The 62,360-nt window shown below is 41.0% G+C and overlaps 5 protein-coding genes and 1 pseudogene across 5 annotated transcripts; all 6 read right to left on the bottom strand.

Moving 5' to 3' along the window:
- Positions 1-1,816: 1,816 nt before the first annotated feature.
- LOC117887758 lies at positions 1,817-2,742 on the bottom strand (annotated as a pseudogene).
- Positions 2,743-8,687: 5,945 nt separating this feature from the next.
- On the bottom strand, positions 8,688-9,620 carry LOC117887756 (olfactory receptor 5V1-like). The gene has a single exon (XM_034790479.1). The coding sequence runs from the start codon at positions 9,618-9,620 to the stop codon at positions 8,688-8,690; it is 933 nt and encodes a 310-aa protein (XP_034646370.1).
- A 9,209-nt stretch (positions 9,621-18,829) lies between these two features.
- Positions 18,830-19,768, bottom strand: LOC117887750 (olfactory receptor 8S1-like). Its single transcript, XM_034790472.1, has one exon. The coding sequence runs from the start codon at positions 19,766-19,768 to the stop codon at positions 18,830-18,832; it is 939 nt and encodes a 312-aa protein (XP_034646363.1).
- A 15,288-nt stretch (positions 19,769-35,056) lies between these two features.
- LOC117887757 (olfactory receptor 5V1-like) lies at positions 35,057-35,989 on the bottom strand. The gene has a single exon (XM_034790480.1). The coding sequence runs from the start codon at positions 35,987-35,989 to the stop codon at positions 35,057-35,059; it is 933 nt and encodes a 310-aa protein (XP_034646371.1).
- Positions 35,990-45,350: 9,361 nt separating this feature from the next.
- Positions 45,351-46,289, bottom strand: LOC117887748 (olfactory receptor 5V1-like). Its single transcript, XM_034790470.1, has one exon. It carries the CDS (start codon positions 46,287-46,289, stop codon positions 45,351-45,353), a length of 939 nt encoding a protein of 312 aa, XP_034646361.1.
- Positions 46,290-58,359: 12,070 nt separating this feature from the next.
- On the bottom strand, positions 58,360-59,298 carry LOC117887752 (olfactory receptor 1009-like). Its single transcript, XM_034790474.1, has one exon. It carries the CDS (start codon positions 59,296-59,298, stop codon positions 58,360-58,362), a length of 939 nt encoding a protein of 312 aa, XP_034646365.1.
- Positions 59,299-62,360: the final 3,062 nt, after the last annotated feature.

Raw genomic sequence — 62,360 nt, 5'->3', positions numbered from 1 at the left:
GGCTGTAGGGGTATTTCCATTTAGTCTAAACATTCAAGTGCTTGCAGTATCATGTCTATAGAGAAGAAGAGATTCACAAAAACATAATAGAGAAATGAAGAAGCCTACTCAGTGGAGACCTCCCTTTCTTCCTGTAGGATTTTCATAAGGTGAGATTGATGGTTTGGTAAACCACTATTGGGAGGGTGTTCCATGCATGTGCTGATGTCATGAAGAAGACACACAATAGGACAGTGGAACTTCTTGCCACAGAGCGACTTTGAAGACCAAAATTGTAGCAATATTCAGATCAGGTTTCGATAAGACAAATATTCAGGGTTATTATAATTAATTATGGCAACATATTTTGAAGGGATATTAAAAATCATGTTTCAGGGATTAAGGCACATAACCCAGTCACTGTCCCACATTAAACAGTTTAAAACAAGGTTCAGAATTCGGTTTGCAGAGACCTCAGTCTGCTTCCTTTCTTGGCAAACATACCTTTAAAAATATCCTTTTATAACTTTTTTATTAAAGACAAGATAAAAAAAGCATTTGAAATGTAACTATTAAATCTGGCTTTCATTTTCATATTAACAACATCCTTTATTTCCTTTCTCTTGAGCTGGAGACGGTTTTAAAAAAAAGAATTAGATAAATTCATGGAGGATAGGTCCATCAATGGTATTAGTACAGTCCAGAGAGGCAACCCCATGTTTTGTGTGTCCCTAAAACTCTTACTGCCAGAAGCTGGGAATGGGCGACAGGGGATATATCACTCAAAAATTGTCTGTTCTGTTCATTCCATCTGAAAAATCTGGCACTGGCCACTGGCAGAAACATGAAAGACCATCCCAGATCAGACCAATGGACCATCTGGGATGGTCTCATTTGTTCTTGTGTTCTAACATGAGGATAGGTGTTTCCCTACTCAATAGGAGATGCCAAGGCAAGAGGTGTGTTCTAAATCCTGCTGCTGTCAAAGAGTTCAGTCCCCATATCCCCTTCTTCTATCTCCATAACATCTTCTGCTTGTAACTCTCAGCTGGGAACCCTGTTACCCACCTAAGGGTTTTTTACATGAAGCTGGGTCGGGAGGAGGAAGAAGATGGAATTAGAAGGAAGAGACCGGTTATAACTTGTATCCCAATGGTCAGGATAGTCATCTGGAATGTGTGAGGGCCCCGCTTCAAGTGCTTGATAGAGACAGGCTTGAACACAAGTGTTAGAGAGAGACCCACATGAGTGTATCCTGGTGGTTATGGCACCCACATCCCCTGTTTAAATCCTAAATTCATTTGTGGCTCTAGTCCTCCCTTGGGAGTAAACCTATTGTCTCCAATGATTATTATATTATCCTTATTATTATTATTATAGGGTAGAATAAGGTAATTGATATTAATTAGAGTTTCAACAAATTACTCAAAAAGAAAGAAAGAAAATTAATAGATGAAGTGATTATTTTTATAGAATTGGCCAGATCCTCAGCTAGTATAAATTGGCCATAGCTCCCCTGAAATCAGAGGGCCAGATTAAAAAGATATGGAGAGAGGGGAAAGGGAGAAATGTGTGAATGATTGTAAGCCTGGTGCTCAGAGCACTTGCTCTTTATTTAGGAGACCCAAGGTCCAGTTCCCTGTGCTCCAGTGACTCTTGTACAACTGGGAATCTGGCCCGCTGACTTCAATGGCACTACACTGATTTAAACCAACTGAAGTTTTGTCCCAACATGTCCATCAGTTACCTGAGCTGAGAATGTCTCAAAAACAAGTTATGCACAGTTCTATGATCTGATGTAAAAATATGTAATTTCATTTATTTAAGATCATCAACATTACTTGAGAAATTTCAATTTCCTCAACATTTTCCCTACAGCCGTTTTCACCTCCTTGTTTTTCAGGCTGTAGATGATGGGGTTTAAGATGGAGGTCAAGACACTGTACTGTATGGAGAACATTTCATCCAGCATGACAGAGGAGACCAAGCTGGATTTTGTGTACTGGAGAAAACCTGTCAGGTAGAATAAGACAACCACAATCAGGTGGAAGCTGCAGGTGGAGAAGGCTTTACGCCTGCCTTCCGCAGAGCGTATCCTTAGGATGGTAGAGATGATGTGAATGTAGATCAGGGTAAGGAGAAAGGAGCTTGATCCAAGTATGACAGCAGAAGTAAGAAGCACCACTTGATTGGTGAGGGTGTCAGTGCAAGACAGCTGTGACAGAGGAGGGAGCTCACAGCTGAAATGGCTGATTTGATTGGGCCCACAGAAATGTGACTTGAAGGTAAAAACAGTGTTAAGCAGGGCATGGAAGAAATGTATTGCCCATGCAGCGCTCACCAGCTCAACACAGATCCTTGTGCTCATTCTCTCCATGTAACGCAATGGGTCACAGATGGCAGCGTAGCGGTCATAAGCCATGGCTGAGAGAATGAGAATTTCAGCACCACCTGAGAGGAGGATGAAGAACATCTGGACAAAGCAGCCAATGACAGAAATAATTTTGTCCACTGCTTCAGTGTGTTAGGCACCGTGACCGAGGAATAGCAGATATCAATAAAGGATAAATGGAAGAGGAAGAAGTACATAGGGGTGTTAAGGTGAGCATCTGCTCTTATCACCACCATGATCACTATGTTACCACCCAGAGTGATTAGGTAAATAACTAAAAACACTGAGAAGAGGAAAATCTGCATATGTGGGTTACTGGAAAGTCCCAGGAGAATAAATTCAGTCACTGTGGTTTGATTTTTCTTTGGCATTTATTCAGGAAAACTGTGACCTGGAAGACAAGCAAAAACAAATGAAATTAACACTTATCATAAAAATAAACTGAAAGAGTATGTGGAGATCATCTGTTCCATAGGATGAATGTAAAGAGCATCCTATTCCATTCTGTAAAATACGTGTTTTAACTAGACTAAATTTAGAGAGAGAGAGAGAGAGATGTGAGATCATATTTGTGTGTTTTAAATAGACAAATTAGGCTGGCTACACAAAAGGCCTTGGGCACCTGCCACTTTAGATGCCTAAATCCCAGAATCAGGTCCTACTGGTATTCACAAATACCCTGCTCAGCTCTGACTAAGGGATAATCTGATGTGGGGCTCCCTCAGTCTCTCCTCTTGAAGCTGTTCCTCTGTGGATAAATCATAAAAAGAGGCAGTGCAGGGTTACTGGATACTTGGTCTTCTGCATCTGCGGTGAGTGTTCTAGCATGTGAAGTTAATCTGATCAGTAGCATGAATGTAAAGAGAGCCTTATTTCAGGCTGTGCAATGTCTATTTGAAATATACTAAATTCAGTGAGAGAGAAACAAAGATGCTGGATGGAATTTGTGTGTTTTAACTAGACAACACGGGCTGGATTTGTGCACCTAACTGCCACTTTAGATGCCTAAATCGCAGAATCTGGCCCTCCTGGTGTTCACAAAAACTCTGCTCAGCTGGGACTAGCAGACAGGCAGATGTGGGGCTCCCTAAATCTCTCCTCTTAAAGCTGATCCAATCTAGTTCAAATATTAGAGAGGAAGCACAGCAGGGTTACTGGGTGTTTGGTCTTCTGCATCCAGGATAAGTCTCTAACCACCAGGCTATATAGTGTCTCTCTCTCTCTCTCTCTGTCCTAATGTTTCTTTAATCCGGCTTTATAACTTCAACAGAGCTACAAATGTGGTACACCAGCATGGCAACTGGCAGATTGCCTCCAATGAAACTATGGCTGATTTACACTAGCTTGGCATGTGGCCATATGTATAAAAAAATCTAGTTGAAAACACAATTTATTATCTATAGTATATAATTACATTCTTACCTATTAAAATCATTTGGATTTTTCTAGAAGAAGAAATGAATGTTACAAGCAAACATTCCCTCAGCACAGTGACATAATTTTGAAAAGTGGGACCTGGTAGAAAACTAATGGGACTTTTGTTCCTAAGTCATTTAAAGTGCAACTCAATGGGACTTTTGATTCATCATTCTGCACATCTGAATATCAGTCTTTATATATAGTAGAGAATCTATCCTGCCCCCATGGAAGTCAGTGGTTATTTTGACATCGGTTTTCACGGGGAATGGGAATGAAGCCAATGTTCTCTCCAATGTACAATCTATATTTGTCCCCATATAATCTCAGACAAAAATAATCTCTCTTTCATTATCAACTCATGAGACAATACGTAAGTGAAGAGGTAGACCTTGTTCTAGAATCTGAATGTCAACACAGGCGGATTGTGTGGAAAGGGAAATTTGGCTAATTCTATAAGAAGTACCTTTTTCTATTACATTTTGTAAGTTTTGTAGGACAGTGGTTTTCAACCTTTTTTCATTTGCGGACCCCTACCTGGATACATGAAAGTATTCACCCATTCAAATGCCATTTACATGCTCTGTCAGCAGGTCATGAATAACCCCACACAAAAGAAATTGCCCATCCAAATTATTTGTCAAATAATTTAGTGAAATCAGTATGAGTTCACAAATAACTCAAGGGCACAAAACAAGGCCAACATTCGCAGCTAATGTTTGACTGACTAATGAAAACCACTGACATGGGTCTCTGACTTTTTCAAGAGATCAGAAACTGCCGCCTATATTTCTGAACATTTTCCGATGTGAATAGTATACATTTTTATTAATTGTATAATGTGTTACATCATGATAGTCTATCAGTATTATTTCTCTTTCTACTTCTCTGTGTGTCATTTATTGTTCCATCATCATTTCTCTCTCTGTGACAAGTTGGACCACTTTTATTAGTGAAAAAGACAAGCTTTCAAGCGACACAGAGTTCTTTTTTGTCACTGTTCAATGGGTAGAACATCCTCTGTGGGTCAGTGATTCCATATCTTGTGGACATGAAGTGAGCCAGCATCTTATGGAAAATAAACCTGCATCAGAAGGACATTGTTTTTCCTAGGAAAGGGAGCCTGGGGCTGGGAGCCATGAACCGGATGGAGATTCTCAGGGTCTCCTGAGTGGGGTTTGCTCCTTACATGGGGCTGATTGTGGAATGATTGGTAAAGTTCAGAACAACTGCACCTGTGTTTCTCCTCTATGGTCCACTGAGGGCACCCAGTCTCAGGCATCCTGCTCCCCAGTCATTACCTCTCTTGGGTGGAGACCTGCATCACTCTTCCTTCTGACAGGCTGACCAGTTACCTGCCTTCACTGTGTTATTCCTAACAGACCATCTTCACTTCTCTCCTCAGAAGTGCCGCCCCCCCTCCAAATGTTAAACTTTTGAATACCTTATTTTGTATTGCATTTGTACCACATTTCATGACTTTGGTGCACGATTTGCATGCATGATTTATCCCTGTCTTTGAAGAAGTTAAATTTGCACATTGGGATCTGTAAATCTGTATTTTGTCACTTACAACAAAAGCAGCATCCCCCAAGCCCTGGGTTGCCTGCCCCTAAATCTGGGTCTGCATTTGCATTCCCTTCTCCCCCTAGGGACATCCACTTCACTCGTATTGTCCCCAATAGTCCTCTGAAGCTCCTAATAGCTCCCAGAGATTGCATTATTCATTGCTTCCTCCTAAGTAATCTCCATGCAATCTCACAACAGTACATAAATATTTGCATTTTTAATACAAAAACTCCAAAGACGTTAAACTTAATTCAGTAAGGTTTTTCCAGTATATTACAGGATATTTTCATTTCTGTCATAATGACAATCTTGCAATAAAGTGTCTGAATCCCTGGCGGCACTCAAATCCCATAAACAAATCTAGTGTTCTCCCTTGAACCATTGTTGTTTCCCTACAAACAAAAAAAACACACATACACAAAAAAAAAAAAAACCCTACCCACGCTCAAGTAAGTGTTCTGATGAATGGATCCAAACACTGCATCAGTTCTAAATTTTATTAGAGAATATTTAAAAAATAAACGATACAGGAAATTTGAGGCGTCAGTTATTGGTCACTAAAACTTCATCTTCTCCTGACTGATCGTGCTGGGTACTATCCCTTTCTCCAGCACTCAGGACGTTGAGCTACCACCATCACCTGGGAACCCCAACCAGTTCAAGCTTCATGGAATGCTGAGATCCCTCCCTCCCTTCCTCTCTCTCTGTTTTCTTTTATACATCAGGTATAACTTTTTACCCCTGACTTGTTTGATCAGGTATAGTTTTCTATATATGACTTCTGTAATCTTTAATAACGTAACAGTTATGATTGTTTAGGCTCTCCTTGTGTGGTTACCACTATTATTCAATAAATAACTTTTATGGTTAAGCTGGTTGCTTCCCTCACTATCAATCTGAACTTTATTTTTCTGTTTTTCTGGCTTCCAATTTACTCTGCAGGAATGCTTCTCTTACCTAAGCTAAAGATCCCTGTAGCGCCCAAAAATTCTGTGGGGTTTGCTCATCAAGAAGGTTACTACCAGAACAATTGTAATATGGAAGTGGGGATAGGGACTTGCTGAACCTGTGACAGATGAGGGTGGCAGCTTGGAAGTGCTGCTCGACTCAGACTACTGAGTCTAGGGGCATATAAGGGTGGCAGCTTGGAAGTGCTAATTACCAGAGCAAGTCTGAGTGACCCAGGTCAATGTGTGTGTGCGTGCTGGTTCTGGGGCTGGAGGAACCCTGCCCTGGGGAACCCAGGTCCTGCAGGATAGCTCCATTGGGAGGGGACTTGCAGAAGGAAGAAGTAGTGTTCAATATGAAGACACAAGTGAAACAAGCAGTACATTGATAGAATTACAGAAACACCCCCCTGCCCCCCCCTACAGAAAAGTAACTCTAATAAATGAACATATCCCAAAGTAATGGGCAAATCTGGTAACAGGTGGCAAGAAACCATGGCGAGAGAGGGGAGAGAAGAAGAAGGAATTAGGTGGAAGAAAACCCCTAAACTTTTATACGAGCAGTTAGGGATGTAGCAGACCCTTTTCAAGTGCCTGATAATGAGAAAGATTTTAAAAAGGGATCTGCTTCCTCCCATGTAGGTGCCCTAACCACTGCGATATGGGATTCCTGATATGTGTCTCAATTTCTCCAAATAGAGACTTAATTCCTTTGTGCATCTTGGCCCATCTGGGGATCACACTCATTATTAATTATTATTAGTGGAGACAGAGACATTAATAGTGATGAATCCTATAAGATACTACAGATATTAAATAGGGTTTTCAACAAAATACTCTAGAAGAACAACAGACTGCAATAGACAAAGATGTTCTTTTCATAGAACTGGCCAGATCCTCAAGTGGTATGAATTAGCCATAGGTCCATTGCAGTCAGCGGGTCAGATTGAAAGAAATATTGGTCTAGAGAGAGAGATGGTTCTAGATCCTGGTGCTTCTAGCATGCAACCAAGATGGAGACCCAGGTGTGACGGGTTGGATCACAGAAACCCCGTTGGGGCTGTCAATTGATGTGCCAAGACTTCTTCTTCTGCCCCTGCTCTCCTGCCCTGGGAGCTTGGGACTTCAGTCCCCTGCCTGGTTTGAGCCAGACCCGCTAGCCTGCTACAAACCCAGAACCAGGTCTGAGCCACGTCCCCCAACAGCTGCAGGCTTGAACTGAAAGCAGCTTAAGTGTCTTCAACACTCAGATGCCCATCTCCCAGTGGGGTCCAAACCCCAAATAAATCCATTTTACACAAAACAAAAACAAAGCTTTATACAGGGTAAATTCATAAATTATTCACCCTCTATAACACTGATAGAGAGATATGCACAGCTGTTTACCCCCCGGTATAAATACCTACTCTGAGTTAATAAGTAAAAAGTGATTTTATTAAATACAGAAAGTAGGATTTAAGAGGTTCCAAGTAAAATAAAATAAAAACCTGTAACTCTATGCCTAATACAGTAAGAAAACTGAATACAGATAATACCTCACCCTCAGAGGAGTTCCAGTAAGCTTCCTTTTACAGACTAATCTCCTTCTAGTCTGGGTCCAGCAATCACTCACACCCTTGTAGTTACTGTCCTTTGTTCCAGATTCTTTCAGGTATCCTTTGGGGTGGAGAGGTTCTCTCTTGAGCTAGCTGAAGACAAAATGGAGGGGTCTCCCAGGGGTTTAAATAGACTCTCTCTTGTGGGTGGATACCCCTCCCTCCCCCTGTGTAGATTTCCAGATACAAAGATGGTGTTTTGGAGTCACATGGGCAAGTCACATGTCCATGCATGACTCAGAACTTACAGGTAGCAGCCATGGTTCACACGCTACCTTGAACGTCCTCATGTAGACTTGTGTGGATTGGAGCCTTCCAAGATCCATTTTCCGTTAAGTGCTTCTTGATTGGGCACTTAACTTGCAAATTCCTTTCCAAAGAAGCTGACCAAATGCCTTACTAAGGCTATTTAAAAACCAAACATGTATACAGCCAGTATTCATAACTTCAAATACAACAATAACACATGCATACAAATAGGATGAATATATTCAGTAGATCATAACCTTCACATAGATATGTTATATGGCACAGGTAGCATAAAACATATCCTAGTTATGTCATATACATTCATAAGCATATTTCCATAAAGTCTTATGGGGTGCAACATCACAACAGGATCCGGTTCCCTTTGCTCCAGTGTCTCTTCTACCCAATGGGGATATGGCCTGCTGAGTTCAATGGAGCCACAGCTGAGGCTTTGGCCCCAAATGTCAAAATGAGCTGAGAATCTCCCAAACACAAGTTACCCACAGTTCTATGCTCATTTTTTTTTAAATAACATTGACACTACTTGAGAAATTTGATTTTCCCCAACATTTTCCCTACAGCTGTTTTCACCTCCTTATTTTTCAGGCTGTAGACGATGGGATTTAACATGGGGGTCAAGATGCTGTATTGGATGGAGAATATTTCATCCAGCACCACAGAGGAGACTGAGCTGGGTTTTGTGTACTGGAAAAAAGCTGTCAAGTACAACAAACCAACCACAATAAGGTGGGAGCTGCAGGTGGAGAAGGCTTTACGCCTGCCCTCCACAGAGCGTATCCTCAGGATAGTGGAGATTATGTGAATGTAGGACATCAGGGTGAAGAGAAAGGGGCTTGATCCAAATATCGCAAAAGAAGTAAGAAGCACCACTTGATTGGTGAAGGTTTCAGTGCAGGACAGAGGTAATAGAGGAGGGAGCTCACAGCTGAAATGATGGATTTGGTTGTACCCACAGAAATGCAACTTCAGAGTAAAAACAGTGTTAAGAAGGGCATAAAAGAAGCCCGTGGTCCATGTCCCACTCACCAAGAGAAAACAGATCCCTTTGCTCATTCTCTCCATGTAACGCAATTGGTCACAGATGGCAGCATAGCGGTCATAAGCCATGGCTGAGAGAATGAAAACGTCAGCACCAGCTGAGAGGAGGATGAAGAACATCTGAGTAATGCAGCCATTGACAGAAATAGTTTTGTGCTCTGCGAGTAAGTTCATCAGCATATTAGGCACCGTGACTGAGGAATAGTAGATATCAACAAAGGATAAATGGAAGAGAAAGAAGTACATAGGGGTGTGAAGGTGAGAATCAGTTCTTATCACCAACATGATAACTATGTTACCACCCAGAGTGATTAGGTAAATAACTAAAAACACCAGGAAGAGGAAAATCTGCATCTGTGGGTCTCTGGAAAGTCCCACGCGGATAAATTCGGTCACCATGGTTTGATTTTTCATTTCTTCAGGAAATCGGTGACCTGGAAGACCAGTAAAAAAAGATTTAATTAACACTTTTCATAAAAATAAACTGAAAGAGTATGTGGAGATCATCTGTGCCATAGGATGAATGTAAAGAGCGTCCTACTCCATTCTGTAAATACGTGTTTTAGGTAGACTAAATTTAGAGAGAGTGAGAGAGAGAGATGTCAGATGGTATTTGTATGTTTTAAATAGACAAAACAGGCTGGCTACACAAAAGGCCTTGGGCACCTGCCACTTTAGATGCCTAAATCCCAGAATCAGGTCCTACTGGTATTCACAAATACCCTGCTCAGCTCTGATTAAGGGATAGTCTGATGTGGGGCTCCCTCAGTCTCTCCTCTTCGAGCTGTTCCTCTGTGGATAAATCATAAAAAGTGGCAGTCTAAGGTTACTGGATACTTAGTCTTCTGCATCCAGGGTGAGTGTTCAAACCACCAGGCTATAGAGGAATTTATTCTCTCTCTCTCTCTGTAATCTGGCCTTATGACTTCAATAGAGCTACAGCTATGCTACACCAGCATGGGATCTGGCAGATTGGCTGCAATGAAATTATGGTCAATTTACAATAGCTGGACATCTGGCCAAATCTATAAAAAATAATCTCCTTCTCCATTACAGTCTGTCAGTTGTTCTAGAGTATTTTGTTGAAAACACTATTTAATATCTGTAGTATATAATTGGATTTTTACCTATTAAAATCATTTGGATTTTTCAAGAAGAATAAGAATCATAGAACTGGAAGGGACCTCAAAAAGTCATCTACTCCAGTCCCCTCCACTCATGGCAGGACTAAGTATTATCTAGACCATCCCTGACAGGTGTTTGTCCAACCTGCTCTTAAAAATCTCCAATGAAGGAGATTGCACAATCTCCCAAGGCAATTTATTGCAATGCTTAACTACTCTGACAGTTAGGAAGTTTTTTCTAATGTGTAACTAAACCACCCTTGCTGCAATTTAAGCCCATTGCTTCTTGTCCTATCCTCAGAGGTTAAGAACAGTTTTTCTCCCTTCTCCTTTTAACAACTTTCTATATACTTGAAAACTGTTATCATGTCCCCTCTCAGTCTTCTCTTCTCCAGATTAAAGAAATCTTTTTTTTTTCAATCTTCCCTCATAGGTCATGTTTTCTAGACCTTTAATAATTTTTCTTGCTCTTCTCTGGACTTTTTCCAATTTGTCCACACCTTTCCTAAAATATGGCGCCTAATACAGGACGCAATACTGCAGTTGAGGCTTAATCAGTATGGCGTAGAGTGGAAGAATTACTTCTCATGTCTTCCTTACCACACTCCTGTTAATACATCCCAGAATTATTCCTTGACTTTAGCACAGCTTTTGATATGGTCTCCCACAGCATTCTTGCCAGCAAGTTAAAGAAGGATGGGCTGGATGTATGGACTGTAAGGTGGCTACAAAGCTGGCTAGATCATCTGGCTCAACGGGTAGTGATCAATGGCTCCAGGTCTAGTTGGCAGCCGGTATCAAGCAAAGTACCCAAGGGTCTGTCCTGGGCAGGGCTGACTCCAGCTTTTTTGCCACCCAAAGTGGCGAAAAAAGAAAAAAGCATAGAAAAACCCGATTGAGCTGATGCCAAAGTGCCACCGAAGAGGAAGATAAGGAGTGAAGGACCTGCTGCCGAATTGCTGCTGAAGACTGAAGTGGAACAATTCAGCTGCCGCCGAATTGCCACCGCCTAACAACGGATGGTCTGCCGCCCCTTTCTATTGGCCTCCTCAGGTACCTGCTTCCTTCGCTGGTGCCTGGAGCTGGCCCTTGTCCTGGGGCCGACTTTGTTCAATATCTTCATTAATGATCTCGAGGATGGTATGGATTGCACCCTCAGCAGGTTTGCAGATGATACTAAACTGGGAGAAGTGGTAAATATGGTGGAGGGTACAGATAGGACACAGTGAGACCTAGACGAATTACAGGATTGGGGCAAAAGAAATCTGATGAGGTTCCATAAGGACAAGTGCAGAGTCCTGCACTAAGGATGGAAGAATCCCATGCATTACTACAGACTAGGGACTGAGTGGCCAAACTCTCATTAGACAGAAGGGAAAAAGGGAGGGATTGGAAAGAGAAGAAATAAAGCGGTGAAGGAAAAGGAGGTGGGGTGAAGGGGAGGAAGACAGAGTGAGAGAAAGACTCACATCTCAAGCGGTATTTGAGATTTAGCAGGGGGGCAGTGGTTGTGTCATCTTCCTCCCTCTCTCTGGACCAATCTGGTCAGGACGTCTCTCAGGATTAGGATGAAGAAGTTCTGGGGTCCCAGGAAATGGTGGGAGTGTCAGTCATGATGGTGATGCTCACTGAAAAAAAAAAAAAAAAAGTGTGTATTGATGCTCCTATTTTCAAAACAGCCAAAGGAACTAGACACCCTAATAGCAAATCATTACATCTCCCTCACACTTCTTTGAAGCTCCTAGCCATAATATATAATTACCACAAGACGACAACATGGCCAGATAGCCTTAAACTTCATTAATGGGAAAAAGGAGTAAATAGACTATATATGATTTTGATACTGTCTCGCATGACCTTCTCATAAACAAATTAGGGAAATGCAACCTAGATGGAGCTACTATAAGGTGGGTGAATGACTGGTTGGAAAACCATTCCCAGAGAGTAGTTGTCAGTGGTTCACAGTAATGCTGGAAAGGCATAACAAGTGGGGTCCCGTAGGGATCGGTTCTGAGTCCGGTTCTGCTCAATATCTTCGTCAATGATTTAGATAATGGCATAGAGAGTACACTTATAATCCTATCCTCCAATGCAGTTGCAATCCTTTCCTGCTTGTTATCATGCGCAAACTTTATAATTCAAAATGATCTGGACAAACTGGAGAAATGGTCTGACATAGGATGAAATGCAATAAGAACAAATACAAATACTCCATTTAGGAAGGAACGATCAGTTGCACACATACAAAATGGGAAATGACTGCCTAGGAAGGAGTACTGCAGAAAGGGATCTGGGGGTCCTAGTAGATCACAAAATAATATGATCAACAGTGTAACACTGTTTAAAAAAACCAAACATCATTCTGGGATGTATTAGCAGGACTGTTATAAGCAAGAAATGAGAAGTAATTCTTCCACTCTATTCCACACTGATTTGGCCTCAACTCGAGTATTGTGTCCAGTTCTGGGTGCCACATTTCAGGAAAGATGTGGACAAGTTGGAGAAAGTACAGAGAAGAGCAACAAAAATGATTAAAGGTCTAGAAAACATGAGGGAAGTTTGAAAAAAAATGGTTTGTTTAGTCTGGAGAAGAGAAGACTGAGAGAGGACATGATAACAGTTTTCAAGTACATAAAAAGTTGTTACACGGAGGAGGGAGAAATATTGTTCTTCTTAACATCTGAGGATAGGACAAGTAGCAATGGGTTTAAATTGCAGCAAGAGTGGTTTAGATTGGACATTAGGAAAAACTTCCTAACTATCAGAGTGGTTAAGAAGTGTAAAAAAAAGTCCCTAGGGAGTTTGTGGAATCTCCATCTTTGGAGATTTTTAAGAGCAGGTTGGACAAACACCTGTCATAGATTCATAGATTCTAGGACTGTAAGGGACCTCGAGAGGTCATCGAGTCCAGTCCCCTGCCCGCATGGCAGGACCAAATACTGTCTAGACCATCCCTGATAGACATTTATCTAACCTACTTTTAAATACTCCAGAGATGGAGATTCCACAACCTCCCTAGGCAATTTATTCCAGTGTTTAACCACCCTGACAGTTAGGAACTTTTTCCTAATGTCCAACCTAGACCTCCCTTGCTGCAGTTTAAGCCCATTGCTTCTTGTTCTATCCTTAGAGGCTAAGGTGAACAAGTTTTCTCCCTCCTCTTTATCACACCCTTTTAGATACCTGAAAACTGCTATCATGTCCCCTCTCAGTCTTCTCTTTTCCAAACTAAACCAACCCAATTCTTTCAGCCTTCCTTCATAGGTCATGTTCTCAAGACCTTTAATCATTCTTGTTGCTCTTCTCTGGACCCTCTGGTCCAGAGAAGAGCAACAAGGGATGGTCAGGATAATACTTAGTCCTGCCTTGAGTGCAGGGGACTGGACTCGGTGACATATCGAGGTCCCTTCCAGTTCTATGATGGCAATAAATAGCCATTGAGACAAAGGAGGAGATAAATTGTAAGTTTATTCACCAAAAAGAACAAGGAGTCCAGTGGACCTTAAAGACTAACAGGTTTATTTGGGCATAAGCTTTCATGGGTAAAAAAAACGCACTTCTTCAGATACATGGAGTGAAAGTTACAGATGCAGGCATTACATAATGACACATGAAGAGAAGGGAGTACCTCACAAGTGAAGAACCAGTGCTGACAGGGCCAATTCATTCAGGGTGGATGTAGTCCACTCCCAATATTAGATGAGGAAGTGTCAATTCCAAGAGAGGCAAAGCTGCTTCTGCAATGAGCCAGCCACTCGCAGTCCCTATTCAAGCCCTAATTAATGGTGTTAAATTTGTAAATGAATTTTAGTTTTGCTCTCTCTCTTAGATTTAAAAGTCACTATTCTTGAACAAAAAAAATATTCAGAAACAGACTTCAGTTATAGAATGTCCAGGTAGATTGAAGTGTTCACCTTATTGGCTTTTGTATGTTACCATTCCTGATGTCTGATTTGTGTCCATTAATTCTTTTACATAGGGACTATCTGGTTTGGCCAATGTACATGGCAGATGATGGCATATATAACATTAGTAGACTTGCAGGTGAATGAGCCTTGATGGTGTGGCCGATGTGGTTGGGTCCTCTGATGGTGTCACCAGAGTAGATATGGGGACAGAGTAGGCAATGGGGTTTGCTACAGGGATTGGTTATTGGGTTGGTGTTTCTGTGGTGTGATGTGTAGTTGCTGGTGAGTATTTGCTTCAGGTTGGGGGGTTGTCTGTAAACGAGGACTGGCCTGCCTCCCAAGGTCTGTGAGAGTGAGGGATCATTTTTCAGGATAGGTTGTAGATCATTGATAATGCGCTGGAGAGGTTTTAGCTGGGGGCTGTACGTGATGGTCAGTGGTGTTCTGTTATTTTCCTTGTTGGGCCTGTCCTGTAGTAGGTGATTTCTGGGTACTCGTCTCACTCTGTCAATCTGTTTCCTCACTTCCCCAGGTGGGTATTGTAGTTTTAAGAATGCTTGGTAAAGATCTTGTAGGTGTTTGTCTCTGTCTGAGGGATAGGAGCAAATTTGGTTGTATCTTAGGGCTTGGCCGTAGACAATGGATCATGTGATGTTCTGGATGGAAGCTGGAGGCATGTAGGTAAGTATAGTGGTCAGTAGGTTTCTGGTATAGGGTAGTGTTTATCTGACCATCACTTATTTGCACTGTAGTGTCCAGGAAGTGGATCTCTTGTGTGGACTGTCCAGGCTGAGGTTGATGGTCGGGTGGAAATTGTTGAAATCATGATGGAATTCTTCAAGGGTCTCCTTTCCATGGTCCATATGATGATGATATCATCAATGTAGCACAAGTAGAGGAGGGGCACTAGGGGACGAGAGCTGAGGAATCGTTGTTCTAAGTCATCCATAAAAATGTTGGCATACTGTGTGGCCAGGCAGGTACCCATAGCAGTGCCACTGACTTGACGGTATAAGTTGTCCCCAAATCTGAAATGGTTGTGGGTGAGGACAAAGTCACAAAACTCAGCCACCAGGTGTGCTGTGGCCTCATCAGAGATACTGTTCTGGACAGCTTGTAGTCCATCCTCATGTGGAATATTGGTGTAAAGTGCTTCTTCATCCATGGTGGCCCGGCTGGTATTTTCAAGAAGATCACCAATGGATTGTAGTTTCCTCAGGAAGTCGGTGGTGTCTAGAAGATAGCTGGGAGTGCTGGGAGTGTAGGGTCTGAGGAAAGAGTCCAAATAGCCAGATAATCCTGCTGAAAAAGTGCCAATGCCTGAGATGATGAGGCGTCCAGGGTTTCTAGGTTTATGGATCTTAGGTAGCATATAGAATACCCGTGGTCAGGGCTCTGGGGGTGTGTCCATGTAGATTTGTTCCCATGCTGTAGCCAGGAGTTTCTTGAGCAGATGATGTAGTTTTTATGGTATTCCTCAGTGGGATTAGAGGATAGTGGCCTGTAAAATGTAGTGTTGGAGAGTTGCCTGGCAGCCTCCTGTTCATAAATCTGTTAGCCTTTAAGGTGCCACTGGACTCCTTGTTGTTTTTCACCAAAAAGGAAGTTTTGGGCAATGCAAAATTATTCATTCTATTGAATTGTTTCAGCAGAAAAATAAATATTGGTATAAATTCACAAAACAACAAGAGGTACAGGAGTCCCTCTGCTGTTGCTTTTCTTGTAACTTCAGTCCATTGGTTAGGTCACTCTCCTTGCATGTGGGGGACCATGGTTCTCTTCCCTTCTCTACTGGGGCTGGGGGGAGGGCAGAGATTTGAAGTGAGATCTCCCATCTCTGAGGAAAGTGCCTTAATATCTGGGCTATAAGGTATTCTGGAGTATCGAAGCTGTTCTACAATGTATAAATAACTAAAAAAATACTCAATGGACCAATGAGTTGAACCTACCAAAGGAGTTCCCTAACACTGAGCTACAGTGGAATTTTAGCCCCATGATTAACAAAATATTTTATATAAGTGGAATAGCCTTCAATAGAAAAACTTGAGAAAACTCCACCCCCATGTATTTATAGAGTGATGGTTAGGGCCTTCAGCTGGGTGGTCAAAATTTCAGTACCTGCTCTACAGGAGGTAGAAGAGGGAATTGAACCCAGGTCTTCCAGAACACCAGTAATTAATACTGGGCTAATGGTTGGAAGAAGGGGCACCATCTCCTCTTTCAGGTAACTTGGTCAACCAAGTCCCATTGACTTGTGCTCTAAATCATTTAGGCACTTCTAGAAATGCCACCTGCAGTTTCCATTTCATGAGGAAAAATGTTGTAGTTTGTTATAAAGGAGAAATGCCCATGGTGCTCTCTCAGGCAAGACTTTGTTCTTCCTTGTTTTGTTGCGCACCTTAAGGTCTGCCTGAGAAGAGTGCAATTATGATTTCTGTGTGTAAATCAATGGAAGCTGGGATTTTCAAAGGAGCCTAAGGGAGTTAAGCACCCAACATACTCAAATCCTTAGGTTTGATCTCAACTTTTACTCAGATTTACTCCCTGTAAAGCTCCCACTGAGTGAGTGAAAATTGCATTTCAGTGTATTTAAAAAGTACATTGGATGGGAATCTTGCTCATGAAGGTTTGTCAGTCAAGGAAGAAACAAATATGTATTGTCTAGCACAGCTGATCTCAATCAGTAATTCATTGTCCTCCAAAGGTCTGTGGGCCATATTTTAAAAGGTCTTTAAGTGACTAAAGACACAGATAAGTACCTAAGACTACCTAGCTCCCATTGACTTCAAAGAGAGTTATGTACCTGGATGCTTTTGAAAATCCCAGTAGTCATCTCTTTTTGGAAATCTGGCCACATGGTACTCTTTCTTCTGGCCTGGAGGGAGGAATATTTTGAAAACCAAGAACTGGGGAGACTGAAGTATTGGAAGAAGCAGTACAGAAATGAAAGAATTTGGAAGACCACTGACTAGTTCATTATTACATTTAGCAAAGCCACAAACACTATAATTTAGGTTTTCTGAAGACAAAAAAACAAACAAACACCCAACACATGTATACATTAAGAGTCTATGGATGTGACCTTTTACTCTGCCATGGCCCATGGCCCCATTTTGGACCTCAGGACTGCAAAACCTAGCTAGGCAGGTTGGTCCAGAATGGGAGTAAGGGGCGTAGCTATGGGGGGTGGTCAGAGTGGAGGTGAAAGGTGTGGCCATTTTACACTTAATTCTAACCAATAGGGAGGAAATGGTTGCAAATCTGAAGGTGGAAGGCAATTTTGGGAGAAAGTGTTTGTGAAATGATAGATTTCATGACTGTAAGAAAAAGAAGGAGTTCTGCAATTTCATATCTGAGTTTCTTCAGGACTCTTGGATGAATGGCACCTGGTCCTTGTGCCTAATTACTGTTTAATTTATAATTTTTTTCCAAAACCTCCTCTATCGACAGCTCAATATGGGACAGTTCCTCTAATTTATCACCTAAGGTGAAGGTATCTCCCACCCATGTTCTGCAGTGAAGATTAATGCAACTAATTCATTTAGCTTCTCTACAACAGGAATTTCATTCCTGAGTGCTCCTTTAGCATCTGGATTGTCCAATGGCCCCACTGATTGTTTGTTTAGCTTCCTGCTTCTGATGTACTTAAAAAAAATGTGCGGTTAATTTTTGTGTCCTTAGCTAATTGTCCATGGGTTAGTCCTTGACTATGTGAGCAAGAACAATGTAGGCAAACATCTGAGTGAGAGAAAACTCAGTACCACCTCAGAGCCCTGACCCATCCCATCCAAGATCCTATCTCCAACTGTGGCCATCTCTGATGCTTCAGAGGAAGGAGACAAAAAAAAAACCCTCTCAGAATACATTGGTGGGAGGAGGCAGGATTCCTTCATGAACCGTGGTGTCCGACTGAAACCCTGAAGTATGTCCTTTAGGAATACAAGACATAAACCAGAAGTGAGGCCCAGAGTTGCTGAGTCCTGCCCCCAACCATCACACCATCATAAATTTATCCAAATCTTTCTTAAAACTAATTAATATGTGCATCCCTACAGCTCCTATGAGAAGGTTGTTCCAGAAGTTCACCCTTCTGAGGGTGAGAAACCTTTCTCTAATTTCCAGCCTGAATTTGGTCATGGTCAATTATATCCATTTGATTTTGTGCAAACAAGGAGACAGAATTAGGAACATGAGCTCTGGCATAACCTTTTCCCCAATGGTTATAGTACTTATATCAGATGTGGGAGACCCCCGCTTCAAGTGTCTGAGACGGAGAAATGACTGAAACAGGGATCTGTCCCCTCCCATGCATATGCCCTGGCCACTGCATCATGGGATATCTCTCTCAATTTCTCCTGTTCAAGACCCTTTGTGAGTCTAACTCCAGCACACATTGGTTCCAATGGAGCTTTGCTGATTTATACATGCTGGGGATTTGGCCAATTTACTTCAGTGGATCTGCACTGATTTAGACCAGTGGAGGATTTGGCCCAAAGTGCCATTCTCTAAGCTGAGAATGTCCCAAACACTAGTTACTCACAAATCTATGCTCTCTGACTTAAAAAAAAGAAAAGAAAAGAGAGAATCAACACTAATTGAGAAACCTGAATTTCCACAATACATTCCTTAGAGCTGTTTTCACCTCCTTGTTTTTCAGGCTATAGACAATGGGGTTTAACAAGGGGGTCAAGATGGTGTACTGGATGGAAAACATTTCATCCAGAACCACAGAGGAGACTGAGCTGGGTTTTGTGTACTGGAGAAAACCTGACACGTACAACAAGCCAACCACAATCAGGTGGGAGCTGCAGGTGGAGAAGGCTTTATGCCTGCCCTCCGCAGAGCGTATCCTCAGGATGGTGGAGATAATGTGACTGTAGGAGATTAGGGTGAGGAGGAAGGAGCTCAAACCAAATACCAAAGCAGAAATAAGTAGCACCACTTGTTTGGTGAGGGTGTCAGTGCAGGACAGTTGTAACAGAGGAGGGAGCTCGCAGCTGAAATGGCTGATTTGATTGGGCTCACAGAAATGCAACTTGAGGGCAAAAATTGTATTAAGAAGGGCAAAGAAGAAGCCCATGGTCCATGCACCACTAACCAGCTGAACACAGATACCTTTCCTCATTGTCTCCACGTAACGCAATGGGTCACAGATGGCAGCATAGCGGTCATAAGCCATGGCTGAGAGAATGAAAGCTTCAGTACCACCCAAGAGGATAGAAAGGAACATCTGGGCAATGCAGCCATTGACAGAAATAGTTTTGTGCTCTGCTAGGAAGTTCATCAGCATATTAGGCACCGTGACTGAGGAATAGCAGATATCAACAAAGGATAAATGGAAGAGGAAGAAGAACATAGGGGTGTGAAGATGAGAATCAGCTCTTATCACCACCATGATCACTATGTTACCACCCAGAGTGATTAGGTAAATAACTAAGAACACCAAGAAGAGGAAAATCTGCATCTGTGGGTCACTGGAAAGTCCCAGGAAGATAAATTCGGTCACCGTGGTTTGATTTTTCATTGTCATTTATTCAGGAAATCTGTGACCTGGAAGACCTGAAAAAAATGAAATTAACACTTATCATAAATATAAACGGAAAGAGTATGTGGAGATCATCTGTTCCATAAGATGAACGTAAAGAGAGTCCTATTCAATTCTGTAAAATGTATAGACTGAATTTAGAGAAAAAGAGATGCCAGATGGCATTTGTGTGTTTTAAATAGACAAAATAGGCTGGATACACAAAAGGACTTAGGCGTCTAAAGTGGCAGTTAGGTGCCAAAGTCCCAGAATCTGGTCCTACTGGTATTCACAAATACCCTGCTCAGCTCTGATTAAGGGATAGTATGATGTAGGGCTCCCTCAGTCTCTCCTCTTGAAGCTGTTCCTCTATGGATAAATCATAAAAGAGGCAGTGCAGGGTTACTGTATACTTGGTCTTCTGCATCCGGGGTGACTATTCTAGCCACCAGGCTATAAAGGAATTTATTCTCTCTCTCTCTCTCTCTCTCTCTCTCTCTCTCTGTGCAATCTGTCCTTATGACTTCAATAGAGCTACAGCTGTGTTACACCAGCATGGGAACTGCCAGATTGGCTGCAATCAAACTATGGCCAATTTACAATAGCTGGACATCTGGCCAAATCTATGTAAATAATCTCCTTCTCCATTACAGTCTGACAGTTGTTCTAGACTATTATGTTGAAAACACTATTTAATATCTGTAGTATTTAATTGGATTCTTGTCTATTATAATCATTAGGATTTTTCAAAAAGAATAATAATCATAGAACAGGAAGGGACCTCAAGAGGTCATCTAGTCCAGTCCCCTGCACTCATGGCAGGACTAAGTATTATCTAGACCATCCCTGACAATGGTTTGTCCAACCTGCTTTTAAAAATCTCCAATGATGGTGATTCCACAACCTTCCTAGGCAATTTATTTCAGTGCTGAACCACTCTGAGAGTTAGGAAGTTTTTCTAATGCCCAACATAAATCACCCTTGCTGCAATTTAAGCCCATTGCTTCTTGTCCTATCCTCAGAGGTTAAGAAGAACAATTTTTCTCCATGCTCCTCATAATAACCTTTTATGTACTTGAAAACTGTTATCATGTCCCCTCTCAGCCTTCAGTTGAGGCCTAATCAGCGCACTGTAGAGCAGAAGAACTACTTCTCGTGTGTGCTGCTTACAACACTCCTCCTAATACATCACAGAATGATGCTTTTTTTGCAACAGCATTACACTGTTGACTCATATTTAGCTTGTGGTCTACTATGACCCCCAGATCCCTTTCTGCAGTACTCCTTCCTAGGCAGTCCTTTCCCTTTTTGTATGTGTGCAACTGATTGTTCCTTCCTAAGTGGAGTACTTAGCATTTGTCCTTACTGAATTTTATTCTATTTACTTCAGACCATTTCTCCAGTTTGTCCCGATCACTTTGAATTATAATCCTATCCTCCAATGCACTTGCAACCGCTCCCAGCTTGGTATCATCCGCAAACTTTATAAGTGTATTCTCCGTGCCATTATCTAATCATTGATGAAGATATTGAACAGAACCGGACCAAGAACCAATCCCTGCGGGACCCCACTAGTTATCCCCTTCCAACATGACTGTGAAACACTGATAACTAAACTCTGGGAACTGTTTTCCAATCAGCTATGCACCTACCTTATAGTAGCTCCATCTAGGTTGTATTTCTATAGTTTATGAGAAGGTCATGCGACACTGTATCAAGAAGAAATGAATGTGACCAGAAAACATTATCTCGACACAGTGACATAATTTTGAAAAGAGGGGCCTGATAGAAAATTAATTGGACTTTTCCTCCTAAGTCACTTAAACTCCAACTCAGTGGGATTTTTGACTCAGCTTTCTGCACATCTGAATATCAGCCTGTATATACAGTAGAGAACTTATCTTGCTCTCCTGGAAGTGAAAGGTTAATTGGACCTCAGTTATTAATGGAAAAGGGAATGAAATCAATGTTCTGTCCAATGTCAAAATTATGTTTGTCCCCATACGACCCTAAATAGAAATTAAAGTTTTCCTCCATTATCAGCTGATGAGACAAATGCCTAAGAAAAGAGATGGACCTTTAATTGAATCTGAATGCCAACATAGGCAGATTCTGTGCACAGGAAAATTCAATTCCAAGTGCATTTCCCAGAGAATGCCCCCCCACACACACACATACACACACAATCAATACAAACTACTGCACCAACTGGTCTCAGCTATCTTAGTGCTGCTGATAGAAAGAGAGAGAAAGAGAGAGCTGGGCGATTGAAGAAAATCATTTTTGCCAGCCATGGCCCCTGTGCTGTAGCTAAGTCTGTGTGAGCAGACTGCTGCAGCCAGGAAGACGTCAATGGGACTATGCAGAGACCCACCCCTAGATAAGAGGGGCAGAATCTGGCCTTTTGAAATGAAAAGGAAACAAAAAATAAAAAGGATTAAAAATATGAATCAACTCACTTGCCTTTTAAGTGCAGATCATAAATATGGTGAGATCATTCTGACCTGTGATTTTCTCTTTTCTTCGTCTATCTACCTCCTTATTGCTTTGTCTATCTAATCTGTCTGTCTCTGGAATACAGCATCCAAGGAGATCCAATATTCTTAACCCTACACACCTTGAGGGGTTTCACTGCTCTGGGTAAACAGTGGGAGTGAAGCAAAGAGCTTTTCCTTAGCTGACTCCAAGACTAGGTGCTGATTCTTGAGAGTTGTTTAAATGCTGTCTTCTTCCCCCTGGGACAATCCCTGGAGTTCACTCTCTGTAACAAGCTCCCAGTGACATTGTGCTGGGTCAGCCCTTAAGCAATGGTATATGGTACCCAAGAATGAGAACATTGAGGATTGGGTTATCATAGGATCCAAGTGATTTAGGTACCCAATCTCAGTGACAGTCAATTAAAAAAGCATGTATTTAGGCTCAGATTCTCAAAGTAGCTGAAGGACTTAGATGTGCAAACAGCAGCACATTTCCTCTCCCTAAGACTCCTTTGAAGGTCTTAGTCTTAATGTATAATTACCACAAGAGTGCAGCAGAGGAGAAAGAATGGGGAATGACCAGACATCCTTAAAAAAATCACCAATACCTGGATAAACAGGTTAAGGGATCAGAAAGGATCAAATAGACTGTATAAGATGGCAGGAAAGAACAGGAGATGAGACAAAGAAGGAGCTTTTCTGAATACAACTGGGTAAAATTTTTCAAACAAGTCGTTTATTCACTGAAAAATGCAGTTTGCTTGACCCTATACTATTTGTGAATTAGAAAAATAAAAGCCAAATTGTTTCATCCAGGGCCAAACAAACAAACAAAAAAACCAACTAAATTCACAAAGCAACACAGGGCACCTTAGTGCCTCCCCAGTACCTTTAACCTAGTGGTTAGGGAACTCACCTGGGTCATGGGAGATCCTCATGCAATTCCTTCTCTGTCTGATGTAGAGAAGAGATTTGAAGTTAGGTCTCCTATCTCTCAGGAAAGTGCTTTAATCTCTGTGCCATAGGCCTTGCTGGAAACCTAAGCCTAAGTAACCGTATTAACCAAACGCTTGGAATCAGAGTAGGCCTGTCTTTGACAGAATAGCAATGCACCAGGTAAGCCCATTCCTGACCAGAGAGGATGGTACATAACACACAGCTCTCTCGAGTAACAATGTAAACACATTCCTAAGAGATGGTACAAGAACACACTTACCCTTCATAAACATAAGGAGGGGATGACAGAATAACGGGTGAGGATGTTTTGTTCTAACTAGCAGGTACGAGTATAAGGGTGGTAAGTAACAACATCCGGAGTGTAATACGGCACTTGTTTGTATCAATGTATAAAAGGAGAAGTCCTATGAATGGCATCTTTGTATCGGCCGAGGGGACAGACCCTGGTGTTCTATCTTGTCACAGAAATACATGTGTTAGTGTCCCTGTGACACCTTGGACAGCGCACTTGTACCGTGCTTTGCTGACAATAAACCTGGCTGAGGGCCTTCGCTACAAAAACAAGCCTGTGGTTGTTCTTTATGAATAACATAGAGTTCTGCTGAATCGGTAAGCTGCATTCCCTGCTCGTGCAGCTGACACCGGAGATCCAAGAACAGCAGCACTGAGCAGCCTTAACAACTCTCCACAGCACTAACAACTTGATCTATAAGGTATTTTGGGGCAGGGCTTTCTCAGTCTCTCTTAAGTTGTTGTGCTGCTGAATTTAAAAAGCAAAACAAGAGCAGCAGAAACACCTGGCTCTAACGCAGCCATGGTGGCACGTAGAATGGGTTTCCATCTTGAATGGTCCTTTGCAAGTCTTCTTCATTTCACAAGAGTCAGGATGGAATGATTTAGGTTTCTGAAATCCCACAAAATTGCATCTTTCAATCTCATTCATGGTTGCACTCGTGCTCTACTTCCTTCTACCTCAGCTCTATAAACCTTCTGTAAAAGGATACAGTCTTCTGAACATTGTGCATACCCCCACCATTGCAGTCGTCTTCTTCTCAAGACTGCAACTTGCTGGGATCATTTAAGTATCTCCCTGTTTGTGACAAAATCAAATCTATGGATGTCAAGGATATGGCATAACTTTTGACACTGAAAACTGTTTAATTTCCTCTTCTCACCTGTTTCTCATGAATATGTTTCTGCTCCATTTAACAGGGTTGCCATCACTACCATATTGAATACTTGTCTCTTAGTTTTCACATCGACATTCTGCCTCCCAAACAGAGGCTTTTGAAGGTGCCGAAATGTCATTGGCACAAGACCCATCAGATGTGTGACTTCTTCAGATATAGAAACTCATGCTGTCAAACAACTACCCAGGTACAAAAACCTATTCACCCATTCAATGTGGTTGCCATCTATATGAACCATAAGCAGGTTATGAGTAACCCCATGGCAAAAGAAATTGCCCATCCAAATTATTTGTCAAAGCATTCAGAGAAATCAGGAGGACTTCACAAATAACTCAAGGCCAACATTCACTGCTAACATTTGACTGACTAATGAACAGCATGTGTCTATGCCTTTTTTAAGAGATCAGAAACTGCCCCGTACATTTCTGAACATTTCCTCATATGATTGCTATACATAATTTTGGATTGTATAATATGTTATGTCACAGTACACTATCAGCATTATTTCTCTTTGTTCCTCTCTGTGTGGCATCCATCCCTCCATCAGCATATACCTAACCTATCTATCTGAGTGACAAGATAGGTGAGCTAATATCTTTTACTGAGCCACTTCTGTTGGTGAAAGAGGCAACCTTTCGAACTACGCAGAATTTTTCTTCAGGTCATTGTGCAATGGGTAGGGCATCCTCTATGAGACAGATACTCCATATCTTGTGGACATGAAGTCAGCCAGCACCTCAAGGGAGCTAAACCTGCATTGGGAGGACATTGTTTTCCCTAGGAAAAGGATCATGGGGCTGGGAACCAGCAACTGGATAGTGACTCTCAGGGTCTGCTGAATGCGGTTTGCTCCTTACATGGGGCACATTGTAAAATGACTGTCACAGTTCAGACCAACTGCACTTGTATTCTTCCTCTATGGTCCAGCCAGAGCACCCACTCTCAGGGTTCCCACTTCCCAGCCGTTGCCTATCTTAAGAGGAGACCCACATGTCTCTCCCAGCTGGGGTGGGTATTTTGAGGATGACCAGTTCCCAGTCTTCAATTTGTTATTTCCAGCAAAAGATATCCTGCCTAACAGACCAGCTTCACTTCTCTCCTTACAGACGCTAAAGAGGATAATTGCTATGTTTTTAAGTTACCACACAGCTCTTTCTAAGCAAGCATGTTTTTATTCATTATTTCTTACTACAGAGAAAACATATTAAAAATAATAAAAGAATCTACACACATGCTAATAAGCGTACCAGTGATCACCCCAACTACAGCCTGGGCTCTGGTAGAAGCTCTCCTTCAATCCCCTCCCAGGATTTTTCCTGATGTTTCAAGTAAATCACATCCTCAGCTCAGGACAAGAACAACTCCTGACTCTGTGAGTGACTTATTTATCCACTTTGGCTCTTTGAAGAGACCTTGAAAATGTAATCAGCCAGACAATAGGTCTCTGCTCAAAGTGCGGGTTCAAAATGAGGGATTCCAGAGGAGTCAGTCACATTCCCTTCCTCCCTCCCCTAGAATTTCCTTGAAAATCCACTTCACATGTCTTGTCCCCAAATGTCCTTTGACGTTCCTAATGTCTCCCAGAGATTGCACTAATCAGAACTTCCTCCTAAATGAGCTCCATAAAATACTGTAATAGTACATAAATATTTGCATTTTAATACAACCAACTTCAAATATATTTACCTTAATTCAATAAGGTTTAACTTAATTCATTAAGGTTTCTGCAGGATTTTAAATGACAATTTCATATCTGTCACAGTGACAATCTTGAAATATAGTGTCTCAACCTTTTACTGCACGTACTGGACTCAATTCTTCTTCTAGCCTTACTCCCATCTATATGGGATTGGCTTTTTGTGTCCTTCTAATCCATTCCAGTCTGTCTTGAATGCTATTCCTCGGAAACTCTTCAGGTAATCAAATCCTTTACTGTGACATCCATCCACCTACCCTTCTCTTACCATCCCCTTCTAAATTTAACCCCCTGTTATCCGATCTTCTTTTCACATGGCCAAACCCTCTAAGCCTTGAATCCCTCAGCATTTCTATAACTGGTACCACCCTCACACTTCCCCTACTTTGTTCATTCCAAACCTTTTCTATCTTTATAACTCCGAGCACCCATCTTAATGGTTTTCTTTCCACTGTCTTCAAGATCTGCTCCTGTCTCTTGCTCAGTACCCAGCATTCAGAGCCCTACCAAAATGCAGCCCTAATTACCTACTTGTAGATCTCACTCTTCACTTCAATAGGCTTCGTGAAACCTCAAATGTTCATATCAATATTCACATAGTGCCCAGTCTTGCAAAAGGCTCACTCCAGTGAACAGGTAGAACAAATGAGTAATTGAAATTAAGTGTGAGTATGGACCACTGCCATCACTGTGAATCTGTCTGCAGGATTGGGGTCATACATAGTGTTGTTTGGGCTGAAGCCTGCAGGTGGTCTAAAAGTGAAAGTCCTGCTATCCTCAGCTGGATATCTACATGCAGAAAGGCTATGGGGATCTGTCCATTTAGTCTAAACACTCAAGTGCATGCAGTATCATGTCTTTAGAGAAGAAGAAATGCACAAAAACCAGAATAGCTGAATGGAAAAAGCCCATTCAGGCAGGTCATCCTTTCTTTCTTTCTTTCTTTCTTTCTTTCTTTCTTTCTTTCTTTCTTTCTTTCTTTCTTTCTTTCTTTCTTTCTTTCTTTCTTTCTTTCTTTCTTTCTATAGAATCTGCATAAGATGATGGGGGTGATTTGGTGCAGCAATGTTGCGATGGTTTTCCATGCATGTGCAGATGATATGAAGGAGACACATGGTTAGACTGTGGAACTCCTTGCCACAGGGATACGCTGAGACCATAAATGTAGCAAGATTCAAAAAGAGATTGGGTAATAAAAATATCCAGAGTTATTATGATTAATTATGATAACATTACTGGAAGGGATACTAAATATCATGTCTATTGTGAGCTTCTTGAATCTTCCTCTGAACATCTGTTCCTGGTCCCTGTCAGAAATGGGATAGCAGATTTAGATAGCAGGTCCATCTCAGCATGGCTATTTTTATGGCTCTGTGACACAGACAATGACATGACAAGAAGAGAGCCGTGTTCTTCAGTAGCATCCTTGTCCCAGAGATCTCAAAATACTTTATGTGCATTAATATATAAACATCTGCAATACATCTGCCCATTTATTTTCCTCAAATTACAGAAGATTTTTACTATCAAGCATCTATTAAACACCAACCAACTTCTAGTCTTTGTGCTGAAGATAAAATTCAAGGAAATCCTTGACCCAAAGGACCTAAATATAACAAATACATAATAATAAAAGAAGAAGTGGTATTTCCAGGTTCTTTATTTTATATTACAATTAGGTGAGATTAATACCTTGTCATGTTTGGTTCTGTACAAATGTTAGAGATGGTCAGAAAAAGAAATTTTCATCACTTAGTAAATTCCATATTTCAACATTTGTTTTAAACCCAAAATAGGTCAGAAAGTTGAAATGTCAACATTTTTGTGAAAGGAAAAATCATAAAATATTTGAATGCAGAAATATCTAAACATTTCATTTTGTCCATTGTGATTGAAACAAACCATCCTTTTGAAGTGTCAATTTCATTCTCAATCAATATTTTGATCTAAATTACATTCAGATGAGTATTTTTGTCATTTTAAATCGAAATGTCAACTCAATTTTTTTTCAGCTTGACATTTTGAAAGAAAATCTATGATTTAATTTTGAGGGGTCAAATTGAAATAAAATTTTTGTTTAGATTTTCCCCATGCAAAAATCAAATATTTTACTTCAAAATTCAGATTTTCCAGCAAAAAAAAAAATCTATCATGATGTAACCACACTTTGAAATTGGAAAAAACAATGATGGTAAAAATGTTCACCAGAACTAACAAACTTAAAAGTGCCCATGATTGCTGCCATGAAGAATTGACAGTACAACAGAGTGATGCACAGTAAGCAGGACACCCTGAAAAAAAAATGAGTAGCTAAATAGAGCTATTATTTATTTAGTAAGCAGGTTGCAAAAGTTTTGAATTTGGATAACAAAGACGGACATAGTTTTCTCCATGAAAATAGTTCCATTGTTCAACAAGTTATATTTATTTTGTGTGAAGAATCTGAAAGAAGAAATTCTCCCTGTGAAAATGGAGCAGAGGGTGGTGTCTTTCTTAAATGGGACAAAAAGTGCATGCCATCAATACTAGGATGGGATGGGAAGAGTGATGGAAGTCGGCACATGTATGGAATCTTGGCTGAACACACTGGACAGGGAAGGAAGAGATCAGGCTTCCATGTCTTGCTCTCCACAGACTTTCTGGCTGACCTTGGGCAGGAGGCTGGGACTAAATTATTCCTATCCAATAGGAGTTGGGCACCTGACTCCCCTAAACTCTTTTGAATAACTCAACCTATTGGTTGACTCTTCATTTATGCCAGACCGTATGTCTAGAAGTCAAACATTGGCAACGGCTGAATTCAAAGTCATATCTGAGATCCTCAGTTGGCAGGTATCAGAGTAGCCCTGTTTATTTCAGTGGAGCTACACTGCTTTTCACCAGCTGGGGTTATGCATCTAAAGGTGAATTGCACTTGGGTGCAGACCAGCAGCACCACTTCCCACTATGTTTGTGATGTCAGTGGACATTCAGCGATACACAGGGCTTTCCAGCTCGACAGTGAGTGAAATTTGAGGAAAACAAAATCACTTTAGAATACGAAAACTATGGTCACAGCCTCATGTGATGTAAATTCATGTACCTACATTGACTTAATGGCACCATGTCAATTTACACCATTGGGTAGGTTCACAAAGGGACATAGGTGTTGTGATGCTGAGCATTGCAGTGATTAACTTTGAAGTGCCTGGAAAACTCATAGAGATCCACAAAGCCAGAATTTGTCACCCTGGCTCCCTCCACAATGGAAGAGGAGAGATAGGTGCCTATGAATGGGATTTGAAAAAGCCATCTTGATTGGTGGGTCACATCCTAAATTAGCCAATGGGAGATGCTGAGGAGATAGGTGTGCCCTAACGACCCCAATTTTTCAAGGTGTGCATTACCTTAATCCCCAGGACGGAAACACTTTTTCTGCTTGGGATTCCCATCTGGGAACCCTCTAACCCCAACTAAGGTGTATTTTTCAATAAGCCGGAGTGTGGTGGGACAGAGAAGACTGAGAAGGAATTAGGAGGAAGAAGTCCCTCCTTAGTTTTAGCTCAGTGGTTGTGGTAGTCACCCAAGAGAAGTAGACCCCGGTTCAATGGCCTGATGAGAAGAGATTTAAGAACACTGACACTACTTGAGAGGGTTGAATTTCCTCCAACATTTTCCCTACAGCTGTTTTCACCTCCTTGTTTTTCAGGCTGTAGATGATGGGATTTAACATGGGGGTCAAAATGCTCTACTGGATGGAGAACATTTCATCCAGAATCATAGAGACTGAGCTGGGCTTTGGCTTATTCTTCCTGACAGGTTTTGTCCGGTACACAATCACAATAAATTGGGAGCTACAGGTGGAGAAGGCTTTACGCCTGCCATCCACAGAGTGTATCCTCTGGATGGTGGAGATGATGTGAATGTAGGAGACCAGGGTGAGGAGGATGGAGCTCAACCCAAATATCACAGCATAAGTAAGAAGCAGCACTTGATTTGTGAGAGTCTCAGTTCAGGACAGTTGTAACAGAGGAGGAAGCTCCACGTAATGCAATGGGTCACAGATGGCGCAGAGTCTTGCATCTGAAGAAGTGAGGTTCTTACCCACGAAAGCTTATCCTCCCAGTACTTCTGTTAGTCTCAAAGGTGCCACAGGACCCTCTGTTGCTTTTTACAGATTCAGACTAACACGGCTACCCCTCTGATAGATGGCAGAGTAGCGGTCATAAGCCATAGCTGAGAGAATGAAAGCTTCAGTACCAGCTTAGAGGATAAAGAAGAAGATCTGGGCAATGCAGCCCTTCATAGAAATAATTTTGTGCTCTGCTAGGAAGTTCATCAGCATATTAGGCACCATGACCGAAGAATAGCAGATATCAACAAAGGATAAATGGAAGAGGAAGAAGTTCATGGGACTGTGAATGTGAGAATCAGCCCTTATCACCAGCATGTACACCATGTTCACTGAAAGGGTGATTAGGTAAATAACTAAAAAAACAAGGAAGAGGAAAATCTGCATCTGTGGGTCACTGGAAAATCCCAGGAGGATAAATTCAGTCACTGTGGTTTGATTTTTCATTGGTATTTGTACAGGAGAACTGTGACCTGGAAGACAAGAAAAAAGAAATGAAATTAACATTTATAATAAAAATAAATTGAAACAGCATGTGGAGTTCATCTGATCAGCCCTATTGAAGAAAGCCCTATTCCATCCTGTAAATGTGTGCTTTTAATAGATTAAATTTAGAGAGAGAGAGAGAAGCTGGATGGAATTTATGTATTTTAAATAGACAAAATGGGCTGGATACAGAAAAGGACTTAGGCACCTAACTGCCACTTTAGATACCTAAAACCCAGACTCACGCCCCACTGGGATTCACAAATACCCTGCTCAGCTGGGATTATGGAACAGGCTGTTGTGGAGCTCCCTCAGTCTCTCCTCTTTAAGCTGAGTTAGAGAGATATTGCAGTAGATGTCCTGCATACTGGGTCTCCTGCATCCACGGTGAGTGCTCTAGCCATGAGGCTATAAAGTTACTCACTTTTTCTCTCTCTCTCTGTGTCTATGTCACTCCCTCTCTCTGGCCTCGTGTCTCTAAGATGGCCCAGTGACTTCCTGGAGTCACAACAGATTTACACCAGCAGGGGATCTGGTCAATTATCTCTTTGTCTATTATTTTCTGTCTATTGTTTTAGACTGTTTTGTTGAAAATTCTATTTATTATCTGTGGTATCTTATTGGATTCATTGAGGAATTTTCAAGAAGAAGAAGAAGAAGGAGAAGAAAGGAATGTGCCGACAAACATTTTCTAGTCACAGTGACATAATTTTGGAAAGAGGGGCTTGATAGAAAATAAGTAACTTAGGACCAAAAGTTGCACTAAAACTCTTTTGAAAATCTGACTCAATGGTACTTTGATTCATTGCTTTGCACATCTGAATGTCAGGCTGCACATACAGAAGAGAATCTATTCTGCCCTCATGGAAGTGAGTGGCTTTTATTACATCATTTTTTAAATAGAAATAGGAATTAAGTCAATATTCTCGCCAATGTCCAATCTATGTTTGTCTTATACCTTTCTTATACCTTGAATTAAGTAATGCTGCCACCACCCAGTGATTTAAACAAACATTTTAGGGAGGGCCATTTGGAGCCCTACCTTCCACAAATATCCCCCCAAGTCTCTACACCCCTTTTTCTGGGCAGGCTTGACAATAATCCCCCAAACCCTACATCCCCTTTCCTGGGGAGGCTTGAGAATATATTCTCACCAATTGGTACAGGTGAACACAGATCCAAACCCTTGGATCTTAAAACAATGAAAAATCTATCAGGTTCTTAAAAGAAGAATTTTAATTAAAGAAAAGGTAAAGGAATTACCCATATAAAATCGGGATGGTAAGCACTTTACAGAGTAACAAAAGACTCAAGAACATAGAGGATCTCCCCTCTAGGCAAAACCTTAAAGTTTCAAAACCAGGGATAAACCTCCCTCCTTCTACAAAGGAAATCACAAGCCAAAATAAAAGTAAGCTAACGCATTCCTTCGCTACTACTTACTAATACTAATGGAGTTGGATTGCTTGCTTTCTTGATATGTCTCCGGCAAGCAAACAGAACAGACAGACAAAGCCTTCCTTCCCCCCCGCCCAATTTGAAAGTATCTTGTCCCATTATTGGTCCTTTTGTCAAGTGTCAGCTATGTTACCTGAGCTTCTTAACCTTTTACAGGTAAAAGAGGAATTAATCCCTTACAGGGTAAAGAGGGATTTTCTGCTACCCTTAGCTGTATGTTTATGACACAGGCTCAGATTTTCAAAGTGTCCTAGGAGCTAGACACCCAAAGAGCAAACCATTGAATCTCCCATACGCTCCTTTAAAGATGCTAGGCATAATGAAAATGGAACAAATAGATTACATGAGGTGTCAGGAAAAAATAGATGATGAGAATAAGCAGCAGCTATATTGTGCAGAGCTGGACAAAATTTGTCAGAATATTTTTTTTTGTGAAAAAATTAACAGTTTTGGTTGACCACATATTATTTGCAAATTTGACACCTATTCACCAAATATTTTCATGCAAGGGGAAAAAGAAAGTCTACATTGACAGCCCGGCATATGGAACCCTAGCACTCACATTAACACCTTGTGTCTATTGATTGCGGTATTCGTATGTGGGAGAAACTCATTCACTCATTCTTCTGATTTTCTTTTCACATGGACAAACCATCTATGCCACGATTCCCGAAGCTTTTCTATAACTGATACCAATTTAACATTTCCCCTACTTCATTCATTCCAAACATGTCTATCCATGGAACTCCAAGTATCCATCTTTACATTTTCATTTTCATTGTATTCAAGATCTGCTCCTGTCTGTTCCTCAGTGCCTAGAATTCAGAGCCCTCTGAAAGTGCAGGTGTTATTGATATCTTGCAGATCTCACTTTTCAATTTGGAAGGATTAGTGAAAATACAAATGCTCATATAAATAGGCATATAATGCCCAATCCAGCAAGAACTTTACTCCTGTGAATATGTTGTACACATGAATAATTTTATTGAAATTAAGTGAGAGTATGGACTCCTAGCACCAGTGTGAATCTGTCTGCAGGATGGGGATCATGCATAATGTTGATTAGATTCAGTCCTGCAGGTGGTCTATAAGTGGAAGTCTTGTAAGTTTCAGTTGGAGTTCTGAATGCAGACAGGCTGTAGGGGTATGTCCATTGAGACTAAACATTCAACTGCATGCAGTATCACATCTATAGAGAAGAAGAGATTCACAAAAACATAATAGGGAAATGAATAAGCCCATTCAGTGGAGACCTCCTCTCTTTCTTCCTGTAGGATTTTCATAAGGTGAGGTTGATGGTTTAGTGAACCACTGTTGGGTGGGTGTTCCATGCATGTGCTGATGTCATGAAGAAGACACACAATAGGACAGTGGAACTTCTTGCCACAGAGCGACTTTGAAGACCAAAATTGTAGCAATATTCAGATAAGGTTTAGATAAGACAAATATTCAGGGTTATTATAATTAATTATGGCAACATATTTTGAAGGGATATTAAACATCATGTTTCAGGGATTAAGCCACATAACCCAGTCACTGTCCCACATTAAACAGTTTTAAACAAGGTTCAGAATTCGGTTTGCAGAGACCTCAGTCTGTTTAGTACCTTGGCAAACATACCTTTAAAAATCTCTTTTTATAACCTTTTATTAAAGACAAGAAGTAAAAATGCATTTAAAATGTAAAATATTAAATCAGGCTTTCATTTTAACAACATCCTTTGTTCCCTTTTTATTGAGCTGGAGACAGTTTTTTTTTAAAAAGCAATTAAATAAGCTCATGGAGGATAGGTCATCAATGGCTATTAGTCCAGAAGGCCAGAGAGGCAACCCCATGTTCTGGGTGTCCCTAAACCTCTGACTGCAGGAAGCTGGGACTGGACGACAGGGGATGTATCACTCGATAATTGTCTTTTTTGTTCATCCCCTTTGAAGAATCTGTCACTGGCCATTGGCAGAAAAATGATACTGGGCTAGATGGACCTTTAGTCTGACCTGGGATGGTCTTTCATTTGTTCTTATGTTCTAACATGATAATAGGTGGTTCCCTAGTCAATGGGAGATGCTGAGGAGAGGGGTGTGTTCTAAGCCCTGCCGTTGTCAAAGAGTTCAGTCCCCATATCCCCGTGAGCAAGACAAATCTATCTGCTTGTCATTCTCAGCTAGGAACCCTCTAACCCCACTTAAGGGTTTTTTTACATGAAGCTGGGGCGGGATGTGGGAGGGCCCCGCTTCAAGTGCCTGATAAAGAGACAGGATTTAAAGAGGGGATCTCTCCCCACCCATGTGGATGCCCTAACCACCGGGATACGCTCGTGTGTGTCTCTCTCTAACTCTCCTGTTGAAGGCTAAGTTCCTTTGTGGATCTAGCCCTCCCTGGGGAATAAACCCATTGGCTCCAATGCTTATTATATTATCCTTATTAATTATTATTTAAAATAATTGAGATTTTAGTAGGATAGAATAAGATAACTGATATTAAATGGAGTTTCAAGAAATTAGTCAAAAAAACAAAAGAACAGAGATTAATAGATGAAGAGATTCTTTTTATAGAATTGGTCAGAATCTCAGCTGGCATACATTGGCCATAGATCCCCTGAAGTCAGTGGACCAGACTAAAGAGATATGGAGATAGAGGAAAGGAAGAAATATGTGAATGACTTTATAGCCCAGTGCTCAGAGCACTCACTCTGGATTTAGGAGACCCAAGATCCAGTCCCCCGTGCTCTAGTGACTCTTGTACAACTGGGAATCTGGCCCGCTGACTACAATGGAGCCACACACATTTAGGCCAACTGAGGTTTTGTCCCAACGTGTCCGTCAGTTACCTGAGCTGAAAATTTCCCAAACACAAGTTATCCACAGTTCTATGCTCTCTGATGTAAACATATGTAATTTAATTTATTTAAGATCATCAACATTACTTGAGAAACTTTAATTTTCCCAACATTTTCCTTAGAGCTGTTTTCACCTCCTTGTTTTTCAGGCTGTAGACGATGGGGTTTAACATGGGGTTCAAGACACTGTATTGAATGGAAAATATTTCATCGAGCACTTCAGAATAGACTGAGCTGGGTTTTGTGTACTGGAAAAAACCTGTCAGGTACATCAAGCCAACAACAATAAGGTGGAAGCTGCAGGTGGAGAAGGGTTTACGCCTGCCCTCCGCAGAGCATATCCTCATGACGGTGGAGATGATGTGAATGTAGGAGATCAGGGTGAGGAGGAAGGAGGTTGATGCAAATATCACAGCAGAAGTAAGAAGCACCACTTGATTGGTGAGGGTCTCAGTACAGGACAGTTGTAACAGAGGAGGGAGTTCACAGCTGAAATGATGGATTTCGTTGTACCCACAGAAATGCAACTTCAAAGTAAAAACAGTATTAAGAAGGGCATAAAAGAAGCCCGTGGTCCATGCCCCACTCATCAACAGAACACAGATCCCTTTGCTCATTCTCTCCATGTAACGCAATGGGTCACAGATGGCAGCATAGCGGTCATAAGCCATGGCTGAGAGAATGAAAACTTCAGCACCACCTGAGAGGAGGATGAAGAACATTTGAGTAATGCAGCCATTGACAGAAATAGTTTTGTGCACTGCTAGGAAGTTCATTAGCGTGTTTGGCACCGTGACCGAAGAATAGCAGATATCAAGAAAGGATAAATGGAAGAGGAAGAAGTACATAGGGGTGTGAAGGTGAGAATCAGCTCTTATGACCACCATGATCACTATGTTACCACCCAGAGTGATTAGGTATATAACTAAAAACACTGAGAAGAGGAAAATCTGCATCTGTGGGTCACTGGAAAGTCCCAGGAGGATAAATTTGGTCACTGTGGTTTGATTTTCCATTGATATTTTTTCAGCAAAACTAGGACCTATAAGACAAATAAATAAATAAAATTAACTCAGATCATAAAAGTGAATTAAACTGTCATCTACAGGTCATCTCTTCAGTAGGATGAATATAAAGAGAGCCCTATTCTATCATGCAATATATATATCTATTTTTTGTAAAGAGACAAGATTTAGAAAACCAACAGCCATAATCTGGCTGGAATTTGTCTGTTCTACAATGACAAAATGGGCCAGATTCAAAACAGGACTTAGATCCCTAACTGCCACTTTAAGCCACTAAATCACAAAATCGGGTCCCACAGGTATTCACAAAATCCCCGTCCAGCTGGGACTAAGGGACAGTCTGATGCGGGCCTCGCTTAGGCTCTCCTGTTGAATCTGTTCCACTGTGGTTAAATAATGAAAGAAGCATTAGAGAAAGTGGACTGAATACTGGATCTCCTGCATCCAGGGTGAGAGCCCTAACCACCAGAAATTTGCTTGTTTGCAGTTTATTTCTGACCTATTAACTCTTTAATCTGTCTCTCTAACTTCAGCAGAGATATAGCTGTTTTTACTCCAGTTGGGTATCTGGCCCCTTCATTCCAGTGAAGCTATGGCTGATTCACACCCACTGAATCTGGGATCTGGCCAATTCTATAAGTACCTCTTTGTCTACTACATTTTGTAGAGCAGTAGTTTTTGACCTTTTTTCATTTGCGGACCCCTAAAAATGTAGGTGCAGATCCTTTGAAAATCTTAAACATGGTCTATGGACCACCAGGGGTCTGTGGACCACAAGTTCAAAACCACTGTTGTAGAGTATTTGATATCTATAGTATATTATTGGATTTATCCCTATTAAAATATCTAGGATTTAAACAATAATAAGAAATAATAATAATAAACCTCTAAGACCTAGAAATACTTGTTTGGGCATAGGCTGGCAACCCAATACAGAGAACACAGGCAAATCGATAAATATTACAAATGCCATAAAGAGGGCCTCAGAAGACCTTAGCTTTATGACAGGCTCCTCCACTGCCAAGTTGTGTGCATGGAAGTGGGTAACCCCAGGCTGATATAATGCAATTGTCCAAACAATTCAAGAAAACCAGAGATAATTTTCAGCCAAAGAGTGAAAAGGACTCTTAGATCCCTTATTGGTTTGCACTAAGGTTGGATTTTGGCAAAACCAGAAGAGAGAGGCTGGAGGACATGAATGCGCCAAAACTTGAAGAAGAGAAACGACAACACCGAGAAAGAAATGACTGAGCATAGACTCACTGGACAATTGAGAGGTTAATAGCAAAGAGGAGTTATTTATGCAAATGGAGACGGAAAGCTTGAAAAGGGAGATTAGTCATGTTGACCCACATGCAACCATTTTGGTACAGCAATGACACAGGATAAACAGTAGTATGGCACAGTGCCGTGGAGATCAAGTGCAATCAAGGGGATAAGTAAAAATTTGACATCCAAACAAGAAAACTGCTAGTGATGCAATGAGTATTGAATAGCAATAAAAACACAGAGAAGACATCCAACAGTGTGATACAGGAAAAATATCTGCTATCCATGGAGGAAGAAGTTGATAATCAAGAGGACAACATCAAAACATATTAAAAGTGAGACAGAGAAAAAGATCATCTGGTGGTGATAAAAAGCAATGACTGAGAGTGCATTCCAGCCCAAGAAATCATGAAAGATAGTAGAAATGAAATCCCCACAGAAAATCTCCAAAGTTTTACACAAAAATGAGTGCATGGACAGTGGTGGAGAGAGATCAAACCTGTTAGGGGTAGAAGATGCATAAAGTAATGGCTTCTAGAAGGATATTGGAAAAGAGACAGAGAACCTCAATATGAGTGCACAAGAGGAATCCTTAAGAGTTATTTACATGGAAGAAAGATCAAGCAACAAAAAATAATTGAAATTCACAATGTGTTCTGAAAAGGAAGAGACTGGCTAGGAGAGAACACACACATGAGGCCACCAAGTTCCTGCACTGGAGTCTCTGTGGAAGTACATATTTAAACGCATTGTGTGTTATTACAACCACCAAACCAGAAGCGCTCTAGAGAATGAAGAGGCTAAGATTTTATTTGATCTGGAAATTTTCACAAACTGAGCAGTGCAGAAAAAGATGCCAAATATTAATATATATCACCATACTAGCAGATAGTGTCATAAAAAAGAAACAAAAAAGACAAGATATCAAAGTATGAAGAACACATCCACACAGTAAATTATTTATGGAAAAATAGAACACAGATGATCCCAGCGATTATTGGAATACTTAGTGATCCTTAAGGGTCTGAATGAGCAGCTGAAGAACACGTGAGGAGTGCAAGACATCATGGTCAGTGACTTCCAGCAGACAGAGCTCTCAGACACTGCGAGAATGTTATGGAAAGTCAAAAGAAAATGAAAGCATTTGATCATCTAAAATGTAGGAATTGTGCAGAGGGTTTGACAAAACTCCTGACTACCCAAACCTACTGACTCAGTGCACAAAGGATTTATTGGTGACTTATGGGGATACATTTTAGACAGTAACTTTTCCCTTTTGATGCTTAAAGATCTTGTATATTGTGAAAGCTATTTGTTAAAAAAAAATCCCCTATTTAATACTGAGGGACAGTAATAATGATCAAAATAAATGAACACTCTCTAGGAACGCTAACATGATTTTAAAAGGAGGGATCTGATTGTAAGTTAATGGGAGTTTTGTTCCTAAGTCACTTAAACTCAACCCAATGAGATTTTTGACTCAGGATCCTGCACATTTGAATATCAGGCTGTTCCTACCTGAGAGAATCTCTCCTGCCCTAATGGAATTGACATTGATTTGTAGTGGAAATGGGAATGAAGCCAATGTTCTGTCCAATGGCAAATCAATGTTTATACCATATGTATCCCAGAGAGAAAATACATCTTTTCCCAACTATCAGCTAATCAGACAAATGTTCGAGCAAAGTGATGGACCTTGCCTAAGTGGTAACAAAGGCTCTGTGCACAGTGAAACCAAAAGCTAAGTGTCTTCTCTAGAGAATGCCCTGCCCCAATCTACTCACCCTCCAACACACAGACTCCAAAAGTAGAAACTACTGTTATCCTGCACCAGCTGATCTCAGTTTTTCAGTGCTGCCTTGAGAAACACAGAGAGAGAGAGAGAGAGAGAGAGATGGCTGGATTGCCAGCCATGACCCCTATGCTGCTCCTGACTCTGTGTGAGCCAACTGCTGCATTCAGGCAGAAATCAAAGGGACTCTGCAGAGAGACCCACCCCTAGATAAGGGGTAGGGGTAGAACTTGGTCCTTTGAAATTAAAAGGAAAATAAAAGATTACAATGAATAAAAACATGAATCAACTCACCTGCCTTTTAATGTAGATCATAAAGATGGTGAGATCATTCTGACCTGTGATTTTCTCTATTTGTTTTCTTAGTCTATCTACTAACTTACTTATTTGTCTGTCTAATCTCTCTCTCTCTGCCTCTGGGAAACAGCATTTAGGACATCAAATATTTTTTTTATGAGGAGCAGTGAGACCCTTCAAGTGTTATCAGTGGGAGTGGTACAAAGACCCTTTCCTTAGCAGACTCCAAGACTAAGAGCTGATTTCTTGACAGCTATTTAAATGCTGTCTTGTTCCCCCTGGAGCAAGATCCCTGAAGTTCACTCTCTGTGACAAGCTACCGAGAACACTGTGTTGGGTCAGCCCTCAAACAACCGTGTATGGTTCATAAGAATGAGGGTACTGAAGCTTAGATTATGAAAAGAGCCCAAGTGATTTAGGTTTCCAATCTCAGGGACAGTCAATTAAAAAGGCATGTATTTAGGCTCAGATTCTCTAAAGTAGGCTAAGGAGTTAGACATCCAAATAGCAAATCATTTCATCTCCCTAGACTCCTTTGAAGACGATAGCCATAATGTATAATTCCACAAGAGGGCAGTGGAGCTGAAAGCATGGGAATAGGCCAGCCATCCTTAAACATCACCAATAGATGGATACACAGGTTAATTAATGAGAAAGGAGCAAATAGACTGTAAGATGGCAGGAAAGAATGGAGATGAGACAAAGGAAAAGCTATATTGTATAGATCTGGGCAAAATTTTTCAGACAAACATCTGAATCACCGAAAAATGCTGTTTTGATTGACCTGATACATTTGTAAATTTGAAACAAGTTTACCAAATAATTTAATCCGAGCCAAAGGAGGGAAAAAGGCTAAATTCACAAAGAGGCACAGGGAACGTCATTGACTTGCAGTACTTTTAACACATTGGTTAGGGGCTCATCACCTGACACGTGGGAGATACTCATTCATGACCCACCTCTGTCTGTTGTGAAGCAGAGAGTTGGAGTTTGGTTTTCCATCTCTCAGGAAAGTGCTTTAATCTCTAGGCTAGTTTGAGGCAGGGCTTTCTCAGTGTCTCCTCTTGAATCTGTTTGCTTTGTATAAATAAACAGCACATCAGCAGATAAACATGGATATAATGCAGCCATGGCAGCGTATAGAATTGGTTTCCATCTTAAATGGTTCCTTGCAAGTCTTTTTCCTTCCACAAGTGTAAGTATGGGAGGATTAAGGTTTCTTAAATCCCACAAAATTGCATTTTCCAATCCTATTCTTAGTCAGCCTCATGCTCTATTTTCTTTGACCCCAGATATAAAAAGCTTCAGTAAAAGCATAACTTCTTCTGGGAGTTGAACTGATACCAGACTGCAACTTGCTGGGATTATTTTAAGTATCTTCTCATTTGTGACAAATCAAACAAATAGAAGTGAAGAATACACTGTAACTTTTAACACCGAAAACTGTTTAGTTTCCTCTCCTCAGCTGTATTTAATGGAAATGTTTCTTCTGCATATATGAGATATGGCATCACAACAGCATGTAACACTTGTTTCTTAGTTGTCACAGAGACATCCTGCTACCCAAGCAGGGGTCTTTGAATTATGCTGAAATGCCACTGACAAAAGACCCATCAGACCTGTGACTTCTTCAGATATAGAACCTCTTGCCATCATCTGACTACTCAGATACATAAAAGTATTCACCCATTCAGTCAAGTATCAGAGGGGTAGCCGTGTTAGTCTGAATCTGTAAAAAGTAACAGAGGGTCCTGTGGCACCTTTAAGACTAACAGAAGTATTGGGAGCATAAGCTTTCATGGGTAAGAACCTCACTTCTTCAGATGAAAGAAGTGCCTCTGAAGAAGTGAGGTTCTTACCCACGAAAGCTTATGCTCCCAATACTTCTGTTAGTCTTAAAGGTGCCACAGGACCCTCTGTTGTTTTTCACCCATTCAGTGTTGATGCCATTTACATGCTCTGTCGGCAGGTCATGAATAACCCTGGGCAAAAGAAATTGCCCTTCCAAATTATTTGTAAATGGGTTCAGTGAACTCAGGATGAATTCACAAATAACTCAAGGGCACAAAAGAAGGCCAACATTCACATCTAACGTTTGACTGACTAATAAAACCGCTGACATGGGTCTATGCCTTTTTCAAGAGATCAGAAACTGCCCCCTACATTTCAGAACATTTCCTTGTGTAAATAGTATACATTTTTATTAATTGTTTAATGTGTTACATCATGATAGACTATCAACATTATTTATCTTGATACCTCCCTGTGTGTTGTTTATTGTTCCATCAGCATCTCTCTCTCTCTCTCTGACAAGTTGGACCATTTTTATTACTGAAAAAAGAAAAGCTTTCAAGCGATGCGGAGTTCTTTTTGAGGTCACTGTTCAATGGGTAGAACATCCTCTGTGGTACATAGACTCCATATCTTGTGGACATGACGTGAGCCAGCATGATATGGAAAATAACCTGCAACAGAAGGACATTGTTTTCCCTATGAAAGGGAGTATGGGGCTTGGAGCCATGAACCAGATGGAGATTTTCAGGGTCTGCTGAATGGGGTTTGCTCCTTATATGGGGCTGACTGTGCAATGATTGGTAAAGATCAGGACAACTTCATCTGTGTTCCCCCTCTATGGTCCAGTGAGGCCACCCAATCACAGGCTTCCTGCTCCCCAGTCATTACCTCTATTGGGTGGAGACCTGCATCACTCTTCCTTCTGACAGGGGTATTCCCATGCTCACCAGTTACCTGCCTTCACTGTGTTATTCCAAGCAAAAGATAGTCTGCCTAACAGACCAGCTTCACTTCTCTTCTCAGAGAGATTACACAGGGATTTCCTGTGGATTCATGTTCTTCCCACCCTCACTTCAGAACAAAAACAATGTCTGACTCTGTTAGTGATTCATTTATCGAATTTGTCTCTTTGAAGAGACTTTGCATATGTAGTCAGCCAGACAATCTCTTTCCAAAATGCTGCTTCAAAAGAAGGGTTTCCAGGTGAGTCATTTGCATAGGGCCGGCACTAGACCAAATGGCGCCCCAGGTGAGAAGCGTCTTCCGTGCCTCCTCTCCATTTGTTAAACTTTTGAATACCTTATTTTTTATTGCATTTGTAGCACATTTCATGACTTTGGTGCATGATTTGCATGCATGATTTATCCCTGTCATATAAGAAGATAAATTTGCACACTAGGATTTGTAAATCTGTATTTTGTCCCTAACAACACAGCTGGAGAAACATAGACACGGCCCACAATCTTATTAGCCACTTAGAGACCTGTCAAGCTTGTACCAGCATCCAGCAGTTCAGGGCATTACTTTCAGTGGCCTCGTTCTGGTCACCGGCTCACAGCAGTGTTCTTAAGTATACAGTCCTGCTAAGCCAGACTCTCTTTGGACAGAAGGAAAAAGGGGAGGGATAGGAAAGAGAAGAAATAAAGTGGTGAATGAAAAGGAGGCAGGGCGAAGGGGAGGAAGACAGAGCGAGAGAAAGTCTCACAACTCAGGCAGTATTTGGGATTGAGCAGGGGGCAGTGGTGGAGTCATCTTCCTCCCTCCTTCTGGACCAATCTGTTCAGGATGTCTCTCAGGATTAGGATGAAGAAGTTCTGGGGTCCCAGGAAATGGTAGGTGTGTCAGCCATGATGGTGACGCTGACTCCAGTAGCCAACTTTTCTACCCAAAGTCTCTTTCTTTAAGAACACCAAAAGGGACTGCTGGGTGCAATAGCCCATCCCCTCATTACTTTGCTCACCAATTAGGCCCAGTTTGATACACTGATTTTTCGAGCTCACACTGTCTTATTTATGAGGCATGATCTTAGCACAGTTTGTGAGTTCTATCAGGAGACCTTTTCCTTTGGACTAATTCAGTCTCTCTTTCTCCCTCCCTCGAGTGTCTTTTTCCATCACCATTTGCTATTAGAGGCTACTGTGACATCTGATGAACTGTCACATACTTTTTACAGTTGAGCTCACAATGAGGCTAAGTTTGTAGGCCGAATAATTACAACATTCTGCAGTCCATCTGTGAGGGTATTTCCCCCAAATTACAGAAGGTTATTACCATCAATCATCTGTTAGCACCAACAAAATCCTAGTCTCTGTGCTTTAAAATGAAATTAAAGAGAGTGTATGACCTAGATATATATATAATCTGGCCTGTGTGATACAGGAGGACATACTAGGGATCACAATGGTCCCTTCTGGCCTTTGAAGCTGTGAAATCAGTTCCTTGTTATACTTGGCAGTGTACAAATATTAGAGATGATACAGAAATTTCCATCACACAATAAGCTCCATATTTTGACATTTTTTTAAATCTCAACAGGGGCCAAAAAGATGAAATCTCATTCAGAATGTCTAAACAGATGCAGAAATACCTAAACATTTCATTTTTAAATTTGATTGTAACAAAACATTTCCTCTTGAAGTGTCCATTTAAAATGAAAACTTAGATATTGAGTGAATATTTTTTGTGTTCAATGAGCTTGATATGAGTCATTTTATTGTCAATTTAAGTGAAAATATCAATTGAAAATGCAAGTTTTCATTTCATTTTGGGATATCAAATTGAAATGGAATCTTCCTTCCGCCCCAAACAAAAAAAATGAAATATTTTTCTTCAAAATTCAGATTTTCACACAGAAAATTTCTAACTTGATGGAAGAACACTTTCAGATTTTGTTATCCAAACATAGGATAAACTTTTGACCAGAACTAACAAACATAGAAGTGGTCATCATTCCTGTTCTAAATAAATTACAGCCCAACAGAGTGACGCTTAGTAGGAAGGACACCCTGCAAAAGCAGGAGGTGAGAGTAGCTAAATCATGCTATTTTCTATTCAATGAGCTGTTTGCAAAAGTTGTGAATTTTGATGAGAGAGACATGATTTTTTTATGAAAATATTCCCATTTTCAACCAGCTCTATTCATTTTTTGTGAAAAATGTGAAAGAAGAAATTCTCCCTTTGAAACTGGGAGGTACGGGTGGTATCTTTCCTAATGGGGACAGGGAGTGCATTCTGTTAGTTTTAGGCTGACATGGGAAGAGATATGGGACTACCAGTGGGCACATGATGATTGTGTGATTCAAGGCAGAGACAGGGATGGAAGAGATCAGACTTCGATATCTTCCTCTCCACCGACTTTCTGACTGACCTTGGGCATGTCACTGGGACCACATTTTCCCCATTCAATAGAAGTAGGGCACCTAATTTGCCTAAACTTTTTTGAAAATCCCAGCCTGCTTGTTGACTCTTCATTTACCTGAGACCACATTTCTGTAAGTCCAATTTTGACAAAAGGTGGATTCTGAATCATAACTTTATTTGCTGAGGCAAGATCCTCAGCTGACATATCTCAGTGTAGCCCTGTTTCTTTCAGTGGAGTCATGTTGCTTTCCACCAGCTGCAGTGCTGCATCTAAGGGTGAATTTCACTGGGGTGCATAGTCCCAGCACCACTTCCTATTATGTTTAGGATTTAAGTGGAAACTCGATGACACACAGGTCTTTCCAACTCAATGGTGAGTGAAATTTGAGGAATGTAAAATCACTTTAGAATATGGACACTATGGGCCAGATTCTTAGTTCATGTAAATCCACCTAGCGCCAATGCAATAGACAAAGATGTTCTTTTCATAGAACTGGCCAGATCCTCAAGTGGTATAAATTAGCCATAGCTCCATTGAAGTCAGTGGTTCAGATTGAAAGAGCTATTGGCCCAAAGAGAGAGAGAGAGAGAGAGAGCATGAATGGCTCTAGATTCTGATGCTTCTAGCACCCACCCTAGATGGAAACCCAGGATCCTGTCCCCTTGCTCCAGTGTCTCTTCTATCCAAAGGGGATGTGGCCTGCTGAGTTTATTGGAGGCACATTGGCCAAAACCTCAGCTGGTCTAAATCAAAGTGTAAGAAACCTTAGCAGAGTCTCCCAAACACAAGTTATACACAGTTCTATGTTCTTTTTGTTTTTTTTTTTAATAAGATCGACACTATCTGAGAAATTTGAATTTCCCCAACATTTTCCCTACAGCTGTCTTCACTTCCTTGTTTTTCAGGCTGTAGATAATGGGGTTTAACATGGGGGTCAAGATGCTGTACTGGATGGAGAATATTTCATCCAGCACCACAGATGAGACTGAGCTGGGTTTTGTGTACTGGAGAAAACCTGTCAGGTAAAATAAGCCAACAACAATAAGGTGGGAGCTGCAGGTGGAGAAGGCTTTACGCCTGCCCTCTGCAGAGCGTATCCTCAGGATGGTGGAGATGATGAGAATGTAGGAGATCAGAGAGAAGAGAAAGGAGATTGATCCAAGTATGACAGCAGAAGTAAGGAGCACCACTTGATTGGTGAGTGTCTCAGTGCAGGACAGTTGTAATAGAGGAGGGAGCTCACAACTGAAATGGCTGATTTGATTGGGCCCACAGAAATGCAACTTGAAGGTAAAAACAGTGTTAAGCAGGGCATGCAAGAAACTTATTGCCCATGCACCGCTCACCAGCTGAACACAGATCCCTTTGCTCATTCTCTCCATGTAACGCAGTGGGTCACAGATGGCAGCATAGCGGTCATAAGCCATCGCTGAGAGAATGAAAGCTTCAGTAACAACTAAGAGGAAAAAGAAGAATATCTGGGTAATGCACCAATTAACAGAAATAGTTTTGCGCTCTGCTAGGAAGTTCCTCAGTGTGTTAGGCACCGTGACCGAAGAATAGCAGATATCAACAAAGGATAAATGGAAGAGGAAGAAGTACATAGGGATGTGAAGGTGAGAATCAGCTCTTATCACCACCATGATCACTATGTTACCACCCAGAGTGATTAGGTAAATAACTAAAAACACCACGAAGAGGAAAATCTGCATCTGTGGGTCACTGGAAAGTCCCAGGAGGATAAATTCGGTCACTGTGGTTTGATTTTTCATTTTCATTTATTCAGCAAATCTGTGACCTGGAAGACCAGAAAAAAATGAAATTAACATTTATTGTGAAAATCAGTTGAAATAGTATGTGGAGATCATCTGTTCCAGAGGATGACTTTAAAGAGAGTGCTATTCTGTTTTGCAAAATGTGTGTTTTAAGTAGACTCTCTTTCTCTCTCTCTCTAAATTTAGACACGAAATGGTATTTGTGTGTTTTAAATAGGCTAAATAAACTGGATCCACAAAAGGACTTGGGCACCTAACTGCCACCTTAGACGCCTAAATTCAAGAATCATGTCTTACTGGTATTCACAAATACCCTGCTCAGCTGTGACTAAGGGATAGTCTGATGTGGGGCTACCTCAGTCTCTCCTCTTGAAGCTGTACCTCTGTGGATACATCATAAAAGAGGCAGTGCAGGGTTACTGGATACTTCGTCTTCTGCAAGCGGGGCGAGTGTTCAAGCCACCAGGCTATAGAGGAATTTATTCTTTCTCTGTAATCTGGCTTTATGACTTCAATAGAGCTACAGCTGTGCTACACCAGCCTGGGATCTGGCAGATTGGCCGCAATGAACCTATGGCCAATTTACAATAGCTGGACATCTGGCCAAATCTATAAAAATAATCTCCTTCTCCATTACAGTCTGTCAGTTGTTCTAGACTATTTTGTTGAAAACACTATTTAATATCTGTAGCATATAATTGAATTATTACCTTTTAAATCATTAGGATTTTTCAAGAAGAATAAGAATAATAGAATCATAGAACTGGAAGGGACAGCAAGAGGTCATCTAGTTCAGTCCCCTGAACTCATGGCAGGACTAAGTATTATCTAGACCATCCCTTGCAGGTGTTTGTCCAACCTGGTCTTAAAAATCTCCCATGATCCCTTACTGCACTTCTCCTTCCTAGGCAGTAATTTCCCATTTGTATGTGTGCAACTGACTGTTCATTCTTAAGTGGAGTACTTTGCCTTTGTCCTTATAGAATTTCATCCTATTTACTTCAGAGCATTTCTCCAGTTTGTCCAGATCATTTTGAATTATAATCCTATCCTCCAATGCACTTGCAACCCCTCCCAGCTTGGTATCGTCCACAAACGTTGTAAGTGCACTCTCTATGCATTATCTAAATCATTGATGAAGATATTGAACAGAACCGGACCACGAATTGATCCCTTCAGGACCCCACTCATTATGCTCTTCCAGCATGACTGTGAACCACTGATAACTACTCTCTGGGAACTGTTTTCCAACCAGCTATGCACCCACCTTATAGTAGCTCCATCTAGGTTGTATTTCTCTAGTTTATGAGCAGGTCATGCGACACTGTATCAAAAAGAAATGAATGTGACCAGAAAACATTATCTCGACACAGTGACATAATTTTGAAAAGAGGGGCCTGATAGGAGGAAAAGTCCCATTAATTTTCTAAGTCACTTAAACTCCGACTCAGTGGGATTTTTGACTCTGTTGTCTGCACGTCTGAATATCAGGCTGTACATACAGTAGAGAAATTTTCCTGCCCATCTGGAAATGAATTACATAAGTTATTAATGGAAAAGGGAATGAAATGAATGTTCTATCCAATGTGAAAATTATGTTTGTGCCATACTCCCCTAGAGAGAAACTGAACCTTTCCTCCATTATCAGTTTATGAGTTAAATGCCTAACAAAGAGATGGACCTTGTACTAGGACAGGGGGCGGCAACCTTTCAGAAGTGGTGTGCCGAGTCTTCATTTACTCACTCTAATTTAAGGTTTTGCGTGCCAGTAATACATTTTAATGTTTTTAGAAGGTCTCTTTCTATAAGTCTATAATATATAACTAAACTATTGTTGTATGTAAAGTAAATAAGGTTTTTTAAAATGTTTAAGAAGCTTCATTGAGAATTAAATTAACATGCAGAGCCCCCCAGACCGGTGGCCAGGACCCGGGCAGTGTGAGTGCCACTGAAAATCAGCTTGCGTGCTGCCTTCGGCATGCTTTCCATAGATTGCTTCCTCCTGTACTAGAACCTGAATGTCAAAACAGGCAGATTCTGTGCGTAGGGAAATTCAATTCCAAGGGCATTTTCCAGAGAATGCCCTTCCCCTGACCGCCCCCGCGCACACAGAATACAGACTACTGCACCAGCTGATCTCAGCTATCTCAGTGCTGCCTTAAGAAAGAGAGAAAAAGAGAGAGCTGGGTGATTCAAGTAAATCACTTTCGCCGGCCATGGCCCCTGTGCTGTAACTGAGTCTGTGTGAGCAGACTGCTGCAGCCAGGTAGAAGTCAATGGGAGACCTACCCCTAGATAAGAGGGGCAGAATCCAGTCCTTTGAAATGAAAAGGATACAAAAAAATAAAAAGGAATAAAAATATGAATCAACTCACCTGCCTTTTAAGTGCAGATCATAAATATGGTGATTTTCTCTTTTCTTAGTCAATCAACCTCCTTATAGATTTGTCTATCAAGTCTGTCTGTCTGTATCTGGAATACAACTTCCAAGGAGACCCAATATTCTTTACCCAGAGCAGTGAAACCCCTCAAGCTGTATGGGGTTATCAGTGGGAGTGAAGCAAAGAGATTTTCCTTAGCTGACTCCAAGACTACGTGCTGATTCTTGAGAGTTGTTTAAATTCTGTCTTGTTCCCCTGGGAAAATCCCTGAAGTTCACTCTCTGTAACAAGCTCCTAGTTACATTGTGCTGGGTCAGCCCTTAAAAAATGGTGTACGGTACCTAAGAATGAGATAATTGAGTCTTGGGTCATAATATCCATCCAAGTGATTTAGGTACCCAATATCAGTGACAGTCAATTAAAAAGGCATGTATTTAGGCTGAGTTTCTCAAAGCAGCTGAAGGAGTTAGATGCACAAACAGCAGCACATTTCCTCTACCTTTGACTCCTTTGAAGGTCCTAGTCTTAATGTATAATTACCACAAGTGCAGCAGAGGAGAAAGAATGGGGAATGACCAGCCATCCTTTACAAATCACCAGTGGCTGGGTACACAGGTTAAGGGATGAGAAAGGAGCAAATAGACTGTATAAGATGGCAGGAAAAACAGGAGATGAGACAAAGGAGGAGCTTTTCTGAATACAGGTGGTAATTTTTTTCAGACAAGTAGTTTATTCACTGAAAAATGCAGTTTGGTTGACCCTATACTATCTGTGAATTTAAAAACAAATCCAAATTGTTTCATCAAGGGCAAAACAAACAAACAAACAAACAAAAACAATTAAAGTCACAAAGCAGCACAGGACACCTTATTGCCTCCCTAATACCTTTAACCTAGAGGTGAGGGAACTCACGAGGGTCATGGGAGAGCCTCATGCAATTCCTTCTCGGTCTGATGTAGAGCAGAGATTTGAAGTTAGGTCTCTTATCTATCAGGAAAGTGCTTTAATCTCTGTGCCATAGGCCTTGCTGGAAACCTAAGCATAAGTAACTGTATTAAACAAAGGCTGGGAACAAGAGTAGGCCTGTCTTTGACAGAATAACAATACACCAGGTAAACATATTGCTGACCAGAGAGCACATTACAAACACACACCGATCTCTCAAGTAGCTATGTAAATACATTGTTAAGAGATGGTATAAGAGCTCACTGACCCCTCATAAGATAAGATTGGGATCTCAGGATAATGGGTGAGGATGTTTTGTTCTAACTAGCAGTTACGAGGATAAGGGTGGTAACTAACAGCATCTGGAGTGTAATATGGCACTTGTTTGTATCAGTGTATAAAAGGAGAAGTCCAAAGAGGGGCATCTTTGTATCGGTCAAGGGGACAGGACCCTGATGTCCCATCTTGTCACAGAAATACATGTGTTAGTGTCCCTGTGACCCGTTAGACAGGGCACTAGTACCGTGCTTTGCTGACAATAAACCTGGCCGAGTGCCTTAGCCACCAAAGGGAGCCTGTGGTCTTTCTTTAGGAATAACATCGCGGTCTGCCGAATTGATAAGCTGCATTCCCTTCTTGTGCAGCTGATACCGGAGCTCCAAGAACAGCAGCACCGAGCAGCCTTAACTCTCCACAGCACTAACATCTTGGTCTATAAGGTATTTTGGGGCAGGGCTTTCTCAGTGTCTCTGAAGGTAGTTTGCTTTGTAAAGTCAGCAGAAACACATGGCTCCAATGCAGCCATGGTGGCACGTAGAGTGGGTTTCCATCTTGAATGATCCATTTCAAGTCTTCTTCCTTTCACAAGAGTCAGGATGGGATGATTTAGGTTTCTTAAATACCACAAAATTGCATCTTTCAATCTCATTCATTGTTGCACTGGCGCTCTACTTCCTTCTACCCCAGCTCTATAAACCTTCTATAAAAGCAGATGGTCTCCTGAACATTGTACATAACCCCACCATTGCAGTCATCTTCTTCTCAATTAATGCAAGACTGCAACTTGCTGGGATCATTTAAGTATCTCCCTGTTTGTGACAAAATCAAATCAATGGCTGTCAAAGATATATCATAACTTTTGACACTGAAACCTGTTTAATTTCCTCTCCTCAGCTGTTTTTAATGAATATGTTTCTGCTCCATATAACAGAGTTGTCATCACTAGCATATTGAATACTTGCTCTCTTAGTTGTCGCATAGACATTCTGCCTCCAAAACAGAGGGCTTTGAAGGTGCTGAAATGTCATTGACACAAGACCCATCAGATGTGTGACTTCTTCAGATATAGAAACTCGTGCCGGCAAACAAGTACCCAGATAGAAAAACCTATTCACCCATTCAATGTGGTTGCCATCTACATGCAGCATCAGTGGGTCATGAGCAACCCCTGGGCAAAAGAAATTGCCCATCCCAATTATTTGTCAGAGCATTCAGAGAAATCAGGATGAGTTCACAAATGACTCAAGCCAACATTCACCCCTAATATTTCGCTGACTAATGAAATCCAGCAACATGTGTCTATGCCGTTTTGAAGAGATCAGAAACTGCCCCGTGCATTTCTGAACATTTCCTCATGTGATTGCTATACAGCATTTTGGATTGTATAATATGTTATGTCACAATACACTATCAGCATTATTTCTCTTTGTTCCTCTCTGTGTGTCATTTATCCTTCCATCAGCATCTATCTATCTATCTGAGTAACAAGATAGGTGAGCTAGTATCTTTTATTGGGCCACTTCTGTTGGTGAAAGAGACAAGCTTTTGAGATACACAGAATTTTTCTTCAGGTTACTGTGCAATGGGTAGGACATCCTCTATGAAACAGATACTCCACATCTTGTGGACATGAAGTGGGAGATAAACCTGCATGTTTTATTCATAAGGTAAAAGCACTACAGAGAAAACATATTAAAAAATATGCTACACATATGCTAATAAGCTTACCAGTCATCACCCCAACTGCAGCCTGGGCTCTGGCAGAAGCTCTCCTTCAATCCCCACCCAGGAGTTTTCCTGTTGTTTCAACTTCATCACATACTCAGCTCAAAACAAGAACACTCCTGACTCTGTGAGTGAGTCATTTATCCACTTTGGCTCTTTGAAGATACCTTGAAAACATAATCAGTCAGACAATAGGTTTCTGTTTTAAGTGCAGGTTCAAAATGAGGGATTCCAGAGGAGTCAGTCGCATTCCCTTCACCACCCCCAAGAATTTCCTTGAAAATCCGCTTCATATATCTTAGCCCCAAATGTCCTTTGACGTTCCTAATATCTCCCAGAGATTGCACTAATCATAACTTCCTCCTAAATAAGCTCCATAAAATCCTGCAATAGTACATAAATATTTGTATTTTTAATACAGCAAACTCCAGAGATATTTACCTTAATTCAATAAGGTTTAAGGAAATTCATTAGGGTTTGTGCAGGATGTTACAGGACATTTTCATATCTGTCACGGTGACAACCTTGAAATATAGTGTCTCAACCTTTTACTGCACTTACTGGACTCAATCCTTCTTCTAGCCTTACTCCCATCTATATGGGATTGGTTTGTCGTAATCCATTCCGGTCTGTCTTGACAGCTATTCCTCAGAAATTCTGCAGCTAATCAAATCCTTTACTATGACATCCATCCATCTAGTTCTGGGTCTACCTACCCTATTCTTACCCTCCCCTTCTAACTGTAACACCCTGTAATCCGATCTTCTTTTCACATGGCCAAACCCTCTAATCCTGGACTCTCTCAGCTTTTCTATAACTGGTACCATCTTCACACTTCCCCTACTTTGTTCATTCCAAACCTTTTCTATCCTTGTAACTCCAAGCACCCATCTTAATGGTTTTCTTTCCACTGTCTTCAAGATCTGCTCCTGTCTCTTGCTCAGTACACAGTATTCAGAGCCCTACCAAAGTGCAGGCTGAATTACCGACTTGTAGATCTCACTTTTCACTTTCATAGGCCTAGTGAAACCTCAGATGTTCATATCAATATTCACATAGTGCCCAGTCTTGGAAAAGGCTTAATCCAGTGAACAGATAGAACAATTGAGTAATTAAAATTAAGTATGAGTATGGACCCCTACCATCACTGTGAATCTGTCTGCAGGATTGCGGACATACACAATGTTGCTTGGGCTCAATTCTGCAGGTGGTCTAAAAGTGAGAGTCCTGCTCTCCTCAGCTGGATATCTACATGCAGAAAGGCTATGGGGATCTGTCCATTTAGTCTAAACACTCAAGTGCATGCAGTATCATGTCTATAGAGAAGAAGATATGCACAAAAACCAGAATAGCTGCATGGAAAAAGCCCATTCAGTCAGGTCATCCTTTCTTTCTTTCTATAGAACTGCATAAGACGATGGGGGTGATTTGGTGTAGCAGTGTTGGGATGGTTTTCCATGCATGTGCAGATGGTACGAAAAGACACATGATTTGACTGTGGAACTCCTTTCCACAAGGATACACTGAGACCTTAAATGTAGCAAAATTCAAAAAGAGATTGGGTAATAAAAATATCCAGAGTTCTTATGATTAATTATGATAACATTACTGGAAGGGATATTAAATACCATGTCTCTTCTGAGGTTCTTGAATCTTCCTCTGAACATTTGTTCCTGGTCACTGTCAGAAATGGGATAGTGGATTTCGATGGCATGTCTGACTAAGCATGTCTATTTTTATGGCTCTGTGACACAGACAATGGCATTAGAAGAAGAGAGCCGTGTTCTTCAGTAGCAGCCTTGTCCCAGAGATCTCAAAATACTTTATGTGCATTAATATATTAACCTCTGCAATACATCTGCCCATTTATTTTCCTCAAATTACAGAAGATTATTACTATCAAGCATTTGTTAAACACCAACCAACTACTAGCCTTTCTGCTTAAGATAAAATTCAAGAAAGTCCATGACCTAAAGGGCTTAAATATAATAAATAAAGAACCTGGAAATACCACTTCTTCTTCTTTTATTATTATTTATTATATATTACAATTAGGTGAGATTAATGCCTTGTCATGCTTGTTTCTGTACAAATGTTAGAGATGGTCAGCAGGACACCCTGAAAAAATGAAGACTAGAGTAGCTAAATAGAGATACTTTTTATTTTATTTAGTAGGTGGGTTGTGAAAGTTTTGTGTTTGGATAAGGAGGACGGACATGTTTGGTTTTGTTTTCTTCATGAAATTAGTCCCATTGTTCAACTAGCTCTATTTATTTTGTGTGAAAAATCTGAAAGAAGAAATTCTCCCTGTGAAAATGGGAGCAGAGGTTGGTGTCTTTCTTAAATGGGATAGAGAGTGGATGACATCAGTACTAGGATGGGCTGGGAAGAGTGATGGAAGAGGGCACATGCATGGAATTTTGGCTGAACACACTGGACAGGGAAGGAAGAGATCAGGGTTCCATGTCTTGCTCGCCACAGTCCCAGCCTCATGCCCAAGGTCAGCCAGAAAGTCTAAGTTTTTTCCCATTGAATAGGAGTTGAGCACCTGACTCCCCTAGATACTTTTGAATAGCTCAGCCCATTGGCTGACTCTTCATTTACCCCAGACCATATCTCTAGAAGTCAAACATTGGCAACGGTTGAATTCAAAGTCATATCTTTTTTCATTGAGACAAGATCCTCAGCTGGCAGGTATCGGAGTAGCCCTGTTTATTTCAGTGGAGCTACGCTGCATTTCACCAGCTGGGGTTCTGCATTTAAAGGTGAATTTCACTTGGGTACAGACTCGCAGCACCACTTCCCACTATGTTTATGATGTCAGTGGACACTCAGCGATACACAGTTATTTCCAACTCAACGGTGAGTGAAATTTGAGGAAAACAAAATCACTTTAGCATACAAACACTATGGTCAGAGCCCAATTTGATGTAAATCCATACACATACATTGACTTGACGGCACCAAGTCAATTTACACCAAGGGGTAGGTTCACAAAAGGACATAGGAGTTGTGATGCTGAGCATTGCAGAGCTTAACTGTGAAGTGCTTAGAAAATCACAGGGATTCACAAAGCCAGAGTTTGGAATCCTGGCCTCCTTCTCAATGGAAGGGGAGAGATAGGTCATGTCCTAAATAATCCAATGGAAGATGCTGAGGAGATGGGTGTGCCCTAACCACCCCAACCTTTCAAGGTGTGCATTGCCTTAATCCTCTGGAGGGAAACATTTTTTCTGCTTGAGATTTCCATCTAGGAACCCTCTAACCCCAACTAAGGTGTATTTTGCAATAAGCCCGGGTATGGTGGTACAGAGAATACTGAGAAGAAATTAGGAGGAAGAAGCCCCTCCTTTAGTTTTATCTTAGTGGTACTGTTACTCACCCAATATGGATGAGACTCTTGGTTCAAGGGCCTGATGAGAAGAAGAGATTTAAATGGTGATTTGCCCCCTCCAATATGTGTGACCTAATGACTAGGATATGGGATATATTGATGTGGTTCTCTCTCAATCTCTCATGTTCAAGTCAAAGTCCCTTTATGAATCTAGCCACAGCTTGGGATTGCACCCATTGGCTCCAATGGAGCTATGCTGATATACATGCGCAGGAGATCTAGCTTAAATATATGTGCAGGGCTATGGCAGGAGCTGTCCTTTAACCCCTACACAGGGGTTTTCCTGTGACTTCAAGCTCATCTTATCTCAGCTCAGAGCAAGAACATCTCCTTCTCTGTCAGTCATTAATTTCTCCAGTTTGGCTCTTTAGAGAGACCTTGACTAGATAATCAGACAGACAATGGGTATCCGCTCAAAGTGTAGCTTCAAAATAATGCATTTTGGTGGGTTATTTGCATAATCTTCACCCTCAAATAATTTTCTTGAAAATCCATTTCACACGTATTATCCCAAAAAGTCCTTTGAAGTCCACAATATCTCCCAGCAATTGAATTATTCATGTCTTCCTCCTAAAGAAGCGCCATGTAGGTACATAAACAGTTGTATTTTTAATACAATAAAGTCCAAGAATGTGAAACTTGATTCAATAATATTTGTTCAGGATGTTACAGAATCTTGTCATATCTGCAATATAGTCTTTTGCACTCTTGCACTCTATATTGAACTCTTGGAATATAGTGTCTGAACCTCCTGCTGCAGTTACTTAACTCAAATCTTCTTCTAGCCTTACTCCCATCTATAGGGGGTGGTTCTTCACATCCTTCTTATCCATTCCAGTCTGTCTTGCATGCATTCCTTGGAAACTGTGCAGCTAATCATATCCTTTAGTATGACAACCACCCCTCTAGTTCTGGGTCTGCCAACGCTTCTCTTTCCCTTCACTTCTAAGTTTAACTCCCTGTTTCCTACATAATCTTCTGATTTTCTTTTCACATGGCCAAACCATCTATGCCTCAATTCACTCAGCTTTTCTGTAACTGGAACCAACTTCACATTTCCTCTACTTCATTCATTCAAAACATGGTCCATCCACGGAACTCCAAGTATCCATCTTTACATTTTCATTTCCATTGCATTCAAGATCTGCTCTGGTCTCTTCCTCAATGCCCAGAATTCAGATCCCTGTGAAAGTGAGGCCTAATTAACATCTTGCAGATCTCACTTTTTAATCTGGTAGGTTTAGTGAAAATACAAATGCTTATTTAAATAGACATATAATGCCCAATCCAGCATGAACGTTACTCCTGTAAATATATTGTACACATGAATAATTTTATTGAAATTAAATGCGAGGACGGACTACTAACATGAGTGTGAATCTGTCTTCAGGATCGGGATAATGCATAATGTTGATTAAATTCAGTCCTGCAGATGGTCTACAAGTGGAAGTCTTGTAAATCTCAGTTGGAGTTCTGAATGCAGATAGGCTGTAGGGGTATGTCCATTTAGTCTAAACATTCAAGAGCATGCAGTATCATGTCTATAGAGAAGAAGAGATTCACAAAAACATAATAGCGAAATGAAACCCACTCAGAGGAGATCTCCTTTCTTTCTTCCTGTAGGATTTTCAAAAGGTGAGGGTGATTGTTTGGTGAATCACTATTGGGAGGGTGTTCTGTGCATGTACTGATGGCATGAAGAGGACACATAATTAGACAGTGGAACTTCTTGTCACAGAGTGACTTTGAAGGCCAAAAATGTAGCAATATTCAGATAAGGTTTGGATAAGAAAAATATTCTGTGTTATTATAATTAATTATGACAACATATTTTGAAGGGATATTAAACATCATGTTTCAGGGATTAAGCCACATAACCCAGTCACTGTAACACATTAAACAGTTTTAAACAAGGTTCAGAGTATGATTTGCAGAGATCTCAGTCTGCTTAGTACCTTGGCAAACACACCATTAAAAATCTCTTTTTATAACCTTTTATTAAAAACAAGAAGTAAAAATGCATTTGAAATGTAAAATATTAAATCAGGCTTTCATTTTAACAACATCTCTTGTTCCCTTTTCCTTGAGCTGGAGACAGTTTTTAAAAAAACAATTAGATACGTTCATGGAGGACAGGTCATCAATGGCTATTAGTCCAGAAGGCCAAAGAGGCAACCCCATGTTCTGGGTGTCCCTAAACCTCTGACTGCCAGAAGCTTGGACTGGATGACAGGGGATGTATCACTCGATAATTGTCTGCTCTGTTCATTCTCTTTAAAGAATCTGGCACTGGCCATTGGCAGAAACATGATACTGGGCTAGATGGACCGTTGGCCTGACCTGGGATGGTCTTTCATTTGTTCTTATGTTCTAACATGATAATAGGTGGTTCCCTAGTCAATGGGAGATGCTGAGGTGTGAGGTGTGTTCTAAGCCCTGCTGCTGTCATAGAATTCAGTTCCCATATCCCCGTCAGTGAGACAAATTCTTCTGCTTGTCATTCTCAGCTAGGAACCTTCTAACCCAACCTAAGGGTTTTTTTTTTACCATGAAGCTGGGGCTGCGGGAAGAAGAAAAAGGAATTAGAGGGAGGAGACCGCTCATAACTTTTATCCCAATGTTCAGGGTAGTCAGAACTACCTGGAATGTGAGAGAGCCCCACGTCAAGTGCCTGATAAAGAGACAGGATTTAAACAGGGGATCTCTCCCTACCCATGAGGATGTCCTAACCACTGGGACACGCTCATGTGGATCTTTCTCTAACTCTCCTGTCCAAGCCTAAATTCCTTTGTGGATCTAGCCCTCCCTGGGGAATAAACCCATTGGCTCCAATCTTTATTATGTTATCCTCAGTAATTATTATTGAAAATCCTTGAGATTTTAGTAGGATAGAATAAGATAACTGATGTTAAGTGGAGTTTCAACAAATTCATCAAAAAACAAAAGAACAGAGATTAATAGATGAAGAGATTATTTTTATAGAATTGGCCAGAATCTCAGCTGGCATAAATTGGGCATAGATCCCCTGAAGTCAGTGGGCCAGATTAAAGAGATATGGAGATAGAGGAAAGGAAGAAATGTGTGAATGACTCTACAGCCCGGTGCTCAGAGCACTCACTCTGGATTTAGGAGACCCAAGATCCAGTCCCCCGTGCTCTAGTGACTCTTGTACAACTGGGAATCTGGCCCGCTGACTACAATGGAGCCACACTCATTTATACCAACTGAGGTTTGGTCCCAACGTTTCCATCAGTCACCTGAACTGAGAATTTCCCAAACACAAGTTATCCACAGTTCTATGCTTTCTGATTTAAAAATATGTAATTTAATTTATTTCAGATCATCAACATTACTTGAGAAACTTTAATTTCCCCAACATTTTCCTTAGAGCTGTTTTCACCTCTTTGTTTTTCAGGCTGTAGATGATGGGGTTTAACATGGGGTTCAAGACACTGTACTGGATGGAGAATATTTCATCCAGAACCCCAGAAGAGACTGAGCTGGGTTTTGTGTACTGGAGAAAACCTGTCACATACAACAAGGCAACCACAATAAGGTGGGAGCTGCAGGTGAAGAAGACTTTATGCCTGCCCTCCACAGAGCGTATTCTCAGGATGGTGAAAATGATGTGAATGTAGGAGATCAGGGTGAGGAGGAAGTAATTTGATGCAAATATGACAGCAGAAGTAAGAAGCACAACTTGATTGGTGAGCGTCTCAGGGCAGGACAGTTGTAATAGAGGAGGGAGCTCACAGCTGAAATGATGGATTTGGTTGTACCCACAGAAATGCAACTTCAAAGTAAAAACAGTATTAAGAAGGGCATAAAAGAAGCCTGTGGTCCATGCCCCACTCACCAACAGAACACAGATCCCTTTGCTCATTCTCTCTATGTAACGCAATGGGTCACAGATGGCAGCATAACGGTCATAAGCCATGGCTGAGAGAATGAGAATTTCAGCACCACCTGAGAGGAGAATGAAGAACATCTGAGCAATGCAGCCATAAACAGAAATAGTTTTGTGTTCTACTAGGAAGTTCCTCAGCACATTAGGCACCGCGACTGAGGAATAGCAGATATCAACAAAGGATAAGTGGAAGATGAAGAAGTACATAGGGGTGTGAAGGTGAGAATCAGCTCTTATCACCACCATGATCACTATGTTACCACCCAGAGTTATTAGGTAAATAACTACAAACACCAAGAAGAGGAAAATCTGCATGTGTGGGTCACTGGAAAGTCCCAGGAGAATAAATTCGGTCACTGTGGTTTGATTTTTCATTGGCATTTATTCAGGAAAACTGTGACCTGGAAGATAGATTAATCAATCAATAAAGTTAACTCATACTATAAAAGTGAATTGAAATGGCATGTAGAAATCGTCTCTTTTAAAAATAGACAAGATTTAGAGAAAACAACAGTGATAAGCTGGCTGGAATTTGTGTGTTGTATAGAGACAAAATGGGCCATATACACAACAGGGCTTAGGCCCCGAACTGGCACTTTAAGCATCTAAATTGCAGAATTAGGCCTCACAGGTATTCACAAAATCTGCACCCAGCTGGGACTATGGGACAGCCTGATGCGGGCCTCACTTTGTCTCTCCTGTTGAATCTGTTCCTCTGTGGTTAAATAATTAAAGGGGCATCTAAGGTGAGGGCCCTAACCACCAGTACATAAAGCAATTCTCTCACTTGCTGTTTCTCTCTGGCCTAAAAACTCTTTAATCTGTCCCTCTAACACCAGCAGAGATACAGCTGTTTTTACTCCAGCTGGGGATCTGGCCCCTTTACTCCAATGGAGCTATGGCTGATTTATACCTACTGGGGATCTTGCCAATTCTATAAGTTCCTCTTTGTCTATTACATTTTCTATTTTTTGTAGGCCAGTGGATTTCACCCTTTTCTTTTCATTTGTGGACCCCTAAAAAAGTTTGAACGGACCCCTCATCTGTGGACATCCAGGGGTCTGTGGACCACAGGTTGAAAACCACCATTACAGAGTATTTAATATCTATAGTATCTTATTGGATTCATCCCTATTAAAATATCTAGGATTTCTATGATAATAAAATATTAATAAATAATACATAATAAAAATAAGAAACCCCCAAGACCTAGAAAAACTGGTTTGGGCATAGGCTGACACTCCAGTCAAATACAGAGAACACTAGCAAATTGATAAATATTACAAATACCATAAAAAGGGCTTCAAAAGAGCTTAGCTGTATGACAGGCTCCTCCACTGACAAGGTGTGTGTGTGGAAGTGGGTAACCCCAGGTTGATATCGTGCAACTGTCCAAACAATTCAAGAAAACCACAGATAATTTTCAGCCAAAGACTGAAAAGGACTTGTGCAAACCAAGAAATGATCTAAGGTTGGATTTTGGCAAAACCGGAAGAGATATGCTGGAGGACATGAATGCTCCAAGACTTGAAGGAGAGAAATGACCACACTGAGAAAGAAATGACTGAGCACAGACTCACTGGGCAACTGTAAGCTTAATAGCAAAGTGGAATTATTTACGCAAATGGAGACTGAAAGCCTGAAAAGGGAGATAAGTCATGCTGACCCACGTGCAAACATTTTGGTAGAAGCAATGACACAGGATCAACAGTAGTGTGGAACACTGCCAGGGTGATCAAGAGGAATCAAGGGGATAAGTAAAAATTTGACATCCAAACAAGAGAGCTGCAAGTGATGCAACAAGTATTGAATAGCAATCAAGACACGGACAGGATGTCCGAAAGTGTAATAGAGGAAAAAGTCTTCTATCTGTGGAGGAAGAAGTTGATAATTAAGAATGCAATATCAAAACATATTAAAAGTGAGAAAGAGAAAGTGGTCATCTGGTGGTGATAAAAAGGAATGACCGAGAGTGCATCCCAGCCCAAGACATCATGAAAGATAGTAGATAGGAAATCCCCAAATAAAGATTCCAAAGTTTTACACAGAAATGAGTGCATGGACAGTGGTGGAGAGAGATGAAACCTATTAGGGATAGAAGATGAATAAACTCATGGCTTCTAGAAGGATATCAGAAAAGAGAGACAGAGAGCCTCAATATGAGTGCACAAGTCCTTATGGGTTATTTACACAGAAGAAAGATCAACCAACAAAATTGCTCCCTGAACCGCAGAAAGTGTTCTGAAAAGGAAGAAACTGTGGAGCGCCTGCTGAGCCTGGCTAGGAGAGAACAGATACAAGTTCCTGCACTGGAGTCCCTGTGGAAGTACGGATTTAAATGAATCGTGTGTTATTACAACCACCAAATCAAAAGTGCTCTTGAGAATGAACAGGCATAGACTGAGCAGTGCAGAAAAATAGGCCAAATGTGAATAGATAGTGCGATACCAGCAGAGAGTGTCATAAAAAAGAAACAAGAAGACAAGAAAGCAAAGTATGAAGAACACTTCCGCAAATTACATTGTTTATGGAAAAATAGAATACAGATGATCCAAGCGATTATTGGAATACTTAGAGTGATCCCTAAGGGTATGACTGAGCAGCTGAAGAACACGTGAGGAGTGCAAGACATCATGTTCAGTGACTTCCAGCAGACAGCGCTCTTAAGCACTGTGAAGGAAAATCAAATGAAAAGGAGAACATTTGAGCATCTAAAATGCAGGAATTCTGTAAAGGGTTTAACAAAATTCCTGACTACCCAAACCTACAGAGTCGGTGCAGGACAGGATTCATTGGTGACTCGTGGGGATACATTTTAGACAGTAACTTTACCCTTTTCATGCATAAAGATCTTGTATATTGTGAAAGCTATTTGTTTAAAAAAAAAAACCTTATGTAATACTGAGGACAGTAATAATGATCCTAATAAATGAATGTGCCCAGCAAACACTCTCTAGACACGCTGACATGATTTTAAAAAGAGGGGTCTGATTGTAAGTTAATGGGAGTTTTGTTCCTAAATCACTTAAACTCCTCTGAAACTTCAACCCAATGGGACTTTTGACTCAGGGATCCTGCACTGCTGAATATCAGGCTGTTCCTACATAAGAGAATCTCTCCTGCCCTAATGGAATTGACACTGATGTGTAGTGGAAATGGGAAGGAAGCCAATGTTCTGACCAGTGTCAAATCTATGTTTATCCCATATGTATCCCAGAGAGAAAACGGTTTTCCAATTATCAGCTAATCAGACAAATACCTGAGCAAAGATATGGACCTTGTCTGAGTGGTAACAAAGTCACTGTGCACAGTGATACCAAAAGCTAAGTGTCTTCTCTAGAGAATGCCCTGCCTCAATTACTCACCCTCCATCACAGACTCCAAAAGTAGAAACTACTGTTTCCTACACCAGCTGATCTCAGTGTGCTCAGTGCTGCCTCGAG

This window comes from Trachemys scripta, chromosome 14 (assembly GCF_013100865.1).
Source record: "Trachemys scripta elegans isolate TJP31775 chromosome 14, CAS_Tse_1.0, whole genome shotgun sequence".
Taxonomy (NCBI): Eukaryota; Metazoa; Chordata; order Testudines; family Emydidae; genus Trachemys; species Trachemys scripta.
Note: the sequence above shows the minus strand (reverse complement) of the source record. Positions and strands in the feature narration are given on the sequence as shown.

Bases quoted from the DNA above. Each gene is read 5' to 3' on its own strand.
- LOC117887757 (XM_034790480.1), bottom strand. From the start codon at position 35,989: ATGGAAAATCAAACCACAGTGACCAAATTTATCCTCCTGGGACTTTCC.
- LOC117887750 (XM_034790472.1), bottom strand. From the start codon at position 19,768: ATGACAATGAAAAATCAAACCACGGTGACCGAATTTATCTTCCTGGGA.
- LOC117887748 (XM_034790470.1), bottom strand. From the start codon at position 46,289: ATGAAAATGAAAAATCAAACCACAGTGACCGAATTTATCCTCCTGGGA.
- LOC117887752 (XM_034790474.1), bottom strand. From the start codon at position 59,298: ATGCCAATGAAAAATCAAACCACAGTGACCGAATTTATTCTCCTGGGA.
- LOC117887756 (XM_034790479.1), bottom strand. From the start codon at position 9,620: ATGAAAAATCAAACCATGGTGACCGAATTTATCCGCGTGGGACTTTCC.